Source organism: Hibiscus syriacus, unplaced genomic scaffold (assembly GCF_006381635.1).
Source record: "Hibiscus syriacus cultivar Baekdansim isolate YM2019G1 unplaced genomic scaffold, ASM638163v2 tig00112503_pilon, whole genome shotgun sequence".
Lineage (NCBI taxonomy): Eukaryota > Viridiplantae > Streptophyta > Magnoliopsida > Malvales > Malvaceae > Hibiscus > Hibiscus syriacus.
Window position 1 is genome coordinate 783,263 of NW_024063349.1, and position 57,162 is coordinate 840,424.

At 34.9% G+C, this 57,162-nt stretch overlaps 7 protein-coding genes across 8 annotated transcripts; 5 read left to right on the forward strand and 2 right to left on the reverse strand.

The window, feature by feature from the left end:
* The first annotated feature begins 7,264 nt into the window (after positions 1–7,264).
* On the forward strand, positions 7,265–24,364 carry LOC120180916 (phenylalanine ammonia-lyase). Of its 2 annotated transcripts, XM_039186189.1 has the most exons (3): positions 7,265–7,707; positions 7,821–9,572; positions 24,346–24,364. In XM_039186189.1, the coding sequence occupies exons 1-2, from the start codon at positions 7,280–7,282 to the stop codon at positions 9,568–9,570; spliced, it is 2,178 nt and encodes a 725-aa protein (XP_039042120.1). In that variant the 5' UTR covers positions 7,265–7,279; the 3' UTR covers positions 9,571–9,572; positions 24,346–24,364. The 2 variants fall into 2 exon arrangements, with proteins under 2 accessions (XP_039042120.1, XP_039042119.1); XM_039186188.1 differs by lacking the exon at positions 24,346–24,364 and having other exon boundaries at positions 7,821–9,625.
* On the forward strand, positions 10,242–13,197 carry LOC120180917 (isocitrate dehydrogenase [NAD] catalytic subunit 5, mitochondrial-like). Its single transcript, XM_039186190.1, is given in 8 exon segments — positions 10,242–10,469; positions 10,798–11,013; positions 11,015–11,119; positions 11,207–11,368; positions 11,456–11,530; positions 12,560–12,669; positions 12,742–12,814; positions 12,933–13,197. Coding segments are annotated over 8 exon segments (1,098 nt in total). The 5' UTR covers positions 10,242–10,304; the 3' UTR covers positions 13,125–13,197.
* LOC120180919 (adenosine kinase 2-like) lies at positions 14,614–17,814 on the forward strand. Its single transcript, XM_039186191.1, has 12 exons — positions 14,614–14,823; positions 14,944–14,997; positions 15,633–15,679; positions 15,764–15,795; positions 15,894–15,995; positions 16,231–16,298; positions 16,446–16,522; positions 16,665–16,762; positions 16,846–16,916; positions 16,997–17,063; positions 17,155–17,338; positions 17,560–17,814. Exons 1-12 carry the CDS (start codon positions 14,741–14,743, stop codon positions 17,700–17,702), a joined length of 1,026 nt encoding a protein of 341 aa, XP_039042122.1. The 5' UTR covers positions 14,614–14,740; the 3' UTR covers positions 17,703–17,814.
* Positions 21,370–21,829, reverse strand: LOC120180920 (auxin-responsive protein SAUR50-like). The gene has a single exon (XM_039186192.1). The coding sequence runs from the start codon at positions 21,827–21,829 to the stop codon at positions 21,455–21,457; it is 375 nt and encodes a 124-aa protein (XP_039042123.1). The 3' UTR covers positions 21,370–21,454.
* A 22,986-nt stretch (positions 24,365–47,350) lies between the features above and the next one.
* LOC120180927 (serine/threonine-protein kinase PCRK1-like) lies at positions 47,351–50,766 on the forward strand. Its single transcript, XM_039186198.1, has 5 exons — positions 47,351–47,656; positions 48,069–48,549; positions 49,172–49,432; positions 49,616–49,738; positions 50,076–50,766. Exons 2-5 carry the CDS (start codon positions 48,169–48,171, stop codon positions 50,559–50,561), a joined length of 1,251 nt encoding a protein of 416 aa, XP_039042129.1. The 5' UTR covers positions 47,351–47,656; positions 48,069–48,168; the 3' UTR covers positions 50,562–50,766.
* A 1,059-nt stretch (positions 50,767–51,825) lies between these two features.
* On the forward strand, positions 51,826–55,678 carry LOC120180932 (OVARIAN TUMOR DOMAIN-containing deubiquitinating enzyme 10-like). Its single transcript, XM_039186202.1, has 11 exons — positions 51,826–51,990; positions 53,236–53,598; positions 53,689–53,852; positions 54,008–54,081; positions 54,273–54,327; positions 54,405–54,479; positions 54,592–54,665; positions 54,756–54,804; positions 55,116–55,200; positions 55,368–55,424; positions 55,526–55,678. The coding sequence occupies exons 2-11, from the start codon at positions 53,277–53,279 to the stop codon at positions 55,579–55,581; spliced, it is 1,011 nt and encodes a 336-aa protein (XP_039042133.1). The 5' UTR covers positions 51,826–51,990; positions 53,236–53,276; the 3' UTR covers positions 55,582–55,678.
* A 200-nt stretch (positions 55,679–55,878) lies between these two features.
* LOC120180933 (transcription factor TCP11-like) lies at positions 55,879–56,611 on the reverse strand. Its single transcript, XM_039186203.1, has one exon. It carries the CDS (start codon positions 56,548–56,550, stop codon positions 55,915–55,917), a length of 636 nt encoding a protein of 211 aa, XP_039042134.1. The 5' UTR covers positions 56,551–56,611; the 3' UTR covers positions 55,879–55,914.
* Positions 56,612–57,162: the final 551 nt, after the last annotated feature.

Sequence of the window (57,162 nt, forward strand, 5' to 3'; positions counted from 1 at the left end):
GCTAAACGTGAATTGTTCTCCGTAAAACATAAAATAAATTAAAAAATAATAATTAAATTAAGCGGGCTACCCGCAGACTACCCGCGGGTATACCCATTAAACCCACGGGTTTAACGGTCCGGGCTAATAAGCCCGCAATTTAAACTAACTTTATTTTTTGAAACCCGAAGCCCGCACGGACCGCGAATTATACAGGTAGCCCGCGGGCCTTAGCCCATATACCGAGCTCTACTCTCCCTTTCAAATGTATGGGGATGAATATCATTACTTTTATCATCACCAAAAGACAACTTTGGCACTCATCTCCACACACCAGCCATACAATACCAACACTTTAGCTTCAGCCAACCCAAACACCCAGGATGTTTGATCGTATCCAATGGTATCACCGTCATTGCCCCTGCCATCGCCCGATGTCGAATACAAATCCTACCAACAATGCAAGAAAGGACAGTAAGAATGTCAGAACCGAGATAACTGCAAAGAAATGTCTTCTAGACCCCGACATCGAAGAAATACGTCTTCCCGTTGCTGCTTGTGCTTGCGTTTTAAACGGTATTGATGAAAGCAGAGATGCTATTGTAATTGTTTGTATAACATAAACAAGAAATGACGGCGGCTTACAAGGCCATTTATTTAAGAATGAAGAGAATATTCTGAAGAAAAGCTACGCCTTTGAACAATTTTAATCGGTCACAAAGAGAGAAAATGTCGAACCCCACAAGGAAAGGGAGCTTGCTTGCATCAGAAAGGCATGGTTATGGTCAAAATGGTCTCACGTTAATGATCATTTGTATAGTATATCCTTTAATATAGTTGATCAATCACTATAATTTATAAATAATTGAATATAATTAAAGTTTTCCAATTACATTCTTTTGCTTTTAGCATAATATATATTATAATTTAATATAATTTATAAAGAAGAGAGAATTGATGTAATTACAAGCATAATTATAATTTTAAAATTAATAATATTTTAAAATTTAAACTTAAATGATTATGTAATTCTAATTTAAAATTTCTTAACACATTTTACGATGTAACTGCTTAAACTCATGATACAATACCTCTAAAAAAATAATTTTCTCTTTTACTACTGAAACCGCTTGATGGATAATAAATATAATTACACTTTCTCGATCAAATGTGTATAAAATATTTAAAATATAGTGTATAATAACTAGAAAAATAGTTACATTTCCTGCACTTACACTATGGTGCCTAAGGGAGATCCTGACTTATCAGTCAATTCCAAGTTCTTTGTTCCTCAACGAAATATGTAAATGGATATTGTAACAGATTTAGAAATATTTTTTAAGGTGAATACATATATATTAATAATAAAAAAATTTCGTAAGGGATGAACACAAATAAAATAGAATAAACAGTCAATATAAAAAAATCAAATTTTTTGGCCTCCTAAATCTCATCTTGCATGTCTAACAAGATTGCTCAGTGGGAAAATCCCATTGGATATGGGTCGACAATGGGTCATACAAACTAACATCCATGTATCCAAATATTAGATGGAAGGAGTGTTAGCAATGAACCCACAATTTTTATATTATTGGATAAATTTATAAAATTTTTAAAAATAAAAATAAATTTTTAATAAAAAATATAAATAAAATATTTAAAATATATAAGATTTTAATATAAATGAATTGTATTGCTCTTCTCGAAACTTTAGTAAAAAACAAAGAAAATGAAGAACAATTGCACGAGGACTGTTACAGAGATGTTCTCTATAATGATCAGAAATTATCTCATTCATTAATAGGGGTGTGCAAAAATGCCCGACCCAGTTGACCTTACCCGGTCGACCCGCCGACTTGAACCTAAAAAAGTCGGGCAATTTTCTAAAAAAGATTACTCGGCCGGGTCAAGTACCCGACCCGGGTCACAAAATTGAATTTTTTCGGGTATCCTGTTAGGGATTTTTTAAGGTAAACTGCCTATTTGGTCACTTATATATTATCTAATTTATGTTTTGGTCACTCGATTATTATTTAGGGTAAATTACCTATTTGGTCACTTATATATTATCTAATTTATGTTTTGGTCACTCGATTATTTTTTTTTAAATTATACCTAACGTAAGATTTTGATTCTGTTTTGGTCACCCATATTTAAAAATGAACAATGACACTAACATGACATTTTTTAATTATGTTTGGATGTTGGACTATGTAATTCGAAGTTTCGAACATTAAATTTATTTGTGATTTTTTAATTAATAATTTGAAGAAAAAATCGGGTATCCGAGTACCCGGTACCCACAATATCTGGGTCGGGACACGGGCCGAGAAATCAACCCGTCACTTCGGGTACCTGAAAACTGGGATGGAGCTCCCTTACAGCCTAATAGGCTCCGACCCCTGTTAAAATTTATATATTCGATATAATTTTGGTTTGATAGTATTTTGGTTCATGTAAAAATAAATATTTAAATTTAAAAAATATAAAAATTTATTAAATATTTAATCAAGTAGGGGTCAAACTGAAGAATGATAAGTATGTGTTCTCAAATTTTTGGTCTAATTACAATTTAAGTCATTGTAAGTTTAAATATTAGATAAATTAGAACTTGTCTTTTGAGTTTTGAGGTTTTTTTTTTAATTTAGGGTGAATACAAGGTAATATTTGTATAAAAACTTTCAACTATTTAATAATGAACGCTCATATCTCTACATACGTGCTTGAACTCGGGGCCTCAAGAATAACAACAATCCCTTAATCACTAAGATTGTTTGGTTCATACTGAATTTTGAGTTTAAATATCTAATAAGTCTTTATATTATTCTTAAATAGACTAATATTTCGGCCTCTGCCAATATTTAATTTTGACTCCTTCATTACAATTAATGAATTATCTCTAATCAACTGTCAATCAATTAATTTTAGTAATAGATATTGGAATATTCACATGCATAGACAAAATCAGAATTCCAACTCGAAAGGGATAAAATATAACTTTTTAAAAATACAAGAGCAATTCATAATTATTCTAAAAATATTTAAATTATATAATATATTTAATGTAAAAAAAAAATTTGCCTAGTTGGGAGTCACAGCCCCTCCCATGTATATAGTAGTTTCGTTTCTGTTGACACGTTCAAAGGTAGGCTATAAATATCAGAGAAGGTTTCCTAATAAACCTTAAAAAATCATCCGAATTTTCTATTAAAAAAAACGTGTCGAAGAAATGTAATTACTACGGATCGGTCAACGACAGCATATGCATGCGGAGGACGTGTCTACCAATGTTCAACAAAGAAAGAACAAAGGAATAATATATACTATTACCACTTCCTTCTCTATTCTCACTAGGAATAACCTTTGTAAATTCATTCGTATCTTTATGATGCTGAAGGCTAGGGAAGCAAATTGGGGTTTTTCACGAACACCTGTCATCTGAAAGGTGTTATGGTTCAACACCAAAGCTGGAAGTTTAATTTCAATATATGCGATATATACACATAGGGTAAGAAATCTACTGGATATGTTGTGATTGCAGCAGAACTCGAGTAGGACAAAAACTGGAAATGTATCCATAATAACAAACTTTGTGGCTGAATTGGAATTTGGGGTTTTAAAATATTCCCAGAAGTAGGCAAAATTGAATAAAATAAAGGGACCATAAAAGTCAATTATTATGGAGACACTTGGATGATTACTAACCTTAAAAGTCTAAAACCGTTGGCCCACATCAGTCTTTTATCATCTTCAACCTTTCTCCAGACTTCCCCAGGGCAAGCAACTTAGTTTAATTTCAAAAAGAGATTATAAATTATAAGGTCCTTTCCATTAAGATCTAGATGGGTTTCGTTTTAGTGATATCTTTTCCATTGATCTTGCTCATCTTGATCTTAGCCCTTGCCTTTTATCTTCTTGGTAGAGCTCAGGGTCGAAGTGAAAGAGCTGCTCAATACTTCGGGCCACCTGCACCACCACCTGGTTCAACTCCGGCCTCGCCACCATCTCCACAAGCCAAGTCATCCCAAGTTTAGACAGTTGCTCAGGGTTTGGTTTGTATAAATATTAGTAATAATATTCTAGATTTTGTATATGTTTTTTCTTCGTGATATTTATTATTTATATGAACTTTAGCTGTATTTTATTTTGTATTTTTTATAATTTCCAGGGTTTCCATTGAATTTTGAATGGAACTTAATTATAGTAAGGTCAACATAATTCAAGTAGGAATGGCAACGGGGGCGGGTTTTGCTCGCCCTGTCCCCGAATCCGAAATGAATCCCCATCCCTGACTCCGATCCAATCTCTGTCGGGTTTTTTATCGGGGCGTCCCGTCGAGGATTTTTTTGTCCCGTCCCCGAACCCGACCCGAAATATTATACTCGAACCCGAACCCGAAAATATTATATATATATAGTTAATATAAAAAATATAAAATATTATATATATAATTAATATAAAAAATATAAAATAGTATATATATATATATATATATATATAATCGGGGCGGGGCGGGGATACCTTGCCCAGTCTCCGAACTCGACCCAAAAAAATATATGATACCTGACCCGATATCATTCAAACCCGACCCAACTCGAATTTGACCGGATTTCGGGTTTCCCCGTCGGGTTCGAATCATTCTGCCATCCTTAAATTCAAGCACCCACCATCTCCATCCTGTTGAGAATAAATCATAAAATACATTATAAACTGGAATCGTTATAGTAAAATAGTTTAACGGTATTTTTTTAGTAAACTTCATTAATTTTGTATACCTCATTATAGTTACAGAAACAACGTTACAAAATGACAAAATTTATGGCGTTTACTCAAAAATCGTCGTAATATATATACATACCTTTAGTGGTATTTTTAGTAAAAACTTTGATTTTTTTATGAATAATGTTAAAATACATTATATTTCAGTTTAATGTTTATAAAATTTTGATTTATTTTTGTTGTTATGTATTTCTATTTAATTTTTATTGTAATTAAATGTTAAGTTTATCGTAATACATATATTAAATTGGAGTAATAAAGAGAAACAAAATGATCTTAGATTAGGATAATATAGAGAAGAAAATGATATTTGTCAAATTAGTTAAGTTTCATGGAGTTTGTCAAAGTAACGCAGCTACAAGTCACGCTCTTTTACGGTGCCTTGGGATGAAAACATCACTAATGACGCACACACTAGTAGCGTTGGTAAAAAAAGTCACTATATATATAGTCATTGGTGACGTTTGTGGTAAAAATGCCACTAAATATCACAATATATAACGTTGTTTGGGAGAACAAATGTCATCGTTAGATAACAAATGCCATTATATATCACGACAATTAGTGACGTATTATATTTACCAATGTCGTTAATTGTTTCGGTATTTGATCTAGCGGCACTCTTACTAACGTTGAAAAGGATTTTAACGGGTTTAAAAATGACTCAATAGAACTAAAAAAGCGTCGCTTAAAATATATTCGGCTGAATATGCATATTAGACGCAATGATTCACCCACCCATTTTCATTGATATCAATTTGCAAAGTTGGTGGATTAGTTTTTAGCCCCTCCACTCAAAATCATGTGGCCATAAAGTTTTAATACCTATATATTATTCGAATTTTAAGATAATTATCTTTTACAAATACGTATAGACAACTACTAGCATAGATAAACATAAAATTTTATATTATAGAGTGTAATTTTTTAATAAATCATATAAAATCCATGAGTGTAAAATAAAAAAAAATTAGACTAGTATAGAAAATAAAAATATAAAATACTTAAATTATATAATTAAAAAAAACAGTATAATCCTTCCCTAACTTCCCTGTAACATGAACCACAACATCCAAACCTATCACATTTTGTTATTAATCTAAGATGAATTTGGTAATATTTTTTAAAAAAATCATTTGATAATAAACGTTCAAATAACATTTTTGTTTAAAAAAAAATTGCATGGAAATTACATACAAAAGGATATGACAGCAATGCTGTTAACAACCAGCTAATTTTTCATTAATTGTCGTCATTTTTCTTAATTATATATTTTCTAATTTAATAATTTTAACATTTTAATTTAATAATTTAAATGTTTAATAATACTGTTATAGTGCATTGCGAAGAAATGTTCATGAGAAATAATCCACATGTATGAGAACAGAAATAATCCAAACCGGCACCTTTAAAATGATGACGAGTATTCATTTAATTGTCTTTTAAAAGTTTAAACTATAAATATTTGTCATTATTTCAAGGTTGTTTGTGATTAAAGAGTGAAACTCCTGGAATTAATTCCAAAGTTAATTAAATCTATGTTTTGGGTCTAAAAGATCTTCTAAAGATGTTCTTAAAAAATAACGTTTTCGTTCCTTATTTATTTGAAATCTCGTATTATTTAGATGGTGACAATCTTATGTCTGAATCTTTGACCATTTCATATAATTTATTAGAGATGAAATTTGACACCTATCATCATCATAGATTTAACACTAATCACACCCATTAATAAATGTATTTATACCTCGAGAAAAGATCGAAGAGAGAATCCCCTTCTCTCTCCAGACCTCATATACATCATCTATTTTTTTTAAAATGTTATCCTCTCGTCTATATAAATAAATATCGATCAACGATTGTTATTTTATAGATAGTAAATTTTTATTTAAAAAAAAAAGAATGAACAACCAACCACTAACAAAATTAATTTTCTCCTATCAACAGTTTTAAAACAAATCATGCATGGATGTTGAAAGATTTGTGATTTATATAAATGATGATATCAAAGTTCAATAACCTAAAACACAAATTTCACCTTAATGTTTGATATATGTAAATTTATGATTAGATAACAACTTTTTATTTGGACCGATTGGGGTTGGATCGGTGGGTTTGAAGGCATGCATTTAAGCATTTTCTCATCATTTCTCACCAACCACAGCCTCTGCTCAAATCTTCAGACACCATCACTTTCCTCAGTCAAATCCAATCCACCACCCTTGGATCGTTTCTCAATTAACGGCCTTCCTTTACCTCAACAAACACATAGTCCTTTCTTTTTTCGCGTATCCCATTGCCACCCACTCATGCTTACCTACCAACTCATTAACTCGCTTCCTTCCTCTTTCCCTCCTTTTCTCTCCTCTATTTAAACCACCTTTCTTCTCCGCTTTCTCCTCAGGAAGAGAAAGGAAACTAACTGTCTAACTTCCTCTAAAAAGCATACATTCACAAGCTAAGAACTTCGAATTCTTCTGTGGGTTGTTCTCCTTTTATTCATTTGTTTCTTCTTTTGAACATGGAGACGATCACCCAAAATGATCACCAAAACGGGTCTTTGGAGAACTTTTGCACAGCTTCAAAGGGTGTTGTTGTTGTCGGTGGTGGTGATGCCGTTGATCCTTTGAATTGGGGCGTGGCGGCCGAGTCACTCAAGGGAAGTCATTTGGACGAAGTGAAACGCATGGTGGCTGAATACAGGAACCCATCGGTGAAGCTGGGCGGCGAGACCTTGACGATTTCTCAAGTGGCGGCCATTGCTACACGTGACTTGGGTGTCAAGGTTGAGCTTTCCGAGGACGCAAGGGCTGGCGTTAAGGCCAGTGCTGATTGGGTCCTTGATGGCATGAACAAAGGCACCGACAGCTATGGCGTCACCACTGGTTTTGGTGCTACTTCACATCGTAGAACCAAGCAAGGAGCTGCCCTTCAAAAAGAGCTCATTAGGTGAGTTGAATAACTTTTTACGATTCGACTCAGTACCGTACGTGTAGCATTTGTAGTCCGGGTCTGGAGTACTGCTGAGCTATAACCGAGTTACTTTTATTGATGTCTTGCAGGTTTTTGAATGCTGGGATCTTTGGCAATGGAACTGAGTCGTGTCACACACTTCCACACTCGGCAACCAGAGCAGCCATGCTTGTTAGGATCAATACCCTGCTCCAGGGATACTCCGGTATCAGATTTGAGATTCTTGAGGCTATTACAAAGCTTCTCAACAGCAACATAACTCCATGTTTGCCTCTCCGTGGCACAATTACTGCATCCGGGGATCTTGTTCCTCTTTCCTACATTGCTGGACTGCTCACAGGCAGGCCGAATTCGAAGGCCGTTGGACCAAACGGTGAAGCCCTTGATGCCGAGGAAGCCTTCCGAGCAGCCGGTATCGATTCTGGATTCTTTGTGTTGCAGCCTAAAGAGGGGCTTGCTTTAGTCAACGGCACTGCAGTTGGTTCCGGTATGGCTTCCATGGTTCTTTTCGAAGCTAACATTCTGGCCGTTCTGTCAGAAGTTTTATCGGCGATTTTCGCTGAAGTCATGAATGGTAAACCGGAGTTCACCGACCATTTGACACATAAATTGAAGCACCATCCGGGACAAATTGAGGCCGCAGCTATAATGGAACACATACTTGAGGGGAGTTCTTATGTTAAAGCAGGTAAGATGTTGCATGAAATGGATCCCCTGCAGAAACCGAAACAAGATCGGTATGCTCTTAGGACTTCTCCGCAATGGCTTGGTCCACAGATCGAAGTGATCAGATTCTCGACCAAATCAATTGAAAGAGAGATTAACTCCGTCAATGATAACCCATTGATCGATGTTTCGAGGAACAAGGCGTTACATGGTGGCAACTTCCAAGGTACCCCCATCGGAGTCTCAATGGACAACGCTCGTTTGGCGATTGCAGCAATTGGAAAACTAATGTTTGCTCAATTCTCCGAACTTGTTAACGATTTCTACAACAACGGTCTCCCGTCAAACCTCTCTGGTGGTAGGAACCCCAGTCTGGATTATGGTTTCAAAGGTTCTGAAATCGCAATGGCCTCCTACTGTTCTGAGCTCCAATACCTTGCTAATCCGGTCACTAGCCATGTTCAAAGTGCTGAGCAGCACAATCAAGATGTGAACTCCTTGGGACTAATCTCTTCAAGGAAAACTGCTGAGGCTGTTGATATCTTGAAGCTGATGTCCTCTACATACTTGGTGGCCCTTTGTCAAGCGATCGATTTGAGGCATTTGGAAGAGAATTTGAGGAACACGGTGAAGAACACCGTGAGCCAGATCGCTAAAAAGATCCTCACTACCGGTGCCAACGGTGATCTACACCCTTCACGGTTCTGCGAGAAGGATCTACTCAAAGCCGTGGACCGTGAATATGTTTTCGCCTACATCGACGATCCCTGCAGTGCTACCTATCCGTTGATGCAGAAGCTGAGGCAAGTACTCGTGGAGCATGCATTAACAAATGGAGAAAACGAGAAGAACGCAAGCACTTCGATCTTCCAAAAGATTGCGGCTTTCGAAGAAGAACTAAAGGTTGTCCTGCCGAAGGAAGTCGAGAGCTCGAGGGAATCGTTCGAGAACGGAAATGCTGCAATCCCGAACAAGATCAAGGAATGCAGATCTTATCCATTGTACAAATTTGTGAGGGAAGAGCTCGGAACAGGGTTGCTAAGTGGTGAAAAATTGATCTCACCGGGTGAGGAGTTTGACAAGGTTTTCACAGCAATGTGCCAAGGGAAGATCATTGATCCAATGATGGAATGTCTTGAGGAATGGAATGGTGCCCCTCTTCCAATATGCTAGTTCCTTATTTTTTTCTTTTCATTTTTAATCATTTGAGATTTGTTTACAAATCCTTAATCACTTGAATTTCCTCGTAAAAGAAGTGAAATAATAACATTTTCTTTCACAATTCATCCCTGGGATGCTTTTTATTCCTCTAAATGAACTCGAAAATCATCGTCTTTGTTTATGTTTATTTATTAACTTAAATAAATAAATTCCATTTTTCATTTACAATTTTATATGCAATCTAATATAAAACATTAACAAATCTAAAAATAAATAAATGAATATGATTATAAAAAATAATCTAAATTGGAATCAAATAATATTATAAATATTTATAATTAAATTTAAACAAAAAATTCAAAAACCCGATTCGAAAAAGTTTCAAATCAAGTTTAAGTTACAAAATATGATTTATCAACTCAAATAACTCGAAATTTTGATTCGACTCGACACCTCTAATAATATTACGGAAATTACAAATTTAGCCAACTAGCTCTGGTAAGTGAAACCTTTGACCTTTCGAACTTTGACCAGCCGATAAAAAACTAAAAATAAAATTCTCTAAAAATAATAATAATACATTTTTTAAGAAATAAAATCTCATAATGGAGATAAGGTGGCATTGTTTCATTGGTTGAATATATTATATGCCCTCATTTTCCATATTTCGGAATAAAGCCATTAGCTTTATAATTTTGATTTAAAACAAACTCGAAAAGTATTGACTCAGCCAACCCAGAAGATCAATGGCGACGCAGCTCCTGAGACGACGAGTGACTCAGATCCTTTCACATGGAAGCCCTAAACCTATCTCCTTAGCCAGACCTTTCTCTTCGGCCACCGATACCATCCGAGCCACTCTCTTTCCCGGCGATGGCATCGGCCCCGAGATCGCCGAGTCCGTCAAACAGGTTCCCGCTTTCTCTCCATTTTTTTCTTTTTAGTTTTTTCTAATTTTCAATTGCATCCAATTTTCGCTTGTTAAGTCTCAAATTTTTGATTTTTTTGTATTGGCATCCATGAATTGAATCTCTAGTGTTAATTTTTTTTAAAAATTTGCTTCGAAAAGTTTTTGATTTAGGCACAAACTGTCAATAACTAGCTGTTTCTAATTTTAGTAAGCTGATCTATAGAATAAAAATAGATAAAAGTTTGTACAAGGAAAATTCATTATCAAGACCCTTTTTATTTGCTTTCAGTGAAATTTTGGTGGAAACTGAATAATTTGATTTGATTTAGGTTTTTAGAACTGCTGAAGTGCCAATTGAATGGGAAGAACATTATGTTGGGGACAAAGTTGATTCAAGAACTCAAAGTTTTCTAACTTGGGAAAGTCTAGAATCAGTAAGAAGGAATCGGGTAGGCTTGAAAGGTCCAATGGCTACTCCTATTGGTAAAGGTCATAGGTCCTTGAACCTTACTCTAAGGAAAGAACTTAATCTGTATGCCAATGTCCCGGCCATGTTATAGTCTCCCAGGTTATAAGACTCGCTACGACGATGTAAATCTTGTCACTATTCGTGAAAACACTGAAGGGGAGTACAGTGGACTTGAGCATCAAGTAAGTTTGTTTTTCATAATTGATGTACTGTTTGATAAATGGGGTATTCTCTATAAATATCTTTCTATCTTTTGCTTTTGGATCTAGGTGGTGAGAGGTGTGGTTGAAAGTCTCAAGATTATTACTCGTCAGGCAAGTTTAAGGGTGGCTGAATATGCTTTTCATTATGCTAAGACCCATGGAAGAGAGAGAGTATCTGCTATTCATAAAGCCAATATTATGCAGAAAACAGACGGTCTTTTTCTTAAGGTCTTTCAATTCAAATGCCTAATTTAATAGCTCATTAATTTTTTGGAGCAACCATTTATTAAGTTTGGTTTACTTATCTTTTTCCAGTGTTGTCGTGAAGTTGCAGAGAAATACCCTGAGATAACTTATGAGGAAGTAGTCATTGACAACTGCTGTATGATGGTATGATAAATTTCCTCCTGTAAACATTATAATGCTTTCTTTTTCTCATCAGTGACAGGAGGCTTAGATAACAGATTTTGAATAAGGTACTGTAGGTGCTACCTTTCTGCCTGTATTTCTTTTGACAAATTACAAGATGGAGTGCATTTCATCTTCTTTTTTTTTTTGAATAGTAAGGAGGCCTAAGGCATGGAATTGAGAAACAACAGTTCTATAATAAGGACCAGAAATATCTTTGGCAACCAAGCCTTGAATCTCTTTCGGAGAAGAACCATAGATGGTTGTTTGAAAGTGTTGGGAATTTGCCAATTGGGTCATTCCATTGGTTATCATATTGCCTTGCTTTTGAATTACTGGAACACCTAGATACTTCCCCAATGTGTCTACAGCCTGAAAGCTTAGTCTAGTACTAATCATGTTTCTCAGCTCTAGATTAGTATTTAGTTATAAATAAATTTGAGTTTTTCTCTTACTAACCTTATGTCCGGAGAAGTAACCAAATTCAAATAAAATTGAAGCAATGACTTTCGTCTGAGCCATATCATCCTTTGCATAAAGAATCGACTCATCAGCGAAGAACAAGTGAGAAAGTAGGGATCCATACTAGGTCGAAAAGGTTTCCAAGTACCCACACCAACGGGAGTTACACTACCATCAACAGACTCTGAACCCACACTACATCATCCATCGCAGATATTGCCTATAGCATCTGGTGGCTTCTCATCACGCCTTCGAGGCTGCTTAACTTGCCTATTTTCTTCAAAGCTTTCCATAGGGTTAACCATGGAAGATTAATAGAAAACCAATTGGTGCCTTGCGTCAACTGGGAACAAAATTAACGAAAAAAAAAGAATCGCAAAGATCTAAAGCAGAAGGGATGGTGGCGGCTGCTGATTTTACTCTTGGAAAATCCTTTGTTCTTTTCTGCCTATAATTGGATTTTAGAACAGAAAAAGTTTAACTAGTGCATTTCATCTTTTATTGAAGGTAATACTAATATCCAACAAACTTTTTTTTTGGCCATTGCAGCTTGTGAAAAATCCAGCTCTCTTTGATGTATTGGTGATGCCTAACCTCTATGGTGACATTATCAGTGACCTTTGTGCTGGATTGATTGGGGGCTTGGGCTTAACACCAAGGTAACTACCTCTACCTAATGATCGTAGGGCATATACATCTCGATGGTTTTACAGCATGTAGTCTTTGTGCAGTTGTAATATTGGTGAGGGAGGAATAGCACTTGCTGAAGCTGTTCATGGTTCAGCACCTGATATTGCTGGAAAGGTTAGTCTTCAAAGAGAAAAAAAAACCCCAAAGTAGTGTGCCCGTCATGATCCTTTTATTTTTCGTTGTACAATTTTATTTCCCATGGCTAATTATTTGTATTATTTACTTTGTTTAGAATATGGCAAATCCAACTGCTTTACTATTGAGTTCGGTCTCAATGTTGCGGCACTTGAATTACCATGATAAGGCTGATAGAATTCAGGATGCCATTCTCAACACAATTGCAGAGGGTAAATACCGAACTGCTGATCTTGGTGGCACATCAACAACAACCGATTTTACTAAGGCCATTTGCGATCACCTTTAAAGTTTGTTTCTTTGAAGCATTTCTAGTTTTGCATTGGATTTCTTTGCAATTTCTTTGTTATGTCCCCCACCCCAGCTTATAAATGCTGTCTTCTCTTATTAAGAGGAATAAAATCACATCCATGTTGATGGATATGGAGCTCCATCTTCTTTACTCCCTCTATCTTCAGCCATGATAAACATATGGAATTATTTAAATTTGTTAAACATAGTTCAATCACCTTGTTACTTATATTTTGGCCAATGGCCATTTAGTATTGAATTCAGATCTGTTGGAATGATGATATAAACCGACCAGGTTATATCTTCAACTTTATATTTCTTGACTTCGAGTAATATATATTCTTTCTTTTACATGTCTTCCTACGACTGAGTTGCAACTATTGTCATATATGGAATTATTTGTAGTAAAAAGAGTATTGTTTTGCTTAGAGGACTTGGATTTGAGCAGTTACATTTGCATATTATTTTATGATCACAGTGCTCTATCAAAGTGAAAATTAAAGTTATGAAATATATAATAGCTAGGATATTTTAGAAATGTCAAACGGTTCCTTGTCAACGTTGCCTTCATAGAAGTTCTTTTGAACATGCAATTGGATGGTCAACAATTAAGGTTAAATTTTCATTCAAAGTTTGCATATTATATTTGATCTAAAGAGGAGACCAAATGAGAACATAGATATATACACCATCTCTTTTATTTTCTTTGGGGGATTAAAAAATTGAAATTCAATTTTTTTAGTTTTGTTTTGCCAATAAATTCAACTATATAGTATTTACTTAATATAATCAAAGTGTAGGTTTAAATATTTAATAAATGAACAAAAATGGAGGAGAAAGAGAGAAAAAAATCTTAGTTTGATCGAAGTTAAACAGTGATATCAATAATCACCAACCACAGAGAAGAAGATTTTATATATACATATATATAATTTGAGAAAATAACTTCAGTGACCAAAAATCCCAGATAATATACATATATATAATTTGAAAAAAAAAATCGTGGTCGTGGTCGTGGTCGTGGTAATACGTGTCTTCGACACGTCCGCGCGGATACTATCTTTTTAGAGAAAATTTTTAAGAAACAAAATCTTTTTTTTAACTATCGCAACGAATTTGGAAAATCGCAACGACAACTAGAAAATCGTAACACGAACTGGAAAATCGCAACGCGAAATGGAAAATCGTAACGCGATTTTCAACTATCGCAACGCGATTTTCAACTATCGTAACGCGATTTTCAATTATCGCAACGCCGAATTTGCGATAGTGGAGATCGCAATGCGAATTAGAGATCGCATTGCGATTTTGTTGGTCATTTTCGTAAATCAAAAAAAAGTTGATCAAAATCGTATATTATCTGGGATTTTTAGTCACTGAGATTATTTTCTCATATAATTTTTATAATAATTATTATTTTATTAAAGAGTGGTTCTTGGGGCTTACTGGGTTGGTAAGATGGGGCGCTCTGGGGCCTATAAACATGGAATAACGCGAACCATTTTCGCCACAACCGAGATCTGAATATCACCAACTCTCTCACACTTAGCTTCGCATTTCTTCCTTTTTTTTTCCCCTCTTTCACCAAGCTGCCGCCGACAACCCCTCGAAAAAATGGCGTATGAAGGGATTCTCCTGGGGATGGGTAACCCTCTCCTTGACATTTCGGCTGTCGTGGACGAGGAGTTCTTGAAAAAGTACGTTTTTCAACATTTTGTATTTTTAATTGTTTCTACTTTATGGGATTTTTTTTGGGACTTGGGTTTGGTTCCTTATATGGAATCTGATCTGGGTTTTGTTTTGTTTTCTGGTTTCAGATATGATATCAAGTTGAACAATGCAATTTTAGCTGAGGAGAAGCACCTTCCCATGTAAGCAAAAAAGACAAAACCTATATTATAAATCCATATTAATTTTAACTGCGGTTGTTATTTGTGATACTTTTTGTTTTTTTAACCTATTAGATCTAAGTTCTATTTACTCCCATCCTTTAGATTGATGTGTTCTTTCAATCTTTTTGTCTCCTCTAATTGTTGATTTACTTGTTTAGCTAGTTATTATGCATATAGACTAATTGATGTTTGATCTACATGGAAAAAAAAATTGTTTGTGTTCCTTTGTAGTTTAGTAGTAACTCGGTAAGACTTGAATAGTGGTTCTGAAGGATATAGAATGAATTTGACCCTATGATCAAAAGAGTTGAATGGTGGTTTGGTTGTACATGCTAACAATCCAATCTTTAGGGAGAAGATGACTTTTCTTATGTAGATCTTGAACCACTTCTCTTAAGTAGAGGTCATGTCTTTCATGGTTCTGAAGGATAGAGCTTTTAGTGATTTGCTTGACCTAATTGTTTCAGAATGGTGTGATCTGTTGGTTGAGAAGCTGGTTTTCAAGTATGATGTAGTTGTCAACATTATACAGATTCCACCTTCTGACCATAGATACGTTAATCATTCCTGTTTCCAAGTGCTGCATGATCCGTTTTAATGTCTCTCTGTGACAGGTATGAAGAAATGGCTGCCAAACCCAATGTAGAGTATATTGCTGGAGGTAATGCAGGGATTGCATGAGTCTGAATTTTCTATCAGAGCATAGGGGCCCATTGTGATTTCCTCAATTTTTTTATTTGTGCAGGTGCTACTCAAAATTCAATCAAAGTTGCACAGGTATATCGTGGTGCTTCTTAAAGGTGGTTGGAGCTTTGGGAAAAAGCAGTTTTAACATTTATTGTAACCGTAGACTAAACTTGTTCTATCTTATGTAGTGGATGCTTCAAATTCCTGATGCAACCGGTTACATTGGTTGCATTGGGAAGGACAAGTTTGGGGAGGAAATGAAGAAGAACTCGAAAGCTGCTGGTGTTAATGTGGGCCTTTCTCCTTTCTAAACCATTTTGAGGAACCTTTAAAAATTGAAAAGAGAAGTGGGGAAAGCATTATACATATATTATTTCAGTTCCAAATAACTTCAAGTATGATAGATTATGCTCGTTTGCTGTGTCCAATTACCATCCTACTTCTGGATGCATATTTATTTTGACTTGCAATTTCTTAAGATAGATTTGGAACTGAGAATAAGTATTGTTGTTTTTGTGTTATCAGGTTCAATATCTTCAGGATGAATCTACACCAACAGGAACTTGTGCTGTTTGTGTTGTGGGTGGTGAAAGGTACACATTTGATAATAACCTTGTTTTTCTGTGTTTCTTATTTGCTGCTTCATACTTGTCCTTACGTTTGGTCTGGTTAGTGTGATGTTGGAAAGCATCTGTTTTATATGCTAGAATAGCACGATTTAAACTTGGATCTATATGTAGGTCACTTATTGCAAATCTATCTGCTGCTAACTGCTACAAGTCTGACCATTTGAAGAAGCCAGAGAACTGGGCGTTGGGTACTCATTTTCTTTTATTTCCTTGTTTTGGTTGGACTATAAATTGATTAAACTTGCTCGTTGGAGAAAACTCAATAAGAATAATTGAAATAAAAAGCCATCACTACTAGGGACTAACTTGTTTGTAAATATTTTTGTGCAGTTGAGAAGGCCAAGTACTTCTATATTGCTGGATTTTTTCTTACTGTGTCGCCAGACTCGATACAGGTTGTTGCTGAACATGCAGCTGCAAAGAACAAGGTACATTATATGACGCTCGGCTGAAATCCCTCTTTATGAAAGTTCATCTGCTTGGTGATCTGACTTGTTTATTTTGAATGTAGGTTTTTGCGATGAATCTTTCTGCTCCATTTATTTGCGAGTTCTTCAAGGATGCACAAGAGAAAGCTCTACTGTAAGAACTTTCATGTTTTCCTTCTGTGGAAATTAATTCTCGTGTACAGAAAGTAACTCTCTGGATTTATTGTCTATCAGGTATGTGGACTTTGTCTTTGGAAATGAAACAGAAGCGAGAACCTTCTCAAAGGTTCATGGCTGGGAGGTAATAAGCTGCTCTGAATATAAGATGCTATTATGGATTTGAAGTGGATTATGTTTGTTATTGACCTGTTTGAGCTAGTTCTGTCTTCCAGACTGACGATGTTGCAGAGATAGCCCTTAAAATTTCACAGTGGCCTAAAGCATCTGGAACATACAAGAGGATCACTGTCATTACTCAGGGTGCAGATCCGGTAGTTGTTGCTGAGGATGGGAAAGTGAAGCAGTTCCCTGTTATATTGTTACCCAAGGAAAAACTGGTTGATACAAATGGTGCAGGTATACGACCTTTCCCTTTCACTACCAGGACTTGACAATTTGTAAATCCTAAATGACCTTACCATGTTTGAGACATAACCCGAAAAAGGAAGAGTGGATGAAATTGGCACTATTTAGTTTTCTTATGATTTAATCCAATTTTGCATATTTGGCGAGTCAAAAAGTAAATCACAACGGCATAATGGAGTCGATCTAAACGATTCAATGCAATTTTTGTGTAGGTGATGCATTCGTTGGAGGCTTTCTTTCACAATTGATTCAAGAGAAACCCATTGACGTTTGCGTAAAAGCTGGCTGCTATGCATCCAATGTTATCATCCGAAGGTCTGGCTGCACGTACCCAGAAAAGCCTGAATTTAAATAAGTTATTCCACTTCATTGGTGTCCTCTCCAGTGTGCGTTTTTAAGGTTTTTCGTCGTTGAGAACCTTCTTGCTAGCATTTGATCTTTGAATTTTGCCTTTTTTTTTATGATTTGGTGGCCATTTCCATGGCTGTCCTAAAATGGCATGAGAAAATTGGTGTATGAGACATTTGATCTATATTCATCCATATTTAGAGGAAAGGACATGGTTAAGATGATGAGTTTGTGGTAAATGCTGTTTATGGTTTTGCTTGCATTGGAAGGCATTTCCATGTGCTTGCATTAACGCTTATAAGTTGAAAGACCAAACCCTACTAATCTACTGGGTAGGGATGGCAAACGGGCGGGTCGGGTGCGGATATCCCCTCCCCATCCCATACCCATCTAATATTTTTCAATCCACCACCCGCCCACCACTTATGATGGGTATAAATTTTCAAATCCACACCTGCCCACGCGGGTACATTCTCAAATCTATCTCCACACTCACTATTCACTGGAGACGTATCTGGCTAGACCCGCCTGACAACAAACTTAAGTTATACATAAGAAACAAACATAAAACAAACACATCTATTAAGAAACATAATAAAATAAACCAATGATTATCTGAGTTAAGTGTTAATATAGATCTTAAAGTACATAAAACATCATAATAAAAGACATAATTAAAGTCTAGAAACATAAATGACAAACACATAATGTTTTTGTTCTTTGACACAACATTCTAAAATTTCAAGCAATACTTGTGACATCTGATACTTCAGTATTACAATCATCATTCTCATAAAACACCATAATAAAACACCAATATTGCAAAATATTCGGTTGAAATTTGAATTTGAAAAAGTCTGTTTCAATGGCGTTAAAAATATAGGTTTGAGAAGCACAAGTGAAACACTTAATTCTATTCAGTGGCGTTAAAAATAGAGATTTGAGAAGCAGCGATCTGACTCTGTTAGCAAAAAACGTGGGTGCTCAGTCACAAGATACTGATTTGTAGAACATTAAGAAATTAAGCTTAAAACAAACATTAAGATGAATCTAAAAAATAATTAAAAACAGTACGAGCAAATAAAAATTAAACTCTTAAAACGAAATGCAGAGGAGCTTAAAACGAAATTACTACGGAATTGACTCTTACAAAAATTAAATTTCAAGTAAAAAGGGAAGAAACATACCTGAATAAGCTTGAGAGTGAAGACAAGAGGTTTGAAAGAAAAACAATTATGCATAAACTTATCCCTAATATTTGGTTAAATTACAAGTTATATCTTATACAATATTAGGATTTATAAATTAGCTCTTAAAATTACACCTAAATTCATAATGGTCCAAAATTTAATGGATATTTAGTGGGGCGGGCGGATGTGGGGCGGGCGGATGCGGGGCGGGTGGATGCGGTGCGGATGCGGGGCGGGTAATGTCTCAAACCCATTACCCGCCCACTACCTGCGACGGGTACCACTTTCTAAATCCACATCCGCCCACTACCCACTAAAATTATACCCATCCCCGCCCCAATTGGAGCGGATGCGGTGCGGAATCCACGAAATTGTACCCGCTTGCCATCCCTACTACGGGGAATAATGTGGTTTACGATTTTGATAAGGAAAAAGATTATAGAGTTTGGTATTGAAAATTTCCTCTTATACAATCTTGTTAATTTTGGAGTGAAGTTTTTATGCATGATTTTCATTCATCACAATTTTCAAATATGGATTTTACACATGCATGATAATAATTAATGTTGATGATTATGTTGATGATTATCACAATTTTCAAGTATGTGTTCTACACATGCATAATAATGATTAATGTTGATGATTATGAATTGCCGCAATTAAACCCCCTTAGCCTGATGATTTCGACGAGAAGAGGTATTTCTCGGTTAGCTCAGCATATAATGCACTGGTTGGGTCTAAAGCTGTGGACGAGCCAAATTGACTCGAGTATTGTTCAGTTCGTCTCGACTCAAAATTTTTAAAGTCAAGTTGAACTCGAAAATTCACGAGCTTAAAATTGTCAAGTTTGATTCGAACTTGAAATAAAAAATTAAAGCTCAACTCGAAAGTTCGTGAGCTTTGTGTACATTAAAGTCTTATATAGTATTTTTTTTAATAATATATAAATGTTAATATTATTAATAATTTAATTTTAAAAATCTAAAATTTTAATATGTTCTTTAATTCACGAGTTTTTTTAGTTGAATATCGAATAGCTCTATTCGACTTGTTAAGAATTCGAATCGGATCAATTCGATTTAAATATTAATCAAATTTTAATTGATTGATCTTAAGTAACTCACTTACAGTCTAATATATGGGAAGCAAGCTTTGGATGCGGCTCCTTTGTAAGGGAAGTTGTTTATTTTACTATTTTTAAACTTGTATGTTACTATAAATACCATTATTTTCAACCCAAAACAGTTTTCCCACTTGCTCTCGTCTTTCTCGACAATCACTTCCTCTAAACCCTAAATATTCATGCGCTTTTTATTCCCTGTTTCGATAAAAAAAAGTAGTTGTCAAAACTTCAAATTTATGCGTTTCACAAAATATCCTTAATAATTTCTAACGAGTCTTTAACAAGTCTAAATCCCCATTATTGTTTGCCTTCAAACCCTCCATTTTTATTGTAATCTTAAGGATATTACGAACCTATAAATAGTGAAGGATGACGGATCCACGCCTGATTTAAGATGCATAAGTATTCACTTTGAACTTTGATTTTTCTTCGATTAATTATCTATTTTATCAATTGTGTCTATCTTAAAAATTTATTTATATCCATCATATACAAATATTTTTATATATTATTAATATGTATACTTATACTTAAAAATATTTCTAAATCCGCACGTATAATAACATAAGCTGACCCTCAAACCTCTATCATTGGTTCTCAACAATGCTATTGTCTATCTAAAGCGTTTGTGGGTGATATTCAATTTTATTTGTAGACTCGTGTTATATACACTACTGTTATCTCTCAGGTTATCCGTTTCGTTTTACCATGCATCTGCCGTCTCTACATTACTAATATACCCGCACTTAATATTTAGGGTACGTTTGATATATTGAAATTGATTTTTTGAAATATTATTTAAATAAAATGAATAATATTTTTTGAAAAATTATTTTTAAAAATTATTTTACGATATTTAAATGAAGGTGTATAAACCATTTTCAACTTGCATGGCTAGTGACATCAATTAGCTGGTATTATTATTTTAATTTTCGAAGGTTAGAGGCCAGAGGTAATGAAACTGAGAGTTTTGATCCCACTGTAATCTGTGAGGTGCTGTCAGCTTGTGGGGTCTGGTCCAGCTTCTCTCAGTATTGATGTGGCACCTTACTCTGTGCCTGAGGTTAACTGGTTTCCACTTATACTTTTAAAGGTTCCGATTCACTATTAAGATGTAAGACAGTATTTAAATGTGAACATTTTCCTTATAATGGATCTTGTTATTTCAACGTTTTTATCTATTAGGGACAAATATGTATTAAGCTGCTGTTTTGCCTAATATGGGTAGACAGGTTTGATGGTATAGTTTTTTTATTTTAAAAGTTGTTGGACTTTTAACCCATCTTACCATCAAACATGAAACCATACCATCAATCAGCTGGTTTGAATTAACATTAATAAGCTAAAGAATTTATGTTCATAAAAATCTATTTTGTATACTACATATTGGCGTTCTCAGTTGGAGTCAAACTTGGTGAATATTAATCACATTTCTAGAATGAATTCCTAAAGACGCAGAGATGGTGTTTGATGTGGCGGAAAGCCCGCACGTCGAACAACATCGAGGAAGAGGCTTTCATCACATGGAATGCAGAGTTTGGAATCATTGTTGAAATCATATTCATCCCGAGCTTGATCCAGCAATGCCTTGAATAGTGGGTGCTTAAGCAACGTGATTTTTATCACAAACCTCTTATACTTGTTACCAACATACACCACTAAGTGACCCTTTGGCACATCTTGAGGTATCGAGCTTCCTTCGTGCATGCAACTCGGCCACTTTGCCCACTGATAACAGCACTCGCAACTGCTACAAGGTATGACACTATTCCCCATCTTCCTCCATTTTGTGAAGCATGCATTTAGAAACTTCCCTTTCATCGTCTTCCAAGGAAAATGGATAGTGATCTGCAAATATAGATAAAAAGTAGATATAGGAAAAGAAGTTGCATATAATGATGAAACAGATGAAGTAAAAGATAGGGTTTTATAGCAGTTGGATAGTAAAAAGAGACAATCTTTGTATGTAGCATTAATGGTTGACAAGACAGGTACTAAGCCTACTCGATGTTGAGTTCGTATTGATCTAAGTCTTGGTAAATTAATGACTGTTGAAATGGTTGCCTTCTTTTTTTCCCCTTACAGTAAGCATTGGAGTTTTGACACGAAGGTGCACTAACATGCATCGCATGATATTAAAGTTCAACAAAATTATTGCTTTTTAAGTCAGTTAGGAAAGTGTGGTGCTTTTTTCAGTGATCTTTCGAAGTTCTCCGAAGTTATGACCTCACATATTATCAATAAAAAAAATATTTAAAATATATGAAAATTTAAAATTTTTAAGAGAGGAGACCGCCTATCTATCCATCACTGACTAGAGTTGAGCTAAGATCCTCCATAGCCCCACTCATTAAAACCCCTGATTTCACATTAGATTGAAGCAGCATATTTCTTGGTTTAGGTGGGTGTTTGGGCACCTTTTGGTTATAAACTTTCTTAGATTTTCAATGGGGGTTTTCCTATAAAGCAAGGCATACGCTTTTGCAGGCTGCCGAGTTCTGCAGTATCTCTGCAAACTGAGGATGGCGTAAACAACTTAGGTTACTGTCTTTGCCAGAGGAAGAATAAACAAAGAGAATGAAGGCCGTTACAATGTGCTGATCTAAAAACATTCCATAACTTGTGTCTTTGGCTCCATATTTACCCACAAAACCACTAGTTTAAAGCCTGTTTTAGCATCGCATAATGCATTCAAGTTTTATTTTTTAGTACATTTATCAAGATAAAAAAATGAAAGGGAAATATGGGGTGATTTGATAGGTAAAAGACAAATAGAAGATAGGCATCGAGGGTTTAAGTTTACAGAGACAGATGACTGAAAAGCCACGGGTTCATCCCCAGAAGACAAAATGTGCTGTAGTGGGTTGTCTGAGAAAAGAGCCTCTGGTTTTTACACATCATTGGAGTTGAAGCTGCCATCAGTTTTGAAGATACTCATTTTATTATTATTATTATTATTATTATTATTATTATTATTATTATATTATTATTATTATTATTATTATTTTATTATTAATAAATATTATTACAGGCCCAAATCAGATTGGACCGGCCCAGTTGCAAAAGACCCAACTGACCCAAACCTATCCGGAAATCCTAAACCCAGATTAGGGTTTGATCTCTAAACCCTAGCCGCCTCATCATCACAGCCGTTGGATCTGAGAGATTCAACGGCCCACACTCATCCAGCACAAACCCTAGGGTGATGATACCCTAGGGACACGTCCCAGCCGCTGCTTCCAGAAGACTCCACCGCCACACCAACGTTCCAGCTTCCACCACGTCTACCGAAGACTCCAGAAGGCCGGCCGTAACCGCACACGTCTTCCCCAAACGGTGAGTCACCACTGGAAGTCTGGTGACTCACCGAAGAACCCCTTTTAGACCAGTCCGAAGCCATCACCGGTGGTGGCTATAAAAGCCACCGAGCCCCTGCCAACAAGAAAAAAAAGAGAGGAAGAACGGAGAACAAAAACGAAAACCAACAGAGAGAACAACCAAAAATTGAGAGCAAAGATACAAAAAAGAGAAACCAACTCACCACAACTAGCAATCAAACCAAGAAGAGAGAAGGAGGAGTTTACCTTACCAGAGAACCCCAAACGGCACTGGAAAACCAAAAATACCGAAGGTATTTTCCTTAGATCTAGGAAAATCCCTAACTTTTTAGGATAAAAGAATGGTGAAATCGGGTTTAGGGTATTTAGATCTTTGGTTTGGGAATTTTTGGTGTTTTCCGACCACCGAAAACGGTGGCCGGCGGTAGTAATCACGGCGGCAGACGGTCGCCGCCCGGTAACCGGCTTCCCTCCGATGAGGGAAGCTAGAGAGAAGCCAGAGAATTCTGGCTCTCTCTCTGTTTGAGAGAGAAGAGAAACTGGGAAATGAGGGCTGGCCCTTCGGGCCAGCCGTTTCAGGCCTTAAATAGCCCTTCCCGAACGACGTCGTTTCGGGGAGGGCTATTTGTGTAATTTTTAATTGTTAAATCCCGTCCGCAGCCAATCTAACTTGTAACTCTTACATTTTAGTCACTAAATCGAGTTTATAATCATTTTAATTAAGATCTTTAATTTTAATTTTATTTATTTTAGTCATTTATATTAAAATAATATATTTAGGGTAAATAACAGATTTAGTCCGTTAATTTTAATAATTAATATTTTAATCTGAATAGTATGTTTTAATTTATTTTAATCTAATATCCGAATTTTATATAATTTTATTTTAGTCACTAAATTAATAAATAAAAAATAGCATGTTTAATCCCTATAATTTTGATTAATTATGAATTAGGTTTTTAATTTTAATTTTACTATAATTTAGTCACTAATTTTAAATGTTTTCATTTATTTTAATGCTTTTAAATATATCGTTCTAATTGTATTTTTATTGTTTTAATTTTACTTGTTTATATATTTAAATATTTTTATTATTATGTAGTCATAAATAAATATAATAAATAATAATTTATATTTTTTTCAATAAATTATTTTAATATTTATTTATCAATATCAAAGAAAATGGTAGTCTTAATACAACTGGATGTCTTATTCTGGTATTTTAAAATTAAATATTATAAAAAAATTATTCAAATTAATATTTATTAATATCAAATAAAAGAGCTGTCTTAAGGCACCTAGAAGTCCTTTTCCGATATTTTTAAATAAATAAATATTTTTTATATAATTTTGAAATAATAGGATTATAAATTAAATATATTTTGAATTTTTAAATTTTAATAATAGAGACAATTTATAATTAAAAAGTACCAATTTTGGGCGTTGTAGGGGTGTTAATCATTCCCTAAACGTAACCGACCACGAATCCCTTTTTATTATTAAAAAGAACAAATTTTTAGTTATAAACGCAGATCAGTTCATTTTTTAATTGATGTTTTCTTAAAACTCTTTTAAAAAATAATTTTTAGGTATTCGACCTACCTGACCCAAAAGGCCGATGGCGACTCCCAAATAATTTTCAAAACCATTTATTCACATCAATTTTCCCGCCAAATAAGTTTTTCGTGCCCGGACGAAAACCGGTTACGACAGCTTGGCGACTCCGCTGGGGACTGGTCAAACTTTAAAACCAATTATTAATTGTCTCTATCAATTAGAAAATTAAAAATTCATATATTTAATTTTTAATTCTTTCTTTCCAAATTTTTACATATATACTTATTTATTTTCATAATATTTATATGTTATTTAATGCTTTATTTTCAAATATTAAATTTTAGAGGTTTGAACATTTCTCCTCACACACAACACTTGCATTGCATAACATAAAGCTCTATAATTGAGTTTGTCCCTTTTAAGTGGGAGTGAAAGCGACGTCTTCGTGAGAATTTATTCTCCGTGTCAGACCTAGCAAGTAACTTTCGGGGTTCATATGCTTTATGTTTTCGTGAGAATTTATTCTCCGTGTCAGGCATAGAGAAATGTATCCCCTCGAATTGAACTCGATCCACTTTAGTCTGTGATGGATTAGGATTGAGGGTTAACAGCCCAAGGGGGCACTAACAAGGACAATTCGGGTACCTTTATTCTTAGATCTAAAACCTTGCATATAATAAACCCTAGAAACTCTTCCGATCTAAAGCCATGCCAAAATTTTGTCCAAAATAGGTATACACACAGGAGAGAAATGAATTCTAAACTTTCCTTTATTTATTTTCTTACTGATTAAATTACATGTAAATTTAAATTATTTAAATTATGAAAAAGCATGTTTAAATAAAGATATTTAGGTAGATATTAATATTAAATTTCTCTTATGTAAACTAATTCATTTCTTTTGTGTGTTCTTTATTTTTCTGTTTACATAGCATCATACAGGATAAAGGCATTGATCCTCGTGTTAATGTCTCATTGGAAAGCTTTCATCCATGGATAAAAAGTGCTCAAATCAAATAATTCTAAACTCAGAAGTAAGACAGTGGGCTGAGGACTTACAAAGACAAGGAGGAGACAGTCTGCAGGATGATTATGTATCTGACTTGGCCAGTTATGCTCCAGTTTCGCTAAAAAGAAATGATATGCAAGATTTGCGAGGCATTTGGGAAAGTTGGGATTCAAACAAAAAATTGCAGTTTTATCAGACTTACGGAGACATCCCATATTTGCTCTATGTCGAAGTGGATGATGAATTACTCAGAGCCCTAATTCAATTCTGGAATCCAGGGTACAATTGCTTCACTCTCAATAAGGAGGACTTGGTCCCTACTATTGAAGAGTACACAACTTTGCTACATATAGAAGGGGCTTTGGAGAATCGAATCTATTCAAAATCAATTAAAACTCAACCCTTTCGAGTTAAATTAGCAAAGATTGCCGGGGTACGAGAAGAATGGGTGGCATCCCGTACAAAACAAAAAGGCGAAAGCGAAGGCATTGCTTGGACCAACATTAAAGAACTTATTCAGAGTCATCCAGACACTAAAGTACGATTCGATCTTTGCTCTGGGTATGTATGTATGGTCATCTTCCAAAAGTATTGGGATATGTTGAAGCTGCAGTGGTAGATTGTTTGAACGCTACAAAAAAAGTAATCCTGTTCTGTAATTCTAGCAGAGACTTTCAGATCATTAAATGTTTGCAGAAAGCTAGGAGGTGGACGATTCTCAGGGTGTACCCAGTTGTTTATTAAGCTGCAGTGGTAGATTGTTTGAACAGCTACAAAAAAAGATTAATCCTGCTTCTGTAATTCTAGCAGAGACTTTCAGATCATTAAATGTTTGCAGAAAGCTAGGAGGTGGACGATTCTCAGGGTGTACCCAGTTGTTATATGTTTGGATCCGTAGCCATTTCTGGAAGACATAAAATGTTTCATACCGACGTTTTAATACGTATTACTCACCATTAAAAGAATTTCTGGAGCAAGAATGGCCGAAAGAAATTAAGAAAGATATGTGGATTAATGCCTTTCGAAATCTGCAAAGCAATGACATTGTTTGGCGAGCCCCGTGGCAAATCCAAAGGGAATTCTTTTACAAATGTGGTGATTACAATTGGATAATGCTGCTCGGATTATGGGGAGGAATTGGATATGCACCACTTCTGGTCATAAGACAGTATGAAGGTCGTCAATTTGTACCTGTTACCGCTGGATTACATTCATCTGAGTTCGCATTCCACAGCAAAAATTATAAAAGAAATATCATGGAAGCTGTTACAGCTTGGAAAACAACTTTTTGTATCCGAGCTAAAGCAGCAAAAGAAATGCTAACTCCTGATTATGAGGAATGGAGATCTGTCAGGAAAAATGAAAATATTCCTGTACCAGATCAAAATGAGGATATCTCTATGGAAGATCGCATTAAGGTGGTTCCATCAGAGATTGAAATCCTGAGAGCTGAGTTTGAAGCAGAAAGAGAAGGCTGGTCAAGAGAATTAGAGCAAATGAGACGATATAAAGCTATGTTGGGTGTTGATATTGACTTTCATTCATCACAATGTGCAATGTTGAGAGAGAAAACAAAGTAAAAGTTGATGGTGAATTTAGAGCATTAAAGAAAAATTACCAAGAGTTATATAAATCCCGGAAAGCATCAGGACCAAGCCAATCAACAGTACAAATGACCAGAGAATTGAACATCGAGAAAAGTCGAGTTGAAGATCTGAAAGGAAAGAATAGCCGTCTACTCAAAAGCCTTGAGAAAGGAAAGCAAAAAATGGAAGATTTTGAGGTTGACAGAAGAGAGCGAATTATAAAACACAAGGCTGAACACCGCGAGATCATGAATGAAATGCAAAGAGAAAATGATCAAGCCAAAGATTTAGAAGAGATGAAGAATGACATCTTTGATAAATTTGAAGATGAGAAAAATATCATGTTCAAGGGATTTGAATCTGAAATGAACCAGCTGATTGCTGAACTTGAAGTCAGGGGCCAAAAGATTGAAGAGTTCAATATTGAAAAAGAAAAATGGGAGCTGGAAAGAAAGAATTTTAACACCAAACTTGAGGTAGAGCAAGAAGTGGCTAGCAATTGGATGCAAAGATGCAGAAACAAGAATGTTCAAATCCAAAAGCTTAATCAAAGAACGCAAGAAGCACGAACAAAACTTGAAGAATATCTGGATCAGTCTAGAAACAAAAACTCAGAGTTTAACGCTTACATTTTGCAACTTGAAGAATCATTATTTCAAGAAAAGGTTCGTCTAGGACCTAATGATCTCAAAGAAAGTAATGAGGAAAGTGCTTCACTGCGAAGACGCATTAGAGATCTTGAAAAAAATTCTGTACAATTGCCAAGTCAGAATCACTGAGTTAGATTAAACTCTTGAAGGAACTAATGAACAATGGCAAAAGTCAACTGATTTCTATGTAGAAAGAAGTGAAGAAAGAAGTAATATGGTATTCGAAGCCATGGTACAAATGAGCGAAGTTGCTAGATATGTTGGGGAACTAGCTGTTGAAGCTAAAATAATTGAGCATCACGTTGATCCAGTTTCTAAGTTTGGAAAGAAGGTGTCATGGTTAGTGAAAGAAATTATAGAGCTTAATAGGAAAGCTATGCCTTATCTGTAGTTATGAACTATTATAAAGAAACTTTTGTATGCCGATGAAAGTTGTTCTATGACAGTTAACTTTTTGGGATCAATACCTTTTTGCATACATGCATTTTGCATACATTCATTATTCATTTCATAATTTTCTTTACGGATATTTTTTATTAAGATAAAATTCATTAATTAAAATTTGGAAAAAATAATATCAAAATATTTTTCAATCGCAGTTATTCTGGCCAAAAGAGAAATACAACATCACTACGGTACTAGACAAGCTACTAAGAGAATTATGGAGGATAAAATACAACATATTGAGGAACAACATAATAAAGAACAAGCAGAAATGAGGATGAAGCTGGAGAAAATTGAAGCCAGTATTGCAAATTCACAAGACAGCATAATGCAAAAAATAGAAGACATGTTTAAAAGGCAGGCTATCATTGGAAAAATGCATGAAAATCCTGTATCTTTCGACCAAGAACCTATGTATCCTCTAGGTTTTCCACCAGAACCAATTTATCACTCTGGTACTACACCTATACAAATTAATGCTCGCACTTCAGTATTTCAAGAAGCCAAATCACATGAAAATTGACAAGTGGATCCTGCATCTTCAAGCAAAAATCCACTTATATCAGATGTGAAAATAGGGGATTTTAATACTGAGCATTTAATCCCAGATTTGAATGAGCTGAATGAAAAAGAAAAATTAAATGAAGAATTGACCAGACAAATCAAGAGCTTAGAAGAATGAATGAAATCTGTGGAAATAACTGAATCATTCTATGGGTTTGACGCTAGTGAGTTGAGTTTGGTTCCAGACTTAATCCTCCCCATCAAGTTCAAAGTTCCCGAATTTGATAGATATGATGGTACCACATGCCCTTCATCCCACATTACTATGTTTTGTCGCAGAATGGCAGGATATGTGAAAGATGAGAAATTGTTAATTCACTGCTTTCAAGATAGTTTGACAGGACCAACTTTAAAATGGTATACTCAATTGACCAAAGCCAACATTAGATCCTTGAAAGATCTGGCTAAAGCATTCCTAGAGCAGTACCGCCACGTAATAGACATGGTCCCTGATAGATGGACTCTCCAAAATTTGGAGAAAAAGAATAACGAAACGTTCAGACAGTATGCTCAGAGATGGCGTGACACAGCAGCCCAAGTTCAACCACCTTTGTCAGAGAAAGAGGCCACAGTAATATTTGTTCATACATTGAAAGCTCCTTATTTAAATCATCTAATGGGGAATGCAACCAGAAATTTTGCAGATTTGGTCATTTCTGGAGAACTCATTGAAAATGTCTTGAAAAGTGGCAAAATTAATCAAATGAGGGTCTAGTTCCAAAGACCTATGTACCGGAAAAAGAGAATGGAGTCAACAATGCAAACTCTTACAACAAGGATTCATCGAAAGTGTTACAATAACCCAGCCAAGGGTTAAGAAAGAGGAAACAAACACTAATCGAGCAGAGTCCAGAGGATCTCGAAAGGAAAATGAAAGGTTGTCTTTTACACCTTTACCAGTACCATATGCTGAGATCTATGATTCACTGTTAAAAGCATATGTCATGCGGCCCTATCCTTTGGTTCCTATGCAACCACCATTCCCTCCATGGTATGATGTAAAGGCACACTGTGTTTACCATGAAGGAATTACGGGTCATTCTATTGAAAACTGTTTAGCATTCAAAAGGGTGGTTCAAAATTTGATCAACACTGGAAAGTTGGAATTCAATTCACCATCTACATCAAATCATCCATTGCCAAATCATGGAGATAAAAACGTGAATGCAATTCAGGAAGAGAACAGAAAGAAAACAAAAACTGACGTTTCTGAAATTAAATCTCCTTTTGTTTGGGTATTTCAACAACTCTCTTTAGCTGGTATAATTCCACAACAATTCAGGCCAAATCATAATGAAGGCAAGAATTATTGTGAATATCATCAAGAGAAGGGGCATGAAATTCAACTATGTCTTGAGTTTAGGGATTTGGTGCAAAAATTGATGAACAACAGAGAAATAGAATTCTTTGAAGAAGAACCAGGGAAAAAAGAAGATGATGTTTGTTCATCAGAGGATTCTAAACCTAGTCAAAGAACAAATGATCATGTGATCATTAATGTGAAATCATCTACGCTGATTCCTACACCAATAAAGCCGAAAGTAGTTATCACCACTCCTCTACCATTTCCATACAAAGATACCCGCATGGTACCTTGGAATTATACTACCAATGTTTCAATGGTAGGAGGATCTGTTTCTCTAGAAAAAACGGAATAGAAAATACAGAGTTTGGGTTCGACGTCTGAAGCAGTGAGTGAAGTCGGATTCTTTACAAGAAGTGGGAGATGTTACTCTCCCGAAACATCCAATGCTTCAGAACAAGTGAAAACAAAAGGAAAACCCATGGTAATACCCCAAAAGGTATTTGATGATGAATCCCCTCCAGCATTCAATGAGCCTGTAACAGAAAAACAAGCTCAAGAATTTTTGAAATTCCTGAAAGATAGTGAGTATAGTGTGGTTGAACAACTACACAAACAACAAGCGAGAATTTATATTCTTGATATATTGATGAATTCAGAAGCACATAGAAATGCTTTGATGAAAATGCTCAATCAAACATTTATCCCTGAGGATATATCTCTCAATAAACTTGACAGAATTATGGGACATATAGCCGCTGACAATTACATAACGTTCACGGATGATGAAATACCTGAAGGCGGAATGGGGTCAGTAAAAGCTTTGAATATCACGACACATTGTCATGGTCATGTGTTGCTAGGAGTATTGATTGACAATGGATCCGCTCTCAACTTGATGCCTCTAGTCACACTTCAAAGAATGTCTGTGGATAAATCACACATGAAGAGTTATCAGAATGTAGTGCGAGCCTTTGATGGTACTCAAAAAGAGGTGCTCGGGAAAATGGAAATACCGTTGTTAATTGGACCAGTCGTGTACAATATTGACTTTGTGGTGATGGACATCCACCCTACATATAATTGTTTATTAGGGAGGCCATGGATTCATTCAGCAGGAGCCGTTCCTTCTTCATTGCATCAGAAATTGAAATTTGTTGTTGATGGACAACTAATATGTGTCGGAGCTGAAGAAAAAATCATTACGTCCGTAACAAGTGATGTTCCATATATTGAAACCAATGATGATGCTCTTGAATGCTCTTTCCGAGCTCTTGAATTTGTAAATGCAACCTTTATTACGGAAGGAAGCAAAATTCCATATCCCAGATTATCTGATTGTACCAAGATGACAGTACGACAAACTTTAGGCATCGGAGCTAAAGCTGGGAAAGGTTTAGGAAAGAATCTTCAAGGGATTTTAGTTCTTGTAAGTATAAAGATGAAGAAAGATCGTTTTGGGCTTGGATTTAAGCCCAATTTTCAGCAAAAGAACAAAGAGATGAAAAGAAGATGTGAAGACAGAAATGCAAGGTTGAAAGGGAAAGAAATCCTTTGGGAACACATGTTTTTCCCACAGTTGAAGACCACATTCAGATCAGGGGGAACAATTAATGTAGAACAACAGCTTGTTGAAGCCTTTAAAGAAGAAAAGTTGACGAAAGATCAAAACATAGTTGAAGAAGCTATGAATGGATTATTTATCAACATGATCATGAATGACAACAAGACTGGCAAATACTTGGATAGGATTTGCCCATGTTTTCCTGGAGAAACACTCAACAATTGGACCACTGAAGATCTTCCTATAGTTTTGAATATTAACGCAGAGTAATATTCAGAACTAATCTTTATGTTTAGCTCAAAAGTATGAAAACTTTTTGTTATCTTGTAAAGGAAATTAGGTTAAATATAAGAAATTTTCTTTAAATTTTTCATATGGCAATCATTCTTTACATTTTCTTATATTTTTACATTTATTTATTTCATAAATTTACTATATTCTTTCGAAAATGTATCCGACTTAAATTTGCAGGTGTCACCATGTTAATAGCATGTTTATTTCTAAATTTAATCAAGAGATAAATTTAGAGCAGCCCATATGTCTGGAAGAAATCAATGGGTGTGAGGATGAACTGGAATGTGATGTTCCTACTGAATTATTAAGATTGGTAGAAAAAGAAGACAAACAAATTCTACCCCACAAAGAAGAGATTGAAACTGTGAATCTGGGAACAGATGAAGAAATAAAAGAGGTGAAAATTGGTACTACTCTGACAATCCAGATAAAACAAGAATTGATAAATCTCCTTTAAGAGTTCAAGGATATCTTCGCCTGGTCTTATCAAGATATGCCTGGTTTGAGCACAGAGATAGTAATGCACAAACTTCCAATCAATCCAGAATATAAACCGGTCCAACAAAAGCTCAGACGAATGAAGCCAGAAATGTTGTTGCATATCAAAGAGGAAGTAATGAAACAGATTAATGCAGGTTTCCTACAGGCAGCCAAATACCCAGAATGGGTAGCCAATATTGTTCCCGTACCAAAGAAAAATAGGAAAGTTCGAATGTGTGTGGATTACAGAGATCTCAACAAAGCTAGTCCGAAAGATAGCTTTCCATTACCCCACATAGACACATTAGTGGACAATACTGCAGGACACGCATGGTTTTCATTCATGGATGGCTTTTCAGGATATAATCAGATAAAAATGAATCCTGAAGACATGGAAAAAACAACATTTGTAACCATGTGGGGCACATTCTGCTATAAAGTGATGCCATTTGGATTGAAAAATGCAGGGGCAACATATCAAAGAGCCATGGTAACTTTGTTTCATGACATGATGCACAAAGAAATTGAAGTATATGTAGATGACATGATTGCCAAATCCCGAACTGAAGAAGAACATATTCAAAATCTGAGAAAGCTTTTCCAGAGATTGAGGAAATATCAATTAAAGCTTAACCCCGCTAAATGCACTTTTGTGGTAATTTCCGGGAAACTTTTGGGATTTGTGGTCAGCAAAAAATGAATCGAGATTGATCCAGATAAAGTAAAAGCAATTCAAAATCTTCTACCACCCAATACAAAAAAAAGAAGTTCGAGGCTTTTTGGGAAGATTAAATTATATATCTCGGTTCATTTCTCAATTAACTGACAAATGTGATCCAGTGTTCAAATTACTTCGAAAAAACAATCCTGAAGTCTGGAATGAAGAATGTCAAGAAACTTTGGATATTATTAAGAAATATTTATCCAATGCCCCAATTTTAGTATCACCAATGCCTGATAGACCATTAATTCTCTACTTGACGGTCTTTGAAAATTCAATGGGATGTGTACTGGGACAGCATGATGAATCTGGAAGAAAAGAAAAAGCTATTTATTATCTGAGCAAGAAATTTACTGATTGTGAAATTCGATATCCACCAATACAAAAATTATGTTGTGCCTTGGTGTGGACTACTCGAAGACTCAGACAATATATGTTATACCATACTACTTGGTTGATATCAAAACTTGATCCTTTGAAATTCTTAATGGAATCACCAGCTTTGACAGGCAGAATGGCTAGATGGAAAATGTTATTATCTGAGTTTGATATTGTATATGTCAATCAAAAAGCAATAAAAGGAAGTGTCATAGCTGATTTTCTAGCCAGTCGCGTATCAAATGATTATCAGCCTTTGAGTTTCAATTTTCCTGATGAAGATTTGTTGTGCATATCCATGAATGAAGAAGTCAGAACAAATGATGCATCTGCATCTTGGAAGCTTTACTTTGACGGAGCATCCAATGCTTTGGGACGAGGAATCGGGGCAGTGTTAATTTCTCCAGAAAATATTTATTTATCCCTTTACAAGTAGACTGGAGTTCTTTTACACCAATAACATGACGGAATACGAAGCTTGTGTCATGGGATTGAAAGCAGCTATAGAAAGAAAAATCAAACGTCTCAAGATATATGAAGATTCATCTTTAGTGGTGTATCAATTACGAGGAGAATGGGAAACAAAAGATCCCAAATTGTTGGAATACCGAAATTTTACCCTCGAATTAGTGAAAGAATTTGAGAGAGTTACCTTTAATTATCTCCCTCGAGAAGAAAATCAAATGGCAGATGCTTTGGCTACATTAGCTGCTATGTTTCAGGCAACTAAGAAAGTTGATATGATGCCAATCAAAATGCAAGTATATGAAATTCCTGCACATTTTTATAGTGTGGAAGAAGAGGTAGATGGTAAACCATGGTATCATGATATCCTGCAATATATCAAAAATCAAAGTTATCCACAAAATGCATCTGAAATTGATAAAAGAACCTTGAGAAGAATGGTTGCTGGATATTTCCTTGATGGAGAGATTATGTATAGAAGAAGCAATGATCAAATGCTATTGAGATGTTTAAATACCAGCGAAGCTAGAAGCATCATTGAAGAAGTACACAGTGGAATATGTGGAACACATGCAAATGGTCTTTCCATGGCCAGAAAAATAATGAGATATGGATACTATTGGGCTACCATGCACACATATTGCATTGATTATGCAAGGAAATGTCATAAATGCCATATATATGCAGACAAGATTCATGTACCCCCATCTCCTTTACATGTAATGACAGCACCCTGGCCATTTTCTATGTGGGGAATAGATGTCATTGGAGCAATCACACCAAAAGCATCGAATGGACATTGCTTCATCCTTGTGGCAATTGATTATTTTACCAAATGGGTTGAAGCTACTTCATATGCCAATATTAAGAGGTCCACAGTCTGCAAATTCATAAAGAAAGAGATAGTTTGCCGGTATGGCCTACCAGAAAGGATCATTACAGATAATGCTCTGAACCTGAACAACAAAATGATGACCGAACTTTGTGCACAGTTTAAGATCAAACATGCAAACTCAGTGGCATATCGTCCAAAGATGAATGGGGCAGTTGAAGCAGCAAATAAGAACATCAAGAGAATCATTACAAAGACCACTGAAACTTACAAAGATTGGCACGAGAAGTTACCTTTTGCTCTATACGCATACCGAACTACTGTTCGAACATCTACTGGGGCAACACCTTTTTCTTTAGTCTATGGGATGAAAGCAGTCTTACCAATTGAAGTTGAGATTCCATCGCTTCGAATTTTGAGAGAAACAAAATTGGATGAATCTGAATGGATCCAAGCTAGATTTGATCAATTGAACCTTATTGAGGAGAAAAGATTGAAAGCTATTTGCCATGGACAGATGTATCAGAAACGGATGATGAAGTCTCATGACAAAAAAGTACATCCAAGAGAATTCCAAGAGGGTGATCTAGTATTAAAAAAGATTTTGCCTATACATAAAGATTTCCGTGGGAAATGGATGCCTAATTGGGAAGGGCCATACGTTGTGAAAAAGGCCTTTTCCGGAGGAGCGTTGATCTTGGCAGAAATGGATGGAAAAATTCTGAGAAATCCAATAAACTCGGATTCTGTCAAGAAATATTATGCTTGAAGAGAAGAAAAAAAAGAAAAAAAAAGGGGTCAAGATGAAAACCCGCAAAGGGCATCTTGTAACCAAAGGAAGGATTTGAGTTGAAAACCTGAAAGGGCGGCTCAAATGCATATCGATATTAGGCATCTGGCAATTGAACCCTCTTAAGATTTTGACAGTTTGGGAGAAATTTCACATCTACAAGCATTTTGACAACGTTTGAGATCTTCCAGACAAAAGCTTACATCATTACTCTAAATTGTGTCAATTTGATTAATTTAGAAGTACTTATGCTAATAATTTGTTGAGACATTTGAATTTTTATCTATCTTATGCTTGTCATAACTTTGAATACAATTCTATCTATTTCAAGTTCAATTTATTTGAGATTCAATTTATTTTCGAAAATTCAATTTATTCTTCTATGAATTAACATAATTTTGAAATAAGTTAAAGATTTCTGAATATCACTTTATGTTAATACTTTTAAATGCATGGAATACAAAATAAGCCAATCATCATCATCATAAATCCATGAACAAGTCATTATTTGCACTCTGGATATATAGGGTAACATTGGTTACAGTATTCCAAAAGTTGAGGATGACCAGTTTTACTGTTAACTAAATTGTTCCATGATTTGAAAAGAATGGGATATATTGGAACAACAGAAGAGACAACTGTCGTAGCAGTCATTGCAAGTAAATGCACCAACAAAAATCTTCAAGCCCATCACAATGATGTTTATTTCTGCCAATAAGGTTGATTACGCTAGATACCACCGACAACAAGGTCGAGTCCGTTAAAACTACTCATCAATTGCTCCAACCGATCATCATTCAGTTCTTGCACATCTGTTTTCAAAAGTATGCCAAGACAGTAAAAGGCAACTTCTGCATCATTAATCCCAGAGAAAAGAGACAGGACATTGATACCACCATGGAACATGTCTCTATACAGATCCTCGTGTATGGTTTTTAGGGAAACCTAGAAGCATTTCCACCTCATCAGGTTCAAGTGGAGCAACTTTATTCCTTCCAACCCATACTAGATTCCATTTTCAGCACTCATCAAGAACATACTTCTAAACACTCGAATGTGGCTCATTGTCATAAGCTTTAAGAGCCTTACAGATCCTTTCTGTCAATTTGACACTTCCTGTACATGTTTATAAACAGTTCAAATTTGTTCTTGGATTCCAGGAAGGCCATCATTTCTTTGTTAATGGAAAAGCATCAGCACATGGAGGAAGCAGAATAAGAGAAAATATGTTCTTAATTGGCAAAATTATGAATATAGCCCTTTTCAGTATAACAACATGAAAACGCTTCGAATCTACAAATTCTGGCTCTACATCGAATAAGTACTGTGATATCCCAGTCCAAACATTAACTGGAACAAGTGCAATGTGCTCATAGCATCTTCTGGAAGTGTTCTTTGAGTTATCTGATCTGGTTTGGTATGGACTACAGAACCAGTTATTGAAATTGGAAGAAGAATGTGCTCATAGTATCTTCTGGAAGTGTTCTTTGAGTTATCTGATTTGGTTTGGTATGGACTACAGAACCAATTATTGAATTTGGAAGATGAATGTGCTAATAGTATCTTCTGGAAGTGTTCTTTGAGTTATCTGATCTGGTTTGGTATGGACTACAGAACCAGTTATTGAATTTGGAAGATGAATGTGCTAATAGTATCTTCTGGAAGTGTTATTTGAGTTATCTGATCTGGTTTGGTATGGACTACAGAACCAGTTATTGAATTTAGAAGATGAATGTGCTCATAGCATCTTCTAGAAGTGTTCTTTGAGTTATCTGATCTGGTTTGGTATGTACTACAGAACCAGTTATTGAATTTGGAAGATGAATGTGCTCATAGCATCTTCTGGAAGTGTTCTTTGAGTTATCTGATCTGGTTTGGTATGTACTACAGAACCAATCATTGAAATTAAAAGATGAACTGCATAATCATCTTCATTAAGAAGATTCTTTTCAAGCTTCTTCTACTTATTTCTTTCCCAAAAATCATAGCCCAAGTTTCGCCTTTTCTTGTAATTGGGATCATCGCATAATGGCTTCCCATCTTTTACCGGAAGAAATGTGTCAGTAACCTTAGCCATTTGAGCAGCACATATAAAATTTGTCAATTCTGCAATTGATGAATATGGACCACATCTCTTCATGGCTATTGAAGTTTCAGCCTCTGAGAATCCCATTTTTGTCAAGTATAACAGTTTATTCTCCTCATCAGAATCTGTGAAATCATCTTGAAAGGTCACTTCATAATCAGATGAGTTGTTATCAGAATCAACATGTTGCATGAATGCAAGCTTTTCAAGAGCCTATACTATTGAGTTTTATTCTCAAGAGATTTTGTGACATTATATCTACATCCACATTTGTCAAAGATGATAGATTCTCTGATTTGAAGAAGAAAGATCTATTGGTTTTTTACAATTGAAGAAATACACAATTCACCAATCTGAAATCAAATAACTTAACATTCATGCATCATATTTAGGTGTTTGCAAAAATAGGTGCATTTTCATTCATTTTCATCCATGTTGAATTTTTAACAGGAATTTCAAAGATTTTAGCAAAAATTCAAATCCATCATTCAATGGATCAACTTTTCCAGTTCGAGTTCATAATGAGAAGAACTCATCTGAAGAAAAAGTTCATAATAAGAAGAATTTGTTCAACTTTTGCTCAAATCCATCATTTGATGGTTCAGCAGCGCCAGAGAAAGTTCATAATGAGAAGAACTCATCTGAAGAAGGAAGAAAAAGTTCATAATGAGAAGAATTTGTTCAACCTTTTGCTCAAATCCATCATTCAATGGATCAGCTTTTCCAGTTAGAGTTCATAATGAGAAGAACTCATCTGAAGAAGGAAGAAGAAGTTCATAATAAGAAGAACTTGCTCAACTTTTGCTTGAATTCATCATTTGATGGATCAGCTTTGCCAGAGAAAGTTCATAATGAAAAGAACTCATCTGAAGAAGGAAGAAAAAGTTCATAATGAGAAGAATTTGTTCAACCTTTTGCTCAAATCCATCATTTGATGGATCAACTTTTCCAGTTAGAGTTCATAATGAGAAGAACTCATCTGAAGAAGGAAGAAGAAGTTCATAATAAGAAGAACTTGTTCAACTTTTTCTTGAATTCATCATTTGATGGATCAACTTTGCCAGAGAAAGTTCATAATGAGAAGAACTCATCTGAAGAAGGAAGAAGAAGTTCATAATAATAAGAACTTGTTTAACCCTTTGCTTGAATTCATCATTTGATGGATCAGCAGCGCCAAAGAAAGTTCATAATGAGAAGAACTCATCTGAAGAAGAGAGAGTTCATAATGAGAAGAACTCATCTGAAGAAGGAAGAAGAAGTTCATAATGAGAAGAATTTGTTCAACCTTTTGCTCAAATCCACCACTTGATGGATCAGCTTTTCCAGTTTGAGTTCATAATGAGAAGGACTCATCTGAAGAAGGAAGAAGAAGTTCATAATGAGAAGAACTTGTTTAACCCTTTGTTCAAATTCATCACTTAATGGATCAACCTTTACAGAGAAAGTTCATAATGAGAAGAACTCATCTGAAGAAGAGAAAGTTCATAATAAGAAGGGCTTATTCAACCTTTTGAATGACTCTATCACAGAAGGAAATAGGTCAACATCATCCCCAGCGAAAAGTTCATAATGAGAAGAACTCATCTGAAGGAAAAGAAGAATTTATTCAACATCTCCATATTAATCAAGTGAAGTCAAATAAAAAAAAACTTATTATCTTTTCGTCTTTGCTCTATTCTTTTTAACACAAGAATAAGCAAAGAGGGGCAGCTGAAGATACTCATTTTTTTATTTATTTATTATTATTATTATTATTATTTTATTATTATTAATAAATATTATTACAGGCCCAAATCAGATTGGATCGGCCCAGTTACAAAGGACCCAACTGGCCCAAACCCATCCGTAAACCCTAAACCCAGATTAGGGTTTAATCTCTAAACCCTAGCCGCATCATCATCACAGCCGTTGGATCTGAGAGATCCAACGACCCACACTCATCCAGCACAAACCCTAGGGTGATGATACCCTAGGGACACGTCCCAGCCGCTGCTGCTGCTTCCAGAAGACTCCACCGCCACACCAACGTTCCAGCTTCCACCACGTCTACCGAAGACTCCAGAAGGCCGGCCGTAACCGCACACGTCTCCCCCAAACGGTGAGTCACCACTGGAAGTCTGGTGACTCACCGAAGAACCCCTTTTGGACCGGTCTGAAGCCATCACCGGTGGTGGCTATAAAAGCCACCGAGCCCCTGCCAACAAGAAAAAAAAAAGAGGAAGAACGGAGAACAAAAATGAAAACCAACAGAGAGAACAACCAAAAATTGAGAGCAAAGATACAAAAAAGAAAAACCAACTCACCACAACTAGCAATCAAACCAAGAAGAGAGAATGAGGAGTTTACCTTACCAGAGAACCCCAAACGACGCTGGAAAACCAAAAATACCGAAGGTATTTTCCTTAGATCTAGGAAAATCCCTAACTTTTTAGGATAAAAGAATGGTGAAATCGGGTTTAGGGTATTTAGATCTTTGGTTTGGGAATTTTTGGTGTTTTTCGACCACCGGAAACGGTGGCCGGCAGTAGTAATCACGGCGGCAGACGGGCGCCGCCCGGTAACCGGCTTCCCTCCGATGAGGGAAGCTAGAGAGAAGCCAGAGAATTCTGGCTCTCTCTCTGTTTGAGAGAGAAGAGAAACTGGGAAATGAGGGCTGGCCCTTCGGGCCAGTCGTTTCAGGCCTTAAATAGCCCTTCCCAAACGACGTCGTTTCGGGGAGGGCTATTTGTGTAATTTTAATTGTTAAATCCCGTCCGCAGCCATTCTAACTTGTAACTCTTACATTTTAGTCACTAAATCGAGTTTATAATCATTTTAATTCAGATCTTTAATTTTAATTTTATTTATTTTAGTCCTTTATATTAAAATAATATATTTAGGGTAAATAACAGATTTAGTCCGTTAATTTTAATAATTAATATTTTAATCTGAATAGTATGTTTTAATTTATTTTAATCTAATATCCGAATTTTATATAATTTTATTTTAATCACTAAATTAATAAATAAAAAATAGCATGTTTAATCCCTATAATTTTGATTAATTATGAATTAGGTTTTTAATTTTAATTTTACTATAATTTAGTCACTAATTTTAAATGTTTTCATTTATTTTAATGCTTTTAAATATATCGTTCTAATTGTATTTTTATTGTTTTAATTTTACTTGTTTATATATTTAAATATTTTTATTATTATGTAGTCATAAATAAATATAATAAATAATAATTTATATTTTTTTCAATAAATTATTTTAATATTTATTTATCAATATCAAAGAAAAGGGCAGTCTTAATACAACTGGATGTCCTATTCTGGTATTTTAAAATTAAATATTATAAAAAAATTATTCAAATTAATATTTATTAATATCAAAGAAAAGAGCTGTCTTAAGGCACCTAGAAGTCAGTTTCCGATATTTTTAAATAAATAAATATTTTTTATATAATTTTGAAATAATAGGATTATAAATTAAATATATTTTGAATTTTTAAATTTTAATAATAGAGACAATTTATAATTAAAAAGTACCAATTTTGGGCGTTGTAGGGATGCTAATCATTCCCTAAACGTAACCGACCACGAATCCATTTTTATTATTAAAAAGAACGAATTTTTGGTTATAAACGCAGATCAGTTCATTTTTTAATTGATGTTTTCTTAAAACTCTTTTAAAAAATAATTTTTAGGTATTCGACCTACCTGACCCAAAAGGCCGATGGCGACTCCCAAATTATTTTCAAAACCATTTATTCATATCAATTTTCCCGCCAAATAACTATTTCGTATCCGGACGAAAACCGATTACGACAAGTTTTGCCGACATGATAATACTAATGGACTTCATTAATACTTACAGTACTCTGTGGACTCCAATTCTCTTCAGCTTTCTATTAAAAGATCACTTATAAACTATAAATCAGACTCAAGCGATGTGAAAATATATATACGAACGCATAAAAGGTATCTAAATCCAATATGAGGGTTCAAAGTAAGGAATATCAACAATATAACAGATAAGTGTCATCTTGATCAATCGTGGCGATGTCAAATCAACATTTAGATAAAGATAAGTGAAAATAACTACAAAAACGATCGAAAAACGTATAAAAAGACATAAGAAAACATGTCATAAAGACAAATGAAAACATGTCATACACGCAAACTTATTGAAAATAAAAAAACAAAAGAGAATAAATATGTAATATAAGAGAATAAAAGAACAATAAAAAATATTGACGGTCTATAATTAAAATTAAAATTAATGTCACATCCGATCAACAAAGATAAAAAAAAGGATAAACAACTTACCAATTTAAAAAAACTATGTATCAAATGAATATTTCCTCATCTTAAATAGGGTGAATTTCGTGTTTTCTTAATTATTGATAATATATATTTTACAAACATCATTATTCAATAGAAATTGAAACGTTGTCTGAAATTGGAATGTAGGTAGTGACAAAAGTGTATAGATAAGGGCGTGGGTGCACATGAGGGTGGGTCAACCCAATCACTTTCCAAGGTGGCTCAATCCTCACTGGCTCACTGGATCACCACTGACACACCCACAAAGCAAACAATTTAGACAGAGTTTGAATTGGAGGAGTCAGTGACTGAGTGGTGACACATGAAACCACGCATGAAGCCGATTGGATGGATGGATGGAGGGGAGTCAACAATGTAATCGTATTCTTTTAAATTTTTATATAATTTAAATTTTTATATTTTTTATTAACAATTTAATTTTATAATTCTTAAAATTTCATAATTTCGTGTCTTTAACTTTTTTTATATAAAATTTTAAATTCACAAATTTTAATATAAAATTATATATTTGTATCGACAAGGAGAGCGAGGGGCCTCCCGTAGCCTTAACAACATGTCCCCAAAACTCCCGAAACGATTTCTCAGCTTGAGTTCCATCCACGCACGTGTAGGCTTGTAAATGAACTGAACGTTCAACAAACAATTCATGAACCGTGCGACGGGAAGTTCGTTTATGTGCGTTTATTTATTAAATGAACGAACATAAACAAGATTTTTTGTTCGTTTAATTAAATGAACAAACATGAACAAAGGTCTCGTTCGTTCATTTACGTTCGTGAACGTTCGGTTATGTTCGTTTGGTTATGTTCGTTTATGTTCGTTCGATTATGTTCGTTTATGTTCATTCATTTATGTTTAACACAATCTTCTTAAATCAATTTTGGTGACCAATTTGTAAGTATCTTAAAAATATTAATCTGATATTCTGATGACCAACTCCATAATTAACCCAATTTTATTTGGAGATTAAATCAAATATGTTAACCTGTGAAGCACCTCGCACTTATATTCATTTTCCCCTTTTTTTCTCCAAACCTTATTGTTCACTGGAGAGTGGAGACGATCTCTGAAAGATTCAAAACAAGTTATATTATAGTGCAATATGAAGTTTTACAGGTCTGTTTTCATCTTTTTCTCTGTTTTATTTGACTTAATAATTGATATGTAAAGTTATTGTGGTATCTTCACATCTAAAACTCAAGAAAATATAATACTTCTTTCTAGAAATAGATGGGAAGATAAATGTAAAAATCGGAAGTATATGAGCATCAGTAAAAAGAAAAATATATAGAATTTGCCAGAAAACAAAACAAAGGTTTCTATGCAATTTCTGAAAAAGAGTGTAATAGCGGAAAATGATTGTTCATATGTAATCATGAAACACTAAGATAAATGTTATAGCGTTAAATTAAAGTCGTGTGAATCATTTAATATCTTTAAAAGATCGATCAGAATATTTGATATCTTCAAACATTTCATCACTACTAATAAGCTCTTACGCTATTTATCACTGTAGATTTGGTTGATTTGCATTGTCGACTATTTTTCATGAAAGAACAATGGAAGATAGGGTCTCCAACGTTTATGTTCGTTTATGTTCGTGTTCATTTATGTTCGTGTTCGTTTATGTTCGTGTTCGTTTATGTTCGTTTATTTATTAAATGAACGAACATGAACAAGTTATATTCCTTAATAAACGAATATGAACAAAAAAAATTTTGTTCGTTTATGTTCGTGTTCGTTTATGTTCGTTTATTTATTAAATGAACGAACATGAACATTTCTTCGTTCGTGTGCGTTCGATTCGTTTACAGGCCTACGCACGTGCATTCTTAGCTGTACTGTCGCACGCCTTGCCCCCCTCGTTTTTTAATCACTTTGTAAAACTGCATTAAAATGAGAGGGCTTACAGAGGCTATTGGTTGAGGTTCTTTCTATTTTCTTCAAAAATGGCCCAAAGGCCTAAATGGTCCAAGAGACATGGGTCATGGATAGAGGCTATTAGCACGAATCTTAGTGAAATTCGGTGGTTAAAAAATTGTTATTCTTTGAGGTCCTAGGTTTAAACACCAAGAATATTAGGGATATGAGCGTTCAATGTTAAAAGGTTGATATTTATCTTTGAACATATACTATATTGTATTTATCCCAAATTAATAAAAAAATCTTATTATTGATTTTCTAGAGGCATAATTATCACATCAATCAACAATAAATCATCTAATATGATAGGATATTATATTATTAGTTAAATAATTCAAATTTAATAATATAAATAGCGAAAATTGAATTGAAAAATTATCTTATAATAAACTTTTATAATATTCAAATTGAATTAATCAGACAATGAATGAAGATGGAATCAACACCAATAAGTATGCATACTCACCATGACAAGCTGAGATGGCAGCGGCCAGTGAAAGGCTGGGTGAAAATCAACACACACACACAACGATGTTTTTTTGTAGTGATAAGGATGCAGTAATAGGGGGAGTATTCAGGGATGCTGAAGGCGGTTGGCTATTTGTTTTTTCCAAGAGCATAAGTAGATGTTTGATATTATTATCGGAGTTTCGTACTCTTAATGAAGCACTCAGGCATGCTAGGAGACTAGGATTCATGAAAATTGATATTGAGGTGGATAACATTGAAGATATTTGGGTGGTGAATAGAACCCCGGATGCATTGCACGATCTTGTTCTTGCAGATACGATTCGTGTGTTGTTTCAAAACGATTGGGAGATCCAAATCCGACGAGTTTCTCGCAAACAAAACTAGGTAGCGGATGTTTTGGCAAAATTGAATTGAGTACAACGTTTGGGTGATACGATATTTGATGTTCCCCCATCTACAATGACTATTATTCTCTCTCATGAAGCTTATGAAGTTGCATTTTAACTAATGTCTAGTTGAAGTAAAAAAAAAATCATTAGTTTTTTTATTAATCTAGAGTTATTATAAGAAAATATTTGTTCTAAAATTAATCATTTGATAATGAAAGTTCAAATACTCTTGCAGTCTCTTATGCTCGAATCTAAGATCTTTGAAGATAACAACCACCCCTTTAACCACTAAGATAATTTGATTTGTACATAGTTAATATAGTATTAATAACAACGCGATCATTGAATCATATGTTATTTTTTAATAAATTGATATTTTCCAATGAGATAAAGACATATATCACATCTTATATATTTATATTCAAAAGGAGATTAAGACATGAGAGAACATTAATTTAAAAAAAGTTTAATATAAAAAAATGTTCAAACTATATTGTTTTTTCCAAAATGGTGTCTAAACATTTTTTCAGTTAATAAATATGTCTAATGTTACAAACATTATCATTTTAGGTGTCTCGACCGTAACAAACGTTAAATTCCTCCGTTAAATTACAAGTGTCATGCTCAGGTAATTTTAAAATTTTCATTAAAAGAACTTAAAAAATATTAGATATATAAAAAACCCTAATTTCTCTAAAATAACAAAAAAAAATCAAATCCCTATAATTAACCCTAAACCTAAACCCTAACCCTAACCCTAACCTTACACAATCCATTGCCGTCCACAATCGCCATCACCCCGCCACTGTTGGCATCTTCCTTGTCCGCCTTTGTCTCTCTTGTCGTCGCGAGTGTCTTCGGGTTGTCTGGGAGTCATTAATTTTGAAAGTTTGGCTCCTCATGTAGCTATTTTGTTCATCGGGTGTTCGTCAGATTTATGGGTTGTAGGTCGTTGTGGTCAGTTGCTCGTTGGGTGGAGGTCCGATCGACAATAACGATGGAAAACAGTGGCAATGGGTGTGAATATATGGATTGAAATGAGGATTTTCAAAGTTTAGGAGATTTTTTTAAATTTTCAAAAAAATTTGGATTTTTAAATATATATATATATATATATTTAATTTTTTTATTTTAAATAAAATTTTTAAAATTATAAAAATGTGACACATGTCACTTAATAGAATATTTTAACGATTGTTACGGCTGAGGCACATAAATTGATAACATTTGTAACGTTAAGCACTTAGATTGCTCGAAAAAATTTAGTCACCACTTAAGAAAAACGATATAGTTTGAATACTTTTTTAATATTAAACCATTAAAAAATAACATATGATATATTGATTCACTTGTCGTCAATTGCTGCGAAATAAATGAAAACGTTATTTTTTTTTAAACAATGAACAAGAATATAAGTTAAGCATTGATGCTCTCCACTTTAAAAAACAATCTTTAATGTCTAGTGGGGGTCTCGAAAATCATTCTTCGTCAATAGGTTTATCACAACTTATCTTGACCAACGCATTCGTAACATCATTTTGCTCCCTTTTGATTAATCGGATTCGTATCTCCCAATTTCCTTAATTTCCTTTGAGAAGTTTTGTTATCATATCAATCTACGTGTGTCCTTGAGGAGGATTGAACATATTACGAGTCACTTTTGCTACTTCATTATTGTTAGTCTCGATTTCAAGCTTTCGGATATCCAATCATCATGTATGTTGAATGTTTCATACATACATTACCCATAGCTCCGCCGATAGAATCGAACAACTTCATAAGCTCTCGGTGAAACCGAAAATCCATTGTCTTTGTTCATCTCTAATGACTCCTCCCGCCAATGCATCTTGATCGTCGTCTTGTACGGCACAATCTGAATTAGCTTTTAACCATCCATCAGCAGGCTGTGACTAATAAAAGTTCTTGATTTCAGTGATCAAATTATAAAATTTCTAAAAGTTCAGTAACCATTAATAAATTTAACCTCAATATATATATAATCATTGCAGCCTAAAGTATACAAAAGTTGGTATTTAAGACCACGTTGACTTGGATGACTCAAACAAACCAATCGTAAGCATCAAGGGAACATGAATTTTCTTCCCTCCTTCCTTATTAAACGCTAAAACAAGTCTCCTTTTGTCTGTAATCTCATCTTCATTTTCAAACTACCCGTTCACACCACCTAGTTTCCCTTCCAATTTGCAATAGATCTTCCCTCGGTTTTTATTCTTCTTTTTGTGATTTTCAAACTAAATTTTGGTTAATCGTATGACTTGTTTCCCCTCCTGCTGCTCAGTTGCCGTGTTCAAACTTCTTTTTATAGAATTCAACACTGCTCTTCCGTAAATTCCAAGCCATTTTTTTCAGTTTTCTTGAGGATTGGATTGATGGGTTTTTCTAAAGTTTGTTAAATTTGGGAGCTTTTTCATGATCGATAGCCAAATTTCTGCCTTTACAAACAGGATAATTGAAGATGAGATCAAAGGCGTGTTTCTTCGATTTTGTCTTGTAGTTCGGATTATTTTGTCTTAATAATGGTCTGTTCCAGCATTGTGAAGCAGAATTTCTGTTTCTTTTGCTTTTATTGTCTTGACTGTTGATTATGATCCAAAAAAGTTGATTTTTGCTTGTCATAAAAGTGTGTTAAAGCCTAGGATGCATGATTCCTTGGAATTGTTAGAATTTAGAACCTTTTTCTTCCCTTTATTTCGTTTACTTGACTTTTCATTATGTATGATATTGATTTTTTTTTTCAACTCTTTGCCATGGATCTTTGTGAATTTGAGATTTCCTTGATATTTGTTGTTCATCGTGTTACGTAGGTTATTGTTTTTCTTCTGCAGAAATGTACTTTTTTCTTATGTACTCAGCTCTTGACTGTGCAGGTTGGGTTGATAATCTTTGTTTTGCATGATCATATCTCTCTCTTTCTTGCATCTGGATTTGCATAGTGGATCTTTTCTGTGTGTCTAATTCTTTGAGACTATGAAGTGTTTTACATTCCCCAATTGGCATAAAAAAGATGAACCAAAGACCCCCAGATCAGTTTCAAATCGGTCTATGAATTCTACATTCACCGATCCTGAAATAGCACGGTCTGGATCCGAACTAAATTCTCAGAATGTCTCAGGCATCAGCACAGAGTCCATGAGACAGTCCTCTTTTCCTAGCATGTCTCAAAGAACCAGCAATCTAAGAGTATTCACAGTTTCTGAGCTTAAATCTTCCACCAAGAACTTTAGTCGCTCTTTCATGCTCGGAGAGGGCGGATTTGGGTGTGTTTACAAAGGTTCTCTCAAGAGTCCTGAAGATCCATCTCAAAAGGTCGAAGTAGCAGTGAAACAGCTTGGCAAAAGGGGGCTGCAGGCAAGGTTCCTTGACTGAAAAACATATTGAAAGTTCCTATCTGAGTTATTCTGTCTTCTATGTATTCAACTTTGGAAATGCCATGAGTAGAGTGGTTTATATTATGAGTCTTTATACAGGAGACTTTCGATATTATATGCATCTTCACGTGTCTCAGTCCTATAGGAAACTGGTTCCATCCTTTTTTTTTATTTCTGGTGATCTTCCTTGTTGAGAAAATCTGCAGGGTTAATCCATATCCACTGATTTCAACTTGATTGCCTGGAACATTATTATGTGACTGGCAATAACGTGGCAGAGATAAATTCTCTAATAACAGGTTGAACTGGAGGCTTCAACTGCTCAATGAATTTGATGATGTACTAATCAAAATTGATGTTTTAGTCCAGTGTCTCAGTAATGTTATTACACAGATATGAGGAAAAGTGTGCGTTTTTCCTGAAAATTTTGATTGCATTAGCTCTGGTATTGCTATTACTGCATTTGGATATATTTTTCCGCGTTTTCTATTTAATGCCTATAATGAATGCATGCAAATTGCTGTAAAAATAAAATGCCTCTTGTGATTTTGAGCTGAGAATCAAGAACTCATACACTTAACGTCCCACCTTTTAATTGGCAGGGGCATAAGGAGTGGGTGACCGAAGTAAACGTGCTTGGTGTGGTTGAGCATCCGAATCTTGTAAAGCTAGTGGGTTACTGTGCTGAAGATGATGAAAGAGGAATCCAAAGGCTTTTGATTTATGAATATATGCCCAATAGAAGTGTGGAAAACCATTTATTTATCCGGTCCGAGACAACTCTTTCCTGGGCGATGAGATTGAAAATAGCCCAAGATGCAGCTCGTGGGTTAGCATACCTACATGAAGGAATGGATTTCCAGGTATGATGGTTTTAAGTTCCCATTTCAGATACTATTGGTATTGCATTGTAGTTATTAAATTCTCCCCCTGAAATCCCCTTCCATGGAGAAGGGCATTTTTACAACCAAAAAATTGTAACAGAAAACTTTCCGGAGTATTTTGTCTGATACTAACATCGGTTTGCTTATCGTATTTCATCGCAGATCATCTTCAGGGATTTTAAATCATCTAATATCCTTCTAGACGAGCAATGGAATGCGAAGCTGTCAGACTTTGGATTAGCCAGGTTGGGTCCTTCAGAAGGATTAACTCATGTCTCGACAGCGGTATGTTCAGGCAAAATGACCAACTTGAAATGTGTCCTGTTAGTCTGTGTTCACTTTGAATTTTCTTTTCATCTCTAGTAGGTTTCTTAATGGTTAAAACCTCCAAAAGTTTAATTTTTCATGGATGTCTGCATCCATTTTAAGATAAAAGAAGGATTCCCTTGGTAATCGAAAACACAACCAGGGTAATCTCAAATTACACGAGGAAAAAATGGTTTTAATTCTTTGTTAGGTGTTTAGTTTATGCAGTCAAATTTACTTGCTAGAGTCATGGTAGTACTTCAACATTTATTTATTCATCAATTCTTACATGCATCAAACTGGTGGTCTTCAATAGGTTGTCGGAACAATGGGCTATGCGGCTCCTGAATACATCCAGACGGGACGTTTGACATCTAAGATTGATGTGTGGAGCTATGGGGTCTTCCTCTACGAACTCATTACCGGCAGGCGTCCCTTCGACAAAAACAAACCCAAGAATGAGCAAAAGCTCTTGGAATGGGTAAAGCCATACCTATCTGATAGGAAATTCCAGTTGATATTGGACCCTAGACTGAACGGGAAATACCAACTCAAGTCGGCGCAAAGGCTTGCAGTTGTGGCCAACAGATGCTTAGCCAGAAACCCAAAGTCACGCCCTAAGATGAGCGAGGTGTTAAAAATCGTGAACCGTATCGTGGAGGCAGCAGGATCCGGCAGTCCAGAACCACCATTGAAGGATGTCTCTACAGAAACTTCAAGAGAACGTAAACGAAGGATTGTGGATTCCAGAAGTGAAAAGTTTGTTTGGCTATGGACTCCAAAGCTCATAAGAACATGTTAACAGCAGGTAACTTGTATGTATAACTTGAAAAAAGCCTCAATAGAGCTGTAAAGGTTTGTAGCATGAAACTGACAGAGCAATGCAGCGAAACTTCATATACAAGTACATGGATAAGCAATATATTGTCTCCTTTATTACCATGTATGAGACTGCTCTCGGACAATAGATGTGAACAAGCTCTATGATAGTGCAATTTGTTTGAGAACACATGGACCATTCGAAGTAGAATTCGAACAATGATTATTTTATAATTTTTAATAGATATGAAACTTAACAAATTAATAATCAATAATCGGGTTCATTTGTGTACTTTACCCATTTTAATTTTATATTATAATAACAATACTGTAAATATAGTATATGGAATATACATGTCACATACGATGAATGAATTGTAAGCATTTAAAAATAATGAGAAGCGGTGTATATAATTTGGACGGTCATTAAATGTGTACTGCCACTTGTTGACGTGCCCTAGGCCAAACCATCAAATTCAACACCCTAGTTAATTATATATTTGGTGGCGGCAATTTTAAAGACTATTGTTATTCTTGCCGCTGTTTATATTATTAAATTAATATTTTTGGACTCCTAAACTGATGGTGGAAATTGTTTTCAAAGCCAAGGTCATAACCGTCATTTTCGTAGGAATATAAATCACAGCCGTAGATCTCCTACCTTGTCTCATCTCGAACCCTTCATTTTTCATGCTCTCCTCTTCTCTTCAAGTTAAAAACTTAAATATCCGCCTCAGATTTAAATAAATAATAGAGTAAAATGCATATTTAGTGTCTCAACTATTAATCTTATTCTATTTTGATTATCTAATTATTAATTTCTTAAAACTATTCTTAGGGTTACGTTTATTTTCATTTTGATCATTCGTCTTTAAAAAGTTAATAGATCTATTGATTTGGTATTTTAAAAAAATGAAATGATTATATGACATTGTCTTATAGTGACACGTCATTATTACCGTTAATTTTTTTTATCAGTGGATAATCAAAATGAAATCAAAACGTAACGTTAAATATTATTTTTAAACAAAAATTAGTTAAATGACAAAAACAGAATAAAAGTTATAATTTGAATACTAAATGTGTAATTTACCTTAAAGAATAATAAAAATAATTAAAGGCAAAATCATGTCCGCTCGATTGGCGGATCCAACGGTAATAGGGGCGTCCGTGTACAATGGACGCGTGATTGTGGGTTTAATCAGCATCCGCGGGAAACAGCTTATTCTACAAGTACGTGAGTTTTATTAGTTTTTTTTCTTTTTCTTTTTTGGGTTTTCAAAACATTTCAACGTTTGATCGTTATCTTGTGTCACTCGTGTACTCCATTAATACATCAGTACTTCATTGTTTTCCTTCTTTTTTCTTGGTTTATTCTCTCGAAACCTTGGTTTCAAGCTTTTCTAGTTTTGGTGAGTGCTTATGAATTCCATATTTTTCTACTCTTGTTTTGATCGAATTTGACTTGGGAATGATCATGTATTTCTGGATTTTGATTGCTACTGTTCGTTACTGTTTTCTGAATTCTGGGTGTTTTTTCCTTATTCTTTTTTTGAAGTTGCTTAATGTTAAAGCTTAGGTTTTGAATTTGATCGAATCTTTGTATGCTTTTCACTGCTAAGAATTGGATTTTTGATTCCATGGTTATGTATTTTTGTGGAGAAATGCAAATTATGTCTAGGCATGGATAAGAGAGTTTTTGGAGAATTAACACAAGTTTTAGCCATTAGATTTTCATTATTTTATCGGGAATGAAATTCTATGTGGAAAGGATATTACGATTGAATGAGAATCTAGGTCAAAAGGGTAAATAAAGAAATCGGGTTTATCTAATTTGACTGTTGACAGGTAAGGGTTTTTTTCCCTTTTCCTTTTATTGAACTTTAGGAGATAATACAATTGATTCCTCAAATAAATTTAGATGCCTAAGGCGAGCTTATTCTGTGGCATGATGGAAATCCATTAAAACAAACTTGTCTTTAAAATCTAATATTGGTTTTGGCTTTTGATAAAGTTGATTCCAATTTAGGGTTTAGTCTGAAAAGATAGTAGTATCTTTTTATACTTCTTTTGGGCTTTCTTTTTAGACAAGATTATCTGGATTCTTAACTCATAAGGAATGATGCTCACTTTTGTAATGGTATATTGGTATATGCAAGAGCAAGTATCCTTGGATTGAAGTAAACTGATAACTCATCATTTGTTTATTAAGATCATTTTTAGTTTCTTTTTATACCAATTTTGATCGGTTTTAACTATATTTTTTCAAGGTTTTATTTGATAAACTTCACTTAGTAGCATTAATAATAATAGTTAGTGAAGAACTTGGTGTCATGTAGGTAATTGATTTTCAGGTAGTTTGAAAATTCTTGAACAAGGCGTATATCAACTTGATCAATTACTCAATGTCAGTGAAGATTAAGGTTTTTTTTAATTATTATTTAAAAAATCATTGTTTCCCTAGGATAGTAAACTAACGTGCCATAATAAGGATATATCTCTAGAGTATCTTAATTTGATGCTTGAAGCAGATTCCTTGATTTTCCAGGGTAATTGCAGTTTCTATGAGTTGTTTCTTCATGCATAAAATCTGAAATCTGGATGTTGAATTGATTTTCACGTGTGAACAAAAATCTAATTGAGAGTTGTTTGTACAGGTGGTGATCAAGTTTTTTAAGTAGAATATTACTTGAAGTTGATGACTATGTATCAGCAAGATTCAGATTTTGTGCATTGGGTTCTCGGGGGTGACCCTTTTTACCATTGTGCATATAGTAGTGACATGGTGCAGCATGATGCTGGAGACATCTATCATCACACTCACTATTATAGAGGTCATACTGATACACAAAGCAGCCAGATAGAGAATGACGAGGTCATAGCTCGTACCCTTCAGGAAGAATTCTCACATCTTGCAGTGGCAGAAGCATCAAAATTTTCTCACGCTGGGGAAGAGCAGTCACAATCATCCAGTGAACATCATAATTGGCATACTCCATCAACAACATACTATTATTCAGGTGGCCTGAAGGTTTTCCCTGCCTATTTATTTCTTTTATGATATTTATCTACTTATCATTGTTTAGTAGTTATTTTGCCACAACGTGCAGGCTATGAATATGGCCAAGATGAATCTGATGATTTGGTGCCATATGGTTCCTGCTCTAGCCCCAGTGATTCGGAGGATTTTTCTGGCTCTTTGGAGCTAACCGAGGGTTATTTACTCGATGATGATGAAGTAGGCAAGAGGTTTAATCAAATGATTCCGATCCCTGTAAGTTTACCTTAGAAGTTCCATTTTTGCCTATTATTTATTTTTATGCCCATACATGTGATGTTCTGTTTTGGAGTTATGTTTATTTGTATTGATGCATATGACCCTGCATCTCTGCTATTTTCTTCAGATGTATTTAAATCTGTTTGTTGCAGCATGTCCCTAGAATCAATGGTGAAATACCACCAATTAATGAAGCAATGTCTGATCATGAAAGGTTGTTGAGCAGGTATTATTTTGTACTGTTTTCCTTTTTCATTTCTTAAAAATTAGAATTCATTTTGAGGCTTTGAGCAATGTGACAAAGAAATACATCAAGGTTTTTTTTTCCCTTCATGAAAGGTGTTGTTGGTTGGCTTGTTAATTCGGCTTTATCAGCTACTTAAGGTTAATGCTAGATATATTTCTTTTTCTATCCAGATTGCAGCTATACGGTTTTGATGAGCTCAAGGTTCAAGGAGATGGCAATTGTCAGGTGTGCTCTCTTTTATTTCTGGTTTGAATTCCCCATTTCAGCTGTAATATTTATGGTCCATTTTTTTGCTTTTTCAGTTCCGTGCACTGTCGCATCAGTTATATCATACACCTGATAATCACAAATATGTGAGACTACAAATTGTGAATCAGGTTTGTTATTCCGCAATAAATTGCTGGCTTACACAACATTAAGTTTGTTTATTAAGGTATACTGAATATATTGGTGCTGCCGTAGCCAACTAATAGTAGCTTGTTTTGCCAGCTTAAATCTAACCGAGAGACATATGAAGGATATGTCCCCATGGATTATGCTGACTATTTGAAGAAGATGTCAAAGTATTTAATTTATCTTCTTTTGTTGCTACTGATATTTCAAGCTTTTGGGCAAAGAATAGCTATGTTAACACTCTTTATGAATGATTTCAGGAGCGGCGAGTGGGGTGATCACGTTACATTGCAGGCAGCTGCAGACGCGGTATGCATTATAAAGTTAGCAAATACATATTTCGGAAGAATCTTGTGTTGTGAATATCCAAGTAACCATAAATTTATTTGTAATTGTTGATTTTTGTTTTGTTTATTGGTTCATTTCTTGCAATGGATATTCTCCTCATTTAATATATTTTCATTCACTTTATAAATAAGTGAAGAAATAGAGTAAATATCATGATACAATGTGTTTTTCCTACGTGGAGCGCCTTTTTTTTCTTTTAATTCACTTATGATCAAGGATCCATGCATTTTTCAGTATCTAATACTAGCAGACATTTTACCCTTTTTTGGCAGTATGGCTTGAAAATTTTTGTCATGACTTCCTTTAAGGACACTTGTTACATCGAGATTCTTCCCAACTTCCGGAAGTCGAAAGGCGGTAAGATTTCCGCAAATTTCTTCTCCTGCAACCTACATCTTTTAGGCTTTTCATCTTTCTCTTGTTGAATTTTGGAGGTTTGTTGTAGGTAATAATACTTTCTATTGTTATTTTCTTCCAAATGTATCGTTTCCTTTAGTTTCCAACTGCATTTGTTTCTGATGCAGTCATTTTCTTGAGTTTTTGGGCCGAAGTTCACTACAACTCAATCTATTGCCAAGGAGGTGATCATTTAACTCTTTCCTAATTGTTTAGTGCGTAAAGAGATTTGCAAGTTCCTAGTTTTAGAATCATCTCTTAAAAATTGCTGTGTTCATGGTTGTAGATCCTCCCTCAGCCGAGGTTCCAAGGAAGAAAAAATGGTGGATTTTTGGGAACTAACACAACAAAGATAAGCCAAGCTTCCATGCTGTAGTATCTGATACAACTACTACTTCATAGTTGTATTGTAAAGAGAAATACAAAACATTGCTCAATTTTGTCATGCATGAAATAAAGTGAAAGATAAAACAACTCTTATCAATAACTTTGTTCTTTATTGATTCATTTTTGGTCTGTACAACGATGATTGATAAGAGAAATCCAAGGTGGGTTCAGTTTCTCCTTTTTCAGCATTTTATTTACAACCAAGAAAGCTACCATTCATCATCATCTATTCAAAATACTACTCGATAATATATTATATATTGTAGCTAATGGCTTACTTTGGGATCTCTACTCTTGATTCCTAATCTCTTCATCCTCCTCTTCCTCCTGCTGCTGCTCTTTATCCACCTCCGCCAACGGCGGCTGCAACAGTAATGAAATAAACGGCATGTGTTGATACACATTTCTTTCAACAGTTGAATACTGAAACCCCAGTGGTTGACGCAAGTCCAACCGGCAATTCGGCGGTGCCAGCGCCGTCAAGGCGTACATCCCCGCCACGCCGGCGCCGCTACCAACCCCACCCGGGTGAAGTTGACAAGATTCCGAAGGCGAAGAAGATGTAATGGGTCCGGAAGCACAAGAGATTTCATGAGCTGCAGGGGTGGTGCCGGACCCGGTGGCAGCTATGATAGAAGATTGAGCCTGACGAAGCAACCACTCGATGGTCTCACCATCGGAGCGATGACCGAGTTCTCGAGTCAGTTGAAAGATCCGAGCTGCACAAAGCGCCGGCATCCGAACACGACGGCTACGGCCATTCACTTTGGTGTGTCGATCTTTAGAAGTCAAAGAAATGGGCTTGCGAGTAGGGAGAGAGAGTTGGGTGTTGGGAGGTGAGTCGTCGGCGACTACCGAGTTACCATTGGAGTTGTTCCGATTAGAGGTGGCAGAGTATTTGTGAAACGCCATTTCAGAGCTCATCGGAGAGCTTACAATAGGTTTTGAATCGACCCCACAAAGAGAGAGGAGAGAGTGTTGTTAAACGTGAGATGGGATTTTGATTTAAAAAGAGGGGTGGGATTTGTTTTGACGTTACAGAATCTGCTGACGTGTCGAGATAGGGTTTCATTGGGTTTCGTGAAGTGGTCCAAGCGGAATGTCGGGTCGGTCTTAGTTCGGGTATGGATAGTGGGGCCTACTCACCAGATATTGCTTGGGTGGATCCCACTTTTGGTACCTTGGATTGATACTGTCTTGCCAAAATTTTTGCTTCGGTTACAACTCCGCAGATTTTTTAAAGGAAAATGGGAATGTCCAATATTCTTTTATTCTTGCCAGTAAAATTAGAGATATTTTAGTTTACCTTTTTCATATGATAATTTATATCTTTTATATATTATATTTTATCTTTTTTTAATTTTATATAAAAAAGAAAAATATATATCATGTGAAAATAGTTTATTATTCGTTAATGCTACTGTAGGTCGTGAAATCTTAAAGATTTCGAGAAATTCCAAAAGATGTGAAAGTCAAGAGGTACATTTTAGCATGAGTTGCAGAGGAGATATAACAATTGTCTTCGTTAATTTAGGG

What these genes read in the sequence shown, in the direction of transcription:
- LOC120180916 (XM_039186189.1), top strand. Translation starts at nt 7,280, where the DNA reads ATGGAGACGATCACCCAAAATGATCACCAAAACGGGTCTTTGGAGAAC. An exon ending in CTTCAAAAAGAGCTCATTAG is followed by an intron (nt 7,708 to 7,820) that starts GTGAGTTGAATA and finishes GATGTCTTGCAG; the next exon opens with GTTTTTGAATGCTGGGATCT.
- LOC120180919 (XM_039186191.1), top strand. Translation starts at nt 14,741, where the DNA reads ATGGCGTATGAAGGGATTCTCCTGGGGATGGGTAACCCTCTCCTTGAC. An exon ending in GACGAGGAGTTCTTGAAAAA is followed by an intron (nt 14,824 to 14,943) that starts GTACGTTTTTCA and finishes TTCTGGTTTCAG; the next exon opens with ATATGATATCAAGTTGAACA. An exon ending in ATTCAATCAAAGTTGCACAG is followed by an intron (nt 15,796 to 15,893) that starts GTATATCGTGGT and finishes TATCTTATGTAG; the next exon opens with TGGATGCTTCAAATTCCTGA.
- LOC120180920 (XM_039186192.1), bottom strand. Translation starts at nt 21,829, where the DNA reads ATGAAAGGGAAGTTTCTAAATGCATGCTTCACAAAATGGAGGAAGATG.
- LOC120180927 (XM_039186198.1), top strand. Translation starts at nt 48,169, where the DNA reads ATGAAGTGTTTTACATTCCCCAATTGGCATAAAAAAGATGAACCAAAG. An exon ending in TTGGCAAAAGGGGGCTGCAG is followed by an intron (nt 48,550 to 49,171) that starts GCAAGGTTCCTT and finishes TTTAATTGGCAG; the next exon opens with GGGCATAAGGAGTGGGTGAC. An exon ending in ATGAAGGAATGGATTTCCAG is followed by an intron (nt 49,433 to 49,615) that starts GTATGATGGTTT and finishes ATTTCATCGCAG; the next exon opens with ATCATCTTCAGGGATTTTAA.
- LOC120180932 (XM_039186202.1), top strand. Translation starts at nt 53,277, where the DNA reads ATGACTATGTATCAGCAAGATTCAGATTTTGTGCATTGGGTTCTCGGG. An exon ending in ATCAAATGATTCCGATCCCT is followed by an intron (nt 53,853 to 54,007) that starts GTAAGTTTACCT and finishes TGTTTGTTGCAG; the next exon opens with CATGTCCCTAGAATCAATGG. An exon ending in TGCAGGCAGCTGCAGACGCG is followed by an intron (nt 54,805 to 55,115) that starts GTATGCATTATA and finishes CTTTTTTGGCAG; the next exon opens with TATGGCTTGAAAATTTTTGT.
- LOC120180933 (XM_039186203.1), bottom strand. Translation starts at nt 56,550, where the DNA reads ATGAGCTCTGAAATGGCGTTTCACAAATACTCTGCCACCTCTAATCGG.